At 41.3% G+C, this 72089-nt stretch overlaps 2 protein-coding genes across 2 annotated transcripts; both read right to left on the bottom strand.

Moving 5' to 3' along the window:
* Positions 1–14727: 14727 nt before the first annotated feature.
* On the bottom strand, positions 14728–35495 carry CHAF1B (chromatin assembly factor 1 subunit B). Its single transcript, XM_009492595.2, has 13 exons — positions 35361–35495; positions 29991–30123; positions 29131–29248; positions 27481–27584; positions 23950–24046; positions 22160–22244; positions 21041–21134; positions 20341–20410; positions 20171–20262; positions 18509–18671; positions 16944–17366; positions 15371–15462; positions 14728–14863 (listed from the first exon to the last, which is right to left on the bottom strand). Exons 1-13 carry the CDS (start codon positions 35484–35486, stop codon positions 14742–14744), a joined length of 1719 nt encoding a protein of 572 aa, XP_009490870.1. The 5' UTR covers positions 35487–35495; the 3' UTR covers positions 14728–14741.
* A 4124-nt stretch (positions 35496–39619) lies between these two features.
* Positions 39620–67160, bottom strand: MORC3 (MORC family CW-type zinc finger 3). The gene is made up of 17 exons (XM_075711347.1): positions 67090–67160; positions 61833–61905; positions 59304–59436; positions 57961–58175; positions 57536–57683; positions 55377–55524; positions 54006–54137; positions 53557–53676; positions 53029–53126; positions 48633–48737; positions 48400–48522; positions 48210–48284; positions 47322–47364; positions 45838–46025; positions 44415–45246; positions 43790–43953; positions 39620–40649 (listed from the first exon to the last, which is right to left on the bottom strand). Exons 1-17 carry the CDS (start codon positions 67126–67128, stop codon positions 40496–40498), a joined length of 2790 nt encoding a protein of 929 aa, XP_075567462.1. The 5' UTR covers positions 67129–67160; the 3' UTR covers positions 39620–40495.
* Positions 67161–72089: the final 4929 nt, after the last annotated feature.

Raw genomic sequence — 72089 nt, 5'->3', positions numbered from 1 at the left:
AAGTCTTTAAAGACAAAAACTTATGAATTTATTGGATTTTGTGAATTGATATTTTATTCCTCACCAATGAAGTACCCATTCTACCTCCACATGCTAAATACTGTAACTTCCCTTTTCCTGTCCTCCACGGCAGGCAAGCATTTTGCAGTACCGGTTGGGTGAAAAGAAGCTTGAAAGAAGCAACATTTCAAGTCAGATACTGAGGGCATTTTGGGGCACAAAACATTATTCAAAAACTTATGGATTAATCAGTGCTGCATTTTAACAGAGTGCAGACTAGCAATGACCTGCTGATGATTTAATTCAGTTGCTGAAGAGTGAACTGGACAGATTTTGGCTTTTGTTTAAGATCAAAACTCAGCATAGGCAGATATGACGTTTCTGAAGGAAGCCTGGATAACAAGTTTCTTACGTGCTCTTTACAAATATCCTCTCTTCTGATGGTTCAAGATATCAAAGATGGCCAAGTTAATAATCATGACTTTTTTACACCATGGGTAGTGCGCTCCCTTTATAAACAAAGATCTGCAAAATACAGAACATAGCTTAAACGTCTTAATAATAGTATGTCTTAACTTTACTGTTACCACACCCTTATATCTGGATTTCTGTGGGGGCTTTGAAACACTTCTGTACATCAAGGGACCTAAAACTTTGCCAAACTCGTTCAGCCCATCTCTCTGACAGTTATAACTACTATTATAATGGATAGACAAGGAATTAAAAATCTTGCTGATTGGGTCTGACAGAGTAGAAACAAAGGAATGAGCTCCTGTGATAAGAACTGAACGGTGATCTTAGGTTAGAAAAGCTCCTAAGAAGCCCTGTTGAATGGGATGTCACATCAGTAGCAAATAGCTCCAGCGTCCTACCCAACAAGAGGTTTAGCATCTACGCCCTGATGTCTATTGCATTATATTAATAAATGCCCAACGGCTGCTACATTTGTACACAATGTCTGCACTGTCAGCATTTAACTCATTACCTCCAGGAAATCCTACAAGATACTTGGAATATGGAAGGTATTATCCTGTCCTGTGGTATCTACAGGGATATTTATGGGGCCCGCATCGCTGGCAGTCTCACAAGCACTGATGGATTTAGCCTCAGAGCACCCTCAGGAGGGATGCAAGGATCGTTATCCCTGCTTTTTTATGACGAGTACTGAGCAAAGGGGAGAGTTAGATGAATGCTGGCAAGTTCACTAGAGAGGTTTTAAAAGTGACCAGCCTGTTCAGCGCTAACCAATGACGCCTATCCCCATCCCCTTGCAGTGCGGGACGACGCAGGTTTGTGACCGAACCCTGTAATCCCCCAAATCAGCCTGAGATGCCAGAGCCGACTGTCAACAGCAGGGGCCAAACATGGGGCCTCTGGAGCTGAGCACAAACAACTGCTGCCTGGCGTGGGATACTCAACGGAGAACTACGCTCCAAAGCTGCAGTTCACACCAAGCACCCGTGTGCAGCTCAGACACCAGGTGGTGGCAGAGCACCACGACACTTATTTCTGAGTAGGGGAAACACACCCTACGCCGGGGACAGAGGCAGGGATTGAATCTGTATCCCAGCTCGATGCCATCTACAGCGGGCCTATCTTCCATGTCCAAAGGAAAGGAATATTTCAGCAGAGGATGAGCTGAATTCTCTGCTACATCTGATTTAAACTTCAAGATATTCAATCAACTCACGTTTCATCTGAATGCATGTGGAAAAAGCCACCTACAGCTCCCTGTAGGTTAATCACTGAGTCCCAAAGGATGTAGCCAATAGCTCCTTTCCTATTTAAATGCAGTCTGAATTGGGTATTAACTACCTGCTGTGTTTGGCAGATCTCTTATTCCTAAAATAAATAACTGTATGAAAAGTCATAAACCCTATATTGGACTTTTTCATTAAAAAAAAAAAATCAAAGTAATGTCAGGATTTTAGCAGCCTCACTTATTGCAGTAAATCTGGCTTCCACAGCTGTTCATGTTGTACTGTGTGCTTCAGCCAAATGTAGCTGCAGTCCAACATTTCCTTCTTAAGGTATCCCTTACCCAGAGCAAAGCCAAGTGAATTTTGGACAGGACTAGCATGCTAGAAATTATGAATGTGCTCTTATTAGAGCAGGTTGCATGTTTTACATTAAATATTCATTCAAATAACAATCCAGCAAAATGTTTGTCAAGATGATAGTTACTTTGGCTAAAAGAACACATTTTTCCTCCAGCCTCCACCAAAACTCGCCCATATTTATCACATCAAGAATCTAAGGACATTAATGAAGATCTTGCTTAAACTCGGCTGAGCTCCTTCACTGGTGCCAGATCCTGTTCTCCTGTTTTATAGCTGTACCATTTCAGAAATTGCTTGGTTCTCGCTAGGGACAATCCTTTTACAGGTTCCACTGCAGCTCATAAAAGGGAAAAAAGAAAAAAAAAAAAAAAAAAAAAAGGAAAAAGGGGAAAGTAGCATTTTCTCCTCCTGCCTGTTAAAAACCTGCCTGTGTTGAGCTGAGACCCACAGAGTGCCTCATAAAGAGATTTGATTTCAGTGTCATGGTTTTCCAGGCAGAACCAAGTTTACCTTCACGCATCCCTGCTGCTGTCACCCCACCATTACCACTACTGGCTCGGTGTGCCTTTCTCCACCCCCTTTCTTCAGTAACCATCCCTTTGTGCCGGTAGGCGCTCTCAGGAATGTCTCCATTCATGCAAGAACCTCTCTTTCCCGGGCCACAGGCGTCTTCTGCTTTTTTTTTCCCATTCCTCCTCTGAAGCCTCTGCCATAAGCCTTTCTACATTGCCCTCATTCGTGCTGGGGACTCTAAAGGCACTTGTATTTGGCAGTCATCTGGTGGATGGTCGGAAGCAGGCCCTGACCCTGCGGTGGGCTCTGCGGGGTTCCAGAGGTCTCCCCCAGCCAGGTAGTGTAGGGGGTACGTACCTTTCTCTTCAGCGCAGAGAATGAAAACACCTTTGTGACACAATTCATAAAGTAATTGCTCCACGGGGCGTATCAGAAACGATGCACTGTAACAAACTCTGTGTCCTCAGTTACAGAGAAAACATCTTTGTTTCATACTTCCTTTCTTCTTTTTGTTACTCCCACATTGTACAGCTAATGCACGCTTCCAAAGCCTCGGCATCACTCACACACATAGTACAGCACATTATGACTACGTGGTCATCAGATCAAGCGGCATCCCTGTTCACTTTTTTCCCCTGAAGTCAGGGATGTAAACGTGGGCAATATATACAACAGGTATCATGTATATAAGGTCAAATGATGAAAGAAACATTTCCTCTAAAATCCAGAGAACTTCAGTATTCTAGTAGAATTACATACCTTATTCTGAATCAAAACCAGAGCTAGCAACCTGGTTACATTAATAAAGTTAAATATTAGCAATATTGCCATCATGTGGCTACTTTGAGTAAATGCTCAGGCATGCTCCTGAATTTATTAAATACCAGAAAGCAGACTGCATCTGAATTCTGCTGTTTAAACTAAGAGGCAATATTTGAAGCTGTTTGTTACTGTTATAGAATATAATTATCCCTTTGTTACAATAATGATTTATATAGCAAGAATGTGTGTACAACAGATAAGGTAATATTGCCCCTTCCACTGTGACTCTTATCCTCATGGACTTATAGCTCAGATTTAAAAATTCACTCCAAAATTAATCTTGACTTATCCAACCAGAAACTATAAAGCGAAAATCGCCTCTTACTGCAGAAAACAAGAAGGTAGAAAAAAGGACAAGCAGTCAGTTTAGATGCCTTTCATATTTGAAATGGCTTGTAAGTAAAACGTTAATGTTCAAACTCCTGAATTACTTTATCTTATGACTGCTATAATAATCTGTTATTTTCAGTAATTTTATTATATTTTCTCTCTCTCTCACCCCTCTCCCACTCTATTCTCTGCAGTATCACAACAAGCCCTTCTACACTGACTAAAAAACGTACCAGGAAAGGAACTTCCGCGGTCTACGTCAGAAGAGTTAGACTTTGCTTTGTTAGCTAGTTAGAAAAATAAAATTCTTTATATTACATCTACCAAAAATTAAGTCAAATCCTGTCACATAAGATATCTCAGCTCCTGGCAGGACTTAATATAAACAACATGACTTAGATTTGCAAATTTTGTAGAAATAGAAAGCATGAATACACTTGACAATACTCCTAGCTTGTTGAAAACTTCCAATGCCATTTTGAAAACTGCTTTGCTATTTCTGGGAAACTGATGAGTGAAATGGAAACAACAGTGTATTTACTACCAGCACCTACTCCAGCGACTAATACATACCAGGTGTTTGCAAGGTGCTCCAATTTTCTTTGTTGAAGACCACTATCTAGGTACAAAGCGTAATTGTTTTATATACACACTTTCCCACTACAGAGGGTTCACCATTCCAAGAGATACATTGCCATGACCAATAACTCATCTCTGTTACTGTACTGTCTGCTCTAAATTACACACATTGCATCTAGACAAAATACTGCCGCAGAAGACTGTTTTGTGTTATTACTGCACATGCAAGCAAGAAACACTGATTTAGCTTGTTGCTGGCTCCAGACTTTGCCTTCTTGTAATAATCGATCATACAGCGGAGATGCAGCATTTTCATGGGGTCAAAGCTCAAATTCAGAATACTGGAGCACACAGCCAACATATTATCTCTCTTCTACTTGCAGAGTAAATCCATACCTTCTTTCCTGCCCTGCTATTTATTTGTAAGTATATCCAGCTGGTGCAACCCCACTGGTGCCAGGAAAAGGGAAAACAAAAACATCCACCAGGCTCCTGCAGCTCCTGGTATGCAGGAGGCAGCACTCGGTGATTTAGCTCAAACTACCATTTTAAACTAGTTCAATTAAACAGGCTAAGATCACAGATAGCCATAGCCATTCCCATTCCAATCTGGCCTATTTCCATTTCCCTTAGCAAACAACATTTAAGAATTCCTTATTTCAGCTTTGCTGAAATCAAAACAAAAATGCCTGCCCAGCTTATTTATCTACTTTTGCTGGCTAAATACACAGGAGAAGTTTATACCAAGACAAAACTTGACATTATTTATCATCATCATTGTTGTGCCTAAGAATCACATCATGCAAGGGAAGAATGTCAGAGAAGTAAGGCCCTTCAAAATTAAGCTTTCCCAGTTAATGTAACTCATAGCAAGAAAAACATTTTAAATGGAAAATGTTAAAGAAGGACACCCATACAGACAAGAGTGTGTATGCATGCGTATCTGTACTTGATGCATGGGATGAACTTAACATCGCTGCAGACAGCCAGTTTTAAATAACTGGAGCACAAAGAAACTCCAAACACGAAGACTTTGGATAGTTAAGACAAACACCAATCAGTCCATACAGAAAAGATACCAACAGCTCCCCTGTTAAAAGACAAAAACAGGTTCTTCCCCTTTCAAGAGCACCAGGATCAGGTTTTCACAGTCCCTGGACAAGCCCCGATTTATGACCAGTTTCCAGACAGAAAGAAATCTGTGAACCTTTTTAATTATTCATGCTCTAAGAGGCAAACCCTCTCGGGTTGCAGGCCAAGAGGCCTCAGGGCCATGGCTTTCTGGGGTTTTCAGCTGAGGGAATAAGCAGCCGGATTCTCAGCAATATCACTTGGCTGAAAGCGGCTGTCAGGCTCAAGAAAAACAGCAGAGTACGCTGGTTTGGCAGACATGAAAGGGAACCAGCAGGAGAAAAACTTAACTGCTCCCCATTTGCACATTCCAGCTCTTCTGCTGGTGTTTGAGCACCTGCAGCCCGGGCACCGGAGCACTCGGGCAGCAGGGCAGGCAGGGACAGGTCACACCGGCGGGAGGCTCAACAGGTCGCAGAAAGATTCTTAGACCGCATGGAAGACCTTCTCATGCATGGAAGAGGGAGGAAGGAGAGCAGAAAGCGCAGTGGCAGAGAAAAGACCACTCAGTAAAGGCCTGAGCAGCCAGGTCAGGGCAACCTAAGCACATACAAGCCCTCTCTCTGCAACTAGCAGCTCTGCCAGCTCCCCGAAAAAACAGCATTGAGAAAATGGCAATGCCCCAAAACCCTGCACGTGAGGAAGAACAGGCCTGCTGTGTGGGGCTCTGGGCTAGTCAGAGAAAATGATAATTGGTACCAAATGTGGGGATTTTGCTTCAGAGCTTATTGGCAGCGTAAGTGCTGCCAAAGAAAGGCTGAGAGATGTCCTGAGCAGGCTTGTCTGGAAAAAGGCGGCGAGCGGGCAGAAGTACCTGGTGAATGTAGTACCGTCTTGCACCTTGAATGCTCTTTGCCTGGTAGACTTTTCCCAGTACCAAAATTCATGTCAGTCTCTCCGTTAAGACTGCTAGGACCTTTAGCTGGTTGCTCCCACAGCCAGAGGTTCTGCTTGATGTGTGTACAGCAAGTCTTTCATGCTCCTGCAACCTGGGGGTATGTGTCACCTCAACCCAGGACGCTGGCTAATCAAAGGTCAATTGCTTGGAGAGTCTGCAGTGCCAGCTCCTGCCGGAAAAGCCTTCAGACTTGCCTGACATGCTGCTGCTGAGTGGAGTAGGAGGGGCTGTGCTCTGTTTCACAGCTGGCAGCATGGAGGACACCTCTTGATTGAAGTCAGCCTGTTGCATTTTCCTCCTGAAAGAACTCTTTCCTGTAGAAGCCTATTCTCAAGTTTGTAGAAGCCTACTCTCAAGTTTTCTTCTTCACCAGGTGGAAAGGAACCAAAAATAATCACTTTTTAGGAAAAAAAAAAAAGAAAGATAGATATAAAGATATTGAGAAATGTCTTTAAGTAGATATAAGTCTGGAGTAGAGGTGAGTTTCTGCCTGGTTTGTTTAGTTTTGGGGAATGCTGTCACCTGCTGGCAGGAGACTGCAAAACCACGAGTTTTGTGGCCAAAAAAAAAAAAAAAAAAAAAAGCCTTCCCATTCCAGAGGGGAGGGGAAAGAAAAAAAAAGCAGTAATACCACTATAACCCAACCTGGAAAACTAGGTGCTCCTGGGTAAGAAGGATAGTCACTGGTCTGAGAGTCCTGCACAGGAACTCCCAACGATACCGAACTCCCTCCCGGCCACCGACTGTGAATCAGGCTTTCTGCAATCTCAGCTTCCCATCCACTTCTTTTTCCCAAATGCCAGTTTCTTCTCCTTTAGTTACAAACCGTCAAGTATCTCTCTACATCCCAGCTCAAAAACTTAATCCATACTGGTGACTTTTCCTCTCCCAGCCATCTCCATTTCTACCTACACCTTTTCAGCAACTAAGGCCCTTTCCCACCTCTCACGTGGCAAAGAGAAAATCAGGAGGTATCGCTGGGTAGGAGCACTGTCTCACATCTGCCTGACCATGATTTCCTTTTGGGATTCAGAGTGCACAAGGAGCACTTACAGATATGGTGCTGCTACAAATGTCTTTCTGCCTGTTGTTCTAAGACCTTTATCCTCATCCCAGGGAAATGCAGAGGGATGAGTCCAGCCGGTAGCCTCAATGCCTTGTGGATATTTTCACACTGGCCAAACAGGAGCTTAAAGTTTGGAGAAGGTACTTGATGGTGTTCCTCATCTGTCAAACAAGATTTGGAGTAGCACATCTCCTATATTTGCCCAGACATACTTGTATGTTTGCAAAAATCATTATATGGTCAGAAGCGGAAGGGAGATTCAGTTTGTGAGAGATATTCATTGATCTATGAGGTGAGTTAGAAGTAGACTGGTAAAACAACCACTGTTTCCATATAATTCTTCACATTAAAAAGCTGTACCTTCTGTTTGTAGGAGCTTTTATACTGATAAAACAGTACTGCTCAACACATCAGTCCGCAGCCTCTACTTATCATAGAATCCTAGTATGGTTTGGGTTGGCACGGACCTTTAAAGTTCATCTACTCCAACCCTTCCACAAGCTCTAAGTGCTTCTGAAAATCTGGCCCTTGTATGGTATGTTTGGGAATGACCGCCCTCCAGTTTCATATGTGCTTGTAATACCGATTTGTCTACATAAATTCCACAATGAAATCTGCTACTGCCATGTAGCAATGATCTTTGAACTGCAATAGAAAAATCATTTATCGTAGCACTAAGAGTGGTGTGAAAAGTGGACAGGTTTCATATAGCAAATCCTGTTATTGTGTAACTTACGACACCTTGCATCATCATGTAACTCCAGTCTGCCTCTTCTTCGTGATCCTGCAACTGCTATAGCAGAAAACACATATACAATATAGTTACTTGGTAAGTCTGTTTTCCTTTATAAGAAATGGAGGTTATGTAAACACAGAGAATGTGCCATACACAACACAGAGATTCTGTTTTGAATCTATAGGCAACTACCAACCAAATTTTGACAAAAAGGCAGTAGTTAAGTAATTACAAGATGTATTAATATAGGTAGTTGGACAGAAGAAAAATTAAAACATCACTAGCACAGGAGCATGATGTCTAGCTGTGTAAAAATTAACCATTATTACACACCAGAAAGTCTTTCCAGGAGCAAGACAGTCATGAATCCTCCATCTAAAAAGTAGCAAAACCTATTTGAAACCCCTAGTGCAATTAGCTACATATCTATATGAAACAAGGCCTCACTAGTTCAGTGGCTCACAGCAGTATTTGTTTTTTAAGGCGGTACGTCCACATATGTTTTTGTTGAGGAGCAAGAGATCCTCATGATCTTAACTAGCAATAAGTCATCAATGGAAAAGACAGATCATTGACTGGGCAGCACTAGCCTGACACATGGTGGAAGCAGCTAGCAGTGTCTTTCCAGGCAGGAATAAAAAATGACACATAAGTAAGGAGTTGTACATCTTTTTGCTCTTGCACACAGAACACATTTCATGAGTGAGGATTGCTTGCATATTATCCTTACACTTGTCACCCTCCACAGCCACTCCCTCCTAGACACCAGCAGTTTTCTGTGACTGCCCTCATCTTTTTAATTTCCTTTTAATGGACTGAAAGACAAATAACATGGCAACACAACCTTTAAAACAGATTCGGACAGATAAGATGGTATTGTTATATGGACTCACATGACTAACTGCTTTTTGACTTATGGGTGGGGCACGCAAACATTTTTCTCTTCTTTTTTGCCAGCTCCCACCCAGAGCGGTGAGTGCTAGCAGCAGAAGTTCCTGGATGTTGAAATACTTTGTGTACCTGTAGCAACCTGCGTATCACAACTTGGGAACTCATGGCAAGACAATGGAAAGTGGGCTGAAGCTGGAGCGTATGCTAACCAGATGGTCCACATGCCTTCCAGCTCCCTCCCATGCCCTCTTCAAAGAGCTTTTTAACAGAAATGATGCTTAAGACATTCTTGGAAAGTTCAGGTTTATGATTTTACATCCCCCAACAGGGAAAGGCTATCATGGTATGGACTTACTTTCCTTAGTCAATTATAAAATGTCATTTAAGTGAAAATAAACCCTGCCTTCTTAGAAGGAAATTTGTAGAAACAATAAAAACATTGTATTTGGTGCTAACATACAGTTGCTGTGTAGATTCACCTACAACTTGTTTTTAAAAAGAAAAATGTGTTTTCTTTCCCCTTCCTGCTATACCAGTGGTGTTTTTCCCCCACAGCCCCGGGGAGGAGGAATGCTGTTAGAAGAGTGACATCCAGTGGTCGCTCGGCACTTTGTTTTTACACAAAAGTCTCACGGTTTGCGCTTCTGCAGCGCGGGCTTCTTCAGCCCTTCACTGAACTTATGAGAAAAGGCACATGGTTTAAGGTAACAAACCAACCATTTTTCTGAGATGGAAAAATGATTACACGTACATACAGACACATATCTTTAAATAAGTATGAGGAATTGGGACATAATGACATTTTAAAAGATCTACGATCAAGACAGAGAAGTAAGTACATGTAAGAGGTAAGAAAACCAATCTGAAAAAGGATCACCTGCCTGTAACTTGAACTGTCTGAGATATATAGTCCACATAGATATTTACGCTATCAGACAATGCAGAAGACACTATCTGCGCAATAGCCATAGTGGATGTACTCACTCCCCACCTTTCATTATGTTTGATGCGCCTATGCAAAATCCATGGGATTCTGAAGAAGATGGGAAGAAATGGCAGGTGAAGACCATGTATCTCAGTGACTGCCCGTGACTGGTAAGTAACTTCTCCATCTTAAGCGCTAAATCACTGGCTCATTCAAGCCATGCCAAACTGGAAACAGCAGCATTCACAGAACCACACAATGGGTGAGGTTGGACGGGACCTCTGGAGGTCATCTGGTCCAGCCTCCCCGCACGAGCAGTCCCCTCTGTCAGCCCAGAGCCTGGGGAAATGTTTTGTGCGACTGTGCTCTTTTTTGGTTTTTCAGGGTACTGGCCACTGGCACATTGACATACACTGGTACCAAATGCATTGATGGGCACAGGGCTCGGACACCGCAAATGAAGAATTCCATGGTTCCCTGAGTTTACAGTTACTTCCATGAGTTCAGCTCCCTCTTCTTACTGCTGCGAGGTCGAAAGATGCAGATAGGGCATTTTTCCATAATGCTATCTCATCAAGACAGTACAAGCAGAATGATAGACCTTAGAGTGGATAAGATCCTTAACAGAAGGCACTGAGCAAAATGTGACCTCAGAAGATGACACCTACACCATGTTCACAGCTGGAATATGAACTCAGGGTCCATCTGAAGTACAAACACTTCAGCTGGTCAATTAAAAATAACATTTAAGTCAAAGCTGGACTAAAGAGCACCCTTGAAAGAATTATGTCCACGCAATGCATCACCTTACAAAGCAGTAAAGAAAAAACAGAAATAGCGCTGGGCACGTGCCATCTTGGAGCAGAGGCTAGTGCATGACTGAGAACAAAACATTAACCCATTTTCTATAAACAGTGTGAGACTAGTTTTCAATGTCTTAAGTATCGGTGTTATGTGGGGACGGCCCCTCGGAGACTGAAACAGGGATCACAAAAACCAGGAATCTACAGTTCTGACTGTCACAGTGTTAAAGATAGTAATTCATTATATGAATGATGGTGTCCATTTATAGAAAGAGGTTAAAAACCTAGTGCTGTATAAACTTGACAACAAAGTAGTAAGTAACAGAATAAACAAAGTAGGAAATCACAGTGGCAAGAGACAACTAGATCTAAAGGAAAGAAAAAATCCTATTAGGGAAGATGAAATACCAAGCAGAGCATTCTGACAGGTATCATGATATGGAAATGATTTCCAGATGGAAGCAGTGGAAGCCACATTAAGCTTACAGCTCCAATCAGATTGCAAGGCAGAGCAAAAATAAGCTAAGCAACCATATAAACAAATGTGGATGTCACCTGAATAGTTATGGTATGAAATACAGATGAATACTCTTGTGATTAATTGCATCTGAAGACTAAGACCCCAGACCAGGTATGCCAGTAACGCTAAAATAATATACCTAGCCTACCAGTTTTCAACAGAAAGAGTAGTTTACATTGAAATACACTGTTTTAAAAAAAAATTAAAAATACCTATCAGCCGAGCTTTACAATTAGTATTTAGAAGTGTAAGTTTGAATTCAAAGGATCCTTTGCAATGCACAAAACGAAACACTGCAGTACTGTACTAAGTGGGTCACTGTCCCACAGAAAGGTGAAATACCAGTATTCTTATAACTCAAGCTGGACAAAACATAAACCAGCAAGTCCAGCAATGCATGTTAGTTACAAATATCTGCTTTAGCTATCAATTCAGATAGCTCTACAAACTTTAATTTAGAGATATCTCAAACTTTAATTTAGATATCTCTAAACTTTTGGGGGAGAACCAGCCTTAGATGTGGCTTTGCTTGGTAATTCCAAGTCTTTTGTATTCCTCGCTAGAAGAAAACCCAGGTTTGGGTAAGTGTAATGAGTGGTTGAAACCAAAAAAACAGTTAGTTTCCTACAACTCTCTCCTTATTAATTTCTGTTGAAATTGATTTGTAGGCAATGTACTTCATTTGCATGAAACACTCTGACACAGGTATTTGTTAATACTTCTTCCTTATGATATTTTTATGAATCGCTTGTGAAACATTTGTATTTCTGCTTTTCTTAAGTACTAGTCCACTTTCTCAGAAACTCACAGAAAACAAATACTAAGTAAATTACACACCTCAAAACCAACCAAATCCAGGGAAGAATGAAAGTCAGAGAGCTTTAATTTGAATTGCAGCTTTCCCCTCCTGTGTGTTGTGGAACTTCAAATGATAGATGAATAGGCTAAATTGTAAGAGAAAATTCTGTTTAAAACTTCTACATGCTATTATCAGCTAGAATGACTATTCACATTTTAAGAACTATCTTACTTTTTAGAAACAAGTACATGATGTTAAAGAAAATGAAGTGGGCAAGCTCAGAATACTGTGGCTAGGCATTCTTCTTCTGGAGGCTAAGTCTGCACACCATAGAAAATAGAGTGGAGTGATTTCCAGATATTTGGGTCTCATTATTTTCAATCTGCATGTCTTAGTTCAATTATATAGCATGTACTAAATGCATATCTACAAGAAGGGCCGGAAGGAGGACCCGGGGAACTACAGGCCTGTCAGCCTGACCTCGGTGCCGGGGAAGATTATGGAGAGGTTCATCTTGAGCGAACTCCACAGGCAAGTACAGGTCAACCAGGGGATCAGGCCCAGCCAGCATGGGTTCACAAAAGGCAGGTCCTGCTTGACCAACCTGATCTCCTTCTATGACCTGGTGACCCGCCTGGTAGATGATGGAAAGGCTGTGGATGTCATCTACCTCGACTTTAGCAAAGCTTTTGACACCGTCTCGCATAATATCCTCCTCGGGAAGCTGGCAGCTCACGGCTTAGACAGGCATACTCTTCGCTGGGTAAAGAACTGGTTGGGTGGCCGAGCCCAGAGAGTAGTGATAAATGGTGTTAAGTCCAGTTGGCGGCCGGTCACGAGCGGTGTTCCCCAGGGCTCTGTTTTAGGGCCAGTCTTGTTCAATATCTTTATCAATGATCTGGATGAGGGGATCGAGTGCACCCTCAGTAAGTTTGCAGACGACACCAAATTGGGTGGGAGTGTCGATCTGCTCGAGGGTAGGATGGCCCTGCAGAGGGACCTGGACAGGCTGGATCGATGGGCCAAGGCCAACTGTATGAGGTTCAACAAGGCCAAGTGCCGGGTCCTGCACTTCGGTCACAACAACCCCATGCAACGCTACAGGCTTGGGGAGCAGTGGCTGGAAAGCTGCCTGGCCGAAAAGGACCTGGGGGTGTTAGTAGATAGCCGGCTGAACATGAGCCAGCAGTGTGCCCAGGTGTCCAAGAAGGCCAACAGCATCCTGGCTTGTATCAGGAATACCGTGGCCAGCAGGAGCAGGGAGGTGATTGTCCCCCTGTACTCGGTGCTGGTGAGGCCGCACCTGGAATACTGTGTCCAGTTTTGGGCCCCTCACTACAAGAAAGACATTGAGGTGCTGGAGCGTGTTCAGAGGCGGGCAACGAAGCTGGTGAAGGGTCTGGAGCACAGGCCTTATGAGGAGCGGCTGAGGGAACTGGGGTTGTTTAGCCTGGAGAAGAGGAGGCTGAGGGGAGACCTTATCGCTCTCTACAACTACCTGAAAGGAGGTTGTAGTGAAGTGGGTGTTGGTCTCTTCTCCCAAGTAGCTAGCGATAGGACAAGAGGAAATGGGCTTAAGCTGCGCCAGGGGAGGTTTAGACTGGAAATTAGGAAAAATTTCTTTACGGAAAGGGTGGTCAGGCATTGGAACAGGCTGCCCAGAGAGGTGGTGGAGTCACCATCCCTGGAGGCGTTTAAAAAACGGGTAGATGTGGCACTTCGGGATATGGTTTAGTCTGGTCTACCCTTGATTAGTCTAGAGTGGGCTTGGTAGTGTAGGTTAATGGTTGGACTGGATGATCTTAAAGGTCTTTTCCAACCTAGATGATTCTATGATTCTATGATTCTATGATTCTAAAAAGAAACGAACTTTTACAAGTTTAATATACGATTTATATTATATTTTATTGGCTAAGGTATTTAAGATTTGGAAAAAATGAAAAGGAGGAAACTTTGAATGTGTACACTCAAACTCTGCTGCCTCAGGAAAATCTCATGTCTGCATTTTTTTTAAATACAGAAAGTAAACAATTAAGAACTTTCTTCAGAGGGTTTCTTCCTTTTGCTTTCTTGCAGTTACAAGTTCTGATTTCTGTTTCAATCATATCAGTCATGGTATGCTGCTGCATTCAGAGCATGTGAACATCAGCTTCCATTCCACATGTACGGAAGAGTATGAATTACCTTGCACATTGCTAAACATATAAGCCAAGATCCTTGAATGAAACTTTGGTTTTGGTCTTAAACCACATCAAATCATTATGATTAAGTCCTTAGAAATTCTGTTCTTTTGCCAGATAGGTTGCTGGAAGACATAATACTTTGTAAACATCAACTGAGGGACTTTGACGGAGACTGTTGGGTTACTGTATGGCTTTTTGATACCCAGATTCCCCTGATTTCCTTAAGCTCTGGCATTTCTTGAAGAATGCTGTCTTCAAGTGGAAATGCACTTAGAAATCACTTCCCAACTATTTCCTCTTCTGCAAAGCTACATTCCTGAAATCTGTGTCTTCTATTGCCAGCTTCTTTCTTCACAGCACTATGTTAAATATGCATATGGTACTTTAATCAGGAATTGAGGCTTTAACATTTGCAAAAAGAAATGCAGCCATATCTCAGAGTGCATCACCTTCAGACTGTGAAGAGTCTACTAAAAGCTTAGCCTTTATTTGTTTGAATCACAGCTGATTTGATCTTCAGCAGATGTAGAAAGAGACATTTCCTCAGTTCTAGGACGTTTTGGTGCTGGAGGATTTTGAAGACTGTCATCAGATGGTAAAGGCCTCTCTGAAACAGGCAGATAGGAAAATCATTTAAGCTAAGTAAATCCAGATTAAGAAAGTAAATCGGTTTGCTGAATTCACAAACAATTCAGCACTCATCAAAAAAAAAAAAAAAAACAACACAACCCCGGTTTGAGAGTCCAGCATCTGAAACAATAATGTGCTGAAAGTACAAGGGTCTTTAAAACTCACCTGAAGGACATTACATCCAAGTGAATTTACTCTTCTTGGTTTCAGTGTCAGCTAATGCGCCCATTACTATAAAAGCTGTAGTGACATTGTCACATAAGCAGCTGCCCAAGAGCAGCCGCAGTGAGAACACATCTCATATTGTCAAAAACACCTTTCAAACACACCAAGACAATGAAGAAGCTTTAGAATCTGCAACTAGGTTTAGGTTTGTGCTTGATTGTGCTTGTGTTACAAGCTTATAGCTTACAACAGAAGTCTATCATGGAAAGAACTGATTGGCAGAAGACTCTGCCGGATATTAATAGCCACAAAAGCTTACCATGTTCCTGTTCTGAGGAAGAAGGTATAGGAGCTGTATCTGTATATGCAGAGGTTGGCACATCTGGCTTCAGTGGAATCAAGTTTACTCTCCTTTAAAAGAGCAGAAACAGTTCAATTGCTTTAAAGCCATAATTTCCACAAATACTTTATTTAAAGATTTACTTCAGATAGAATCAGTTAAATTTAAATGTAGCTTAGATATATTTTACTATGCATTTTTTCTTCTTGTTATATATCAGAGTATTTTTTAGAAGCACTTTAAATACCACTAGTGATCTTTTCCACTAGAAAGTACTTTTGCATATGTTATATGTGGCACAGTGCTTGATATTCACCTTCAGAGCACAGTATCTTGGTCAATTTTAAAATTAAGACTGGCTGCAAAGGCAAGGATTTTAACCTGTTTCTTGGCACCTGGCAAGGCTTCCAGTTCCACTGGAAGAGCTTACTATTCCCTAGCCCTCTCCATGTTAACAGTTTGGAGTCATAAAACTCTAAGGAATTCTTTTGCCCACTGAGGTCCACTAACAATTACTATAAATCTATTTTCTTCTGCTAAATGTCTTCTGGGTGGCACTTAAAAATTAAGCACAAAACCAGCAGAGGATTGAACCATAAAAAAAAAGTCTTACAAGTAGCACCATGCATGCTACTACAAGCTGACACTCATGAAATAATCAGTTGATATGATTAAACATAGTTCCTCTCTCTCTCAAAAATAAAAAGATTTATTAGCTCCATCAGTCACCTCACCCTCCAGACAAAAGTCACTTTCGATTACCTATAACCTTTTGACTTGTTAGTTCCAGTACAAATGAACATTGGTGTGTAGAAAGCCATCATCTCCAAGATTTTTCTTTGCAGTTGGTGATGAAATCCACTATCCTGCTTTCTTGTTCACCACTTCCTCCCTAGCCACCTACTAATTAACACTTTCCTATGAGAAGTTATAATAATCTCCTTTAATTATAAAATAGCCTTGTTTGGCTGACAAGGTCTAGATCTCTAACTGCATGGCTGTCTCCTTACTGTTGCACACCAGTTCAGGATCTTATATTCCAGGCTGTTTGACAATCAATACATGGATTATTCTAAAAACCTAGATCTTCACCTTAGGAAATAACCTCAGTCAGTGCATTAAGTCCCACACACGACTCTGCACACTGAGGGCCTGTCTCAACTTGCACTCTTTACTTGTAAAATATTTCTTGTCAGAAGAGTCTTTAAATAGCTCTTGTCAGCTGAAGGCTTCAGGTACCATCTTTGTACAGAAAATGGGACCTGAAGACAGACACCTGTTGCTGCCATATGGACAAGGCATAACGGTCAGGTTAACTTTGCTACTGCCTCACATTTCAGACAGAAATATAAAAGCTGTACATTTAGGATTCAGGAGACATTTTGAATTTCAGTTGTAATACAACTGTAACAAAAAGTTCCATGTCAAGTCAGCTACCACCAAGACACAGGGCTGGGAATTTATGTCTAAACCCCAACTCTTTAAATGTAACATAAGCACAGCTTGTCTTGGCCTTTGTGTTTACGACTGGAAATGGCAATGTAAATCTCACCTTGGCGTCTTGCTCCATGCTTGTAAAGTGTTGAGAGTAATCCTTCTGGGCTGGTTTACTTTAGTGCTCTGGCTGGCTGGCTGGCTGGTTTTCCTCTCATCTGAGGATGAGACTGGAACATTTTTTATGCCAACAGGTGTGGAAGGCAAGTCCTTACCAGCAGCTGTGGGTGTTCTAGGTTGGAGTGTGGGAGTGCTGGGATCTGTGGCCCTTCTGGGAGGAGTCCCCTCTGTCAGCCTAGAACCTGGAGAAATGACTTTGTGCGACTGACTCTTCTTCACTTTCTTCTCTGTTGCACCAGAAGTCCTGACATTTATCTGTGGCTTCTCCTTCACTGGTATTCCCAGTTCATCCTTCTCAAAGGTAACAAATGAACAGTATCCATCCGTGGAAGAAATAGCAAGAAAGGCTCCATCGCTGGACCTATTTGTGATTTTGTTTTTTCCATTAAGAGGAATGATCAGAACTTTTCTTTAACCCTCAGCCCCCCATCTATAACACATGCTGTACCTGTCTTTTCCTCCTCCCTTCCCCAAGTACATGTATACATTTAAATAAAACTGCAGTCAAGTGAAAGACATCCAATCTAAATGAATAAAAGATTCTCAATTCTGGCCTTCGCATCTGATTTAATCTCTCTAGTGTTGTCTGTGATCACCAGTAATGCACCTGCATGCACTTGAGCTGGCACAAATTATGTTTCAATTGCAGGTACACAAATCTTCAGCCACAGTTTCTGAAATATTGCTGAACTCTCCTCATTCAGACCAATGGAGCAGTTCAAGCTCTTTAGCTGTCCTCCTTGTGCTAAGTAGAGGCAATGCTCAGGATCACTGTGGTGCTCATCTGAATGGGCCCTCCATGCTCATTTCACCAAGTAATGTCCACCACTGATTAAAACCACCTGATTTTCTACTCTCTTCCCTATTCCTGGCACACAATTGTTTTCACAGTGTCTGAGCACCAATTCTAACTTCTGAAAAAGAGGCCTCCCTGTAGTCCTCAGCGTAGGTACATTGGTTAGAAAGGCATGAGAGAAGAAGCCTTGTCCAGCAGAGGGGTGTATCCTGATTTCAAGAATTGGGTTCAATTTGCAGCTCCAGTTCTGACTCCGCACATCAAGTCAGATAAATTACTTCATCCCATACATGAAGAATCACTAAGCAGAACTGTACAGATAAAGCAGAATTTGGCCAGGATACAGACACCTGAACTCAGAGAGGTGACTTGCAAAACCTCTGAGTGACTTCATTACTACTAGTTATGCTGCCTGAACAGTAAGTATTTTTCATGGGCTCCAAATACATTAGCTTCCATAAAAAACTTTCATCTGCTTGTCCTCAGGGTGCTTGCACCTTGTTTCCTGACCAGTAAAAGAACCATAATTCTCCAGTTTACGGGGCAAAAAAGAGGCAGCTTACTGTTCAGACACTGCAATGACAGTGACCACATGTGTGTCATAAACGAAACATAAAAATAAAGGAAGACACAAGACGTGCAGAACTTCAACATGTAAAAAGGACACTTCCATCACAATAAGTCTTAACAATATAATGATTACCTACCATGAAATGTCACTCAGGGTGTGATAATGTATGTTAGAAACATAACCAAAGGGGAAGGACTGCTCAGTATCATAAAAAAGCACAGAATCTTCTGAAGCAACAGCAAACACCAATCGATAGGGCAGATTAAATAGGGCAGGAGCTGATTTCTGACTGATTTCATCTAGAATGCAAAGAAATGAACACATTGAGAATTCTCTCTAGTATTCATTGCAAGGTAGTAACTGTACTAGCTTAGTCGTGAATCTAAATAAAGATTTCATTATTAATCCGTGTCAAGATAATGGCTGAGAAGACAGCATTTCTATAAAATGCAAAGTTTAATGTCAAGCACTAACATTTCTGTTGCCTGAAGTTTGCCCTCTATTGTCTTAGCTTAAGACAAAGAAAGTGGCAGAAGTTTTGTCCACCTGGATTGCTATTATTTTGTAAAGTTTGTCATATATTTTCCAGCTGAAATTTTTCAGCATATTTATATGCACTTTAGTATAAAAGCCCAAACACACACACCTTAGGATATATTGCAAATCAAGGTCACAACAAATTTATACCACCACATTAATATTCTGTATGACTCAGTCAAAACAATGGATTTAGCGCTATTTGCGTTATCTTGGGTTCAGCTCCTAGTTAGTCTTATCATTGCAACATTAGTTCTTTGTAAGGGCAGATTATTCCAACTTCCACAGGAAGCTGAGTGCTAGCTAGCTGCTTTCAGAAATTCCTAGCATACAGAGCTCCCGTTCAGCTCTACAATGATTATGGAAGCTATGCACTGAAGCAGACAGGCCATTAACATATAGTAAGGTACTCATCACATCTATAGATTTCTAGACTACCATAGATTTTGACTTTTCTGGGTGTCTGCTGCAGAAACTAAACACTGTTTAGAGGAGCAACAAAGACCAACAGCAGACACTCATCTCCTTACTCTGCAACACACCATTACAATGGAGTTAAAGATTATGATGAAAATACAGAACACAACAGGTAATCTCTAAATCCTGTAAGGAATACTACAAATTGACCCTCTAAAGAAAGGAGCAAAGCTCTGCCTTTTCACCAAAGTAAGACTGCTCTTGTTAAAATATAAACACTCCTGGACCCACTGGGCTCACAGTAAGGCTGGATTTCGATCTCCAGGTAAGTTCTCATGCAACTTAATGCAATCCTTTCCCCACATCAGAACTCCTGTTCTGGCCAGTAACACCAGCATTGCTTCAGGTTTGGCTTCCTTGAATAAACAGCAATGGTTGTTGCAAACTACACCAACTCTCTGGTGCTTCTGTGATGTGGGTAGTTGAGACTAACAGAAAATATTTCACTGGGTCGCTCCTTTAGTGCTAAGCCAAGTTATTTACTTTTATTCACACAAAATGGTTAAAAGTTAAAGAAAAATATTAAACAGTGTTTCTGTAGCCTAAGAGGCCAAGTAAGAACATTTACCAACTACATCAAAAGCTACTCACAAGGTACTTAAGGTGAATTCAGGGTCTTAGAATCAGGAAACAGCTTCTATGATGTGGAAACAGCTTCTATATGATGTGGTATAACACTATCTTAACAGAATGTTAAAAGACCAGGGCATAAAATAGTAAATGGCCACATTGGCCTTTTCACATATTTGCTGTAGAATCATACTCCCTGAAGGATTTACAGTACCTTTATTAAATGCTCTTCTCAACTCAAAGTAGACTGGGCAGCAGCGAACAGCAAGAGTTGCCTTTCCAGGACATGGCAGGTGACCCACGGGCCTTTTATAAAGAATCAGTATTTCAGAAAACAGCACTTTTTTTTTTTTAAAAAGATATTTTGGTCTTATTAAACTCTACCTTTTAAGATTGTTTCTGGAGAAAACATATGTGGTGTTTGTTACATTTTCTCCTGATTCAACACAGCCAGCTGCAAAAATAAAGGTTAAAACATTACTCATCAACTCAAAAAGGTACTGAGTACACACTTTATGCCCATGAACATTCTACGTCTCAGGAATTAGGCTTGTCAGTTGGGCAAGAGCTGTGCAACCTGAACACAACTTAAAAAGGCATCCCAAATATTTATTTAGTGCTGGTTTTATTTCCCTTATATACTTCCCCATCAAAGCTTCTTTTTGATGTTGCCAGACATCTATAAAAGCAGTGCTTATATGGGCAAACTGATCCCCTCCTTGCAATGTTATTTTTACTATGACTGCAGAATGTTCTTAAGAAAGGATACAAACAAAGACAGACCAGTCAAAAGAAACCACTCATTGTTCTTCATTTCTATTTTAACAGAGTTATATTGTCACGATTCACATGTTTCAGTTCAGAAAAATGCCATAAATGTAACTTTTATCACAGGAGAAAGTTGATGTTCTGGACTACTAACGGAAGCGTATTGTGGAGTCTGTATTTTCTTCAATAGGAAGAATGAGGAATGGCATAATTAAGATAAATAAGCATCCCCTAGCAGTTTTAAAGCAATCTTGATGGACATTCAAACTAGAGCATAATAGATACAATGTAAACTATAGCACATGTTCTCACATACCTGGAGTGAGTAAATAGGAGCCATCAGGAGTAAAACTGAGCCTGCGGAAAAATGACTTCATGCTATCATCATGAAACATCCGATAGCTCCTAGCCTGTAACATTGAAAATATGACTGTGTAAAGTGCCATGAACGTATCAGCTGGAATTCAAATGAGAAAAAACATGCAGTTGTACAATCCAACCTGATGGATTATCTTCTTTTTATTTAGAAGATAAATGTTTTAAAAACCATGGCTCCTTCAAACTCACTTTCTGCTGTGCTATAAATTCTTCACAGCTAAAAATAGTCCTTAATCCCTCTTCAGCTACTAATCAAAACATTCCAAGAGCAGTCACATTAGACTAGTAATCAAAAAATAGTAACAACCTGCAGAACAACATTATTTAACAGTCAACATAAAAGCCTGTTCCTTAGGCATTTAATTTCAACTCTAGTATTAGAGGTTTAAAGAGAACTTCTATAATAGCAAAATGACCTCTCTCAGGTCTGTTCTTTAGTCTCTATAAAACTGTTACAAATGTGTTCACAAAAAAAAAAAAAAAAAAGAAAAGGAATACAAGGAATTAAAAAGGTTACAGCCAGCGTGGAGGTGTTATTTTACTATCACTTAGAACTGTTTGGAGGAAAAAAGCTCTTTGTTTTCCCTCTTAGGGTTAGAGAGAATTTCCTAAATTTTCACTAATTCGTGTTTTTCCTAAAAGTCAGACTCCCTTTTTGAAAATTTCAGGCTGCTGACTTTAAAATATTATTGTTATGTATTATCCATTAATATACTTATAGCTACTGACAGACATGTTTGAAGTTTTTCCTGTTAAGAATTCACTATGCATACTATTTTTTCCACACTATTTTTAACATTTACAATCAAAGGCACTGTGTTACTACTTTAATGAGCTGAACTTGCAAGTGTTGTTTCTTAGAAATTTCTGTGATGTTCGAGGAAACCTGAAGCGGTCTCTATTTACAAAACATGAAGGTGAGATAGAGAAAAAAATATCTGATATATGGATTACTTGAACGGAAAATATTTGCCCTTTTGGTTTAATAGAATAGAACGACTCATATAAAATAGTGCCCAGCGCATTCTCTAGTGCCATTAGTAGCAGAACAATGTACCTCTCCTTCAGCTCCTGATCCAGATGGCATCTTGGTAACATTGAAGGCTACGCGCTTGGTTTGCGTGTTGTATACCCGCAGGACCCTACATAGTGCAGAGCACAGTTAGCTATGAACAGCTTCCTTTCACCTCAAGTTTCACACAAGCACTACAGTACCTCACTTCTCAGTCAGGACTGCCAAACATAAATGACAATCGCACATTAATTGTAACTCTGTTCATGAGACACCACTGGGTGGACATGTTTTGATGGCTAAATAACCAATGAATCACTGACAATTACTTGACTCAATAAGGTTTGTGAAGTACCAGAATACGCATTTGTGGAGGTATGAGGGAATTAGCAAACAGTGAACAGCCACACCATTCCTACCTGTGCTGTAGTAGCCATTATGTTCCTGCGGAGCGGGAACTCACCTCAAAGACAATTAGCTACAACTCTATGCTTCAGTTTCCTTTGGAATAAACGCAAACTGGAGTACATCTTTGTACAGAACGTCGGAACTCCCCTGACTTCATTTCACTAAAAGAGCAGGTAGCCTAAGAAAACCCAACTGCTTGTCCCACCATCCCCTCCTTTCTGCCAGCTCTGACCTCCACCAAGTTATGTTGGTTTGTTAGGCTGGCAAAAAAATGGGTTTTCTGGGGAAAAGAAAACCCCAAACAGACAGGTTTCTGCTAGTTTAATGTGCTGAAACAGCTCCACAAAGAGGCCTGGACAGAGTTAGGAAAAGAAACTAGAAGGTGAGGCTGTGGCAAACAGCTTGAGACAGCTGTGGAACTATGGCTCTGGATGTCATACAGCTAAGCTGGTCTGCCAAAAGGGGGAAGAGGTCTCCCTAACCCCGGCTAGTGAGTGGCCAGTCCTGGCAACTGGCCTGGCTCCTGTTAGACTCCAGCTGAGCTGATGCTATTCACTAACCTTGCAGAAAAGTGTCTGAAACCTGAGGGGGTGGGAGATTTCCCCTCTTCAGATTAGTTCATGCCCTCACTTGCGACTTCAAGAAAAACTTGTGCATCATTCTATTACTTGTGTTTCACTGCTGATCATTTTAATAAAGCCACACAAATCTCACATAACGGATTATCAGAAGGCAGAGGCTCATAATGACCTAGTCACCATTAACTTACATTTTTCTGAACCTGTTGCAAGTCTTAAATCAAAACTACTTTTCCACTATTACAGTAATTTTCTTTGCAGCAGGTGCCAGATGACATGCATTTATTAGCCAGCTGCGAACCCTTCAGAGCAGCACACATGCCCTAAACAGTTTAAGCTCAACTCAAAGTTCTGACAAGGGCCAAGTTTATGAAGTGTGTGTTTTGCTTTCCCAATGACATCACTTACAAAACTGCTGGCAACGGAGGGAGCAAGAGGACAAAAGAAAGATATCAATGGAAAAAGATTTTAGGTGATTTCTTAACCTGTTTATATCTTTCTGTAAAATGACAAGGATAAACTTACTAGCTCATGAACAACCAGGGAATGCAGCGCTCTGTATTTGGTATCTCTAATGACCTATATCATGAAAATTTATTTCCTGAAGAAAAATTTCTACACAAGTTTACATAAACTAATTTGCTGCTTAGAGAGGACACTCAGACTTCAGGAATAATTTACCACAAGCAAAAGATTAACTAAAGCATCATTTTAATTTCGTATCAACCTTCTTACAGAAGAATCTGAATAGAATTAAAAGAAAAATCACATTTATCCCACACATTTGCTTTTAATTCATTCTGAAGTAAGAAAGAACACTAAGGCAAAACACTTAGACCAACAGCTCACCTATCACAACTCAGAGTTGCAATGTACTGGCCTAGAGGATCCCAGGTTATTCCTTGGACATAACTCTTGTGTTCATTTAATATTGAAACCTTCTGTCCTGAAATTACAAACAGTTTCCAGATTGTAAATTCAAGTGTGTTTTAAAACATTACTTCATTTCAGAAATAAAACAAGATGAAACATTTCAAAATCAATTTTAAACACACAAACTGTTAACTTGATGGTACCTGATAAGAATATCGGAAATAGGTGCTTTATTTCTAGAATCTTCACAAGTACAGTAAATTGTGACATGCCAATTTAAGGCTTGTTCCCTACAAAATAACTCAGATAAGCAGCTTGGCTTAGGTGTTAAACATGCAAGATGAGTATATTTCAAAAACAGAAGTATTTCAAAACCTTTGTGATTTAGAAGAATTTTTTTCAGGCAAGTCTAGCTGTTCAACAGCTAACTGAATTTGGCTGAATACCGAGCCAGAAATTCCAGCATTAAAACATAACTATCAACTGGGGCTAGATAGCGAGGCTCTAGATAAGAGCTGTACAAACTCACCTACTCTGCTGAGCAGGCAGTGAAAAAAAAAAAAATACTACACACATGCTGACTGACGCTTACACATGGGCGGCTTTCAGAAACAATCCTACAGTAGTGCTAACTCACATTCTTCTATAGCTTACTGTCATGAAGACCTCTCAAAGACATCAGCTCCCTGACCCCACTGACGTTCCACAGCTGCATGTCTCAGATCCAAACCGTTGTGATAACCTCACTAAATACTTTGGTTTGAATACTAGAGGCAGAGGTTTTTCTTCTGTCAGTACAATGTTGCTTTGTTGCAAAGAAATACTATAAGCTGACAAATAGCTTTTCAAAAAGATTACACAAATAGGGTTGAGGCCATGCTGCATAATACCAAAAGTCCTTCTGCTGCAGTATTCTGTCTCAGACAGTGGCCAACAACAGGTGCCAGAGTATAAGAACAGAGCAAACATGTAGTGGTATTTCTACAGGATACCCTGTAAGTTGCCAACAGTTCGTACCTCAAGGACTTCTTAAGCTACTGACATTCTCTTTCACCTAAACAGCCCAATGGATTTTTACTATTCATTTTCTTCCAGCCTTTTTTTTCAAAACCATGCAATCTTTTAATCTCGGTATTACTGGAAGCTATCCTTGAAACTTTTTCCTTCGCTGTACCTACAACCTCAATCACAAAGCCTACGTTTTCCAGTAATGACTTAATACTTCCTAGTTGTCTCTCTGCCTAGAAAACACAAAATGCCCTCCATAGCATTAACTGCATGCTAAAAGAAAGCATTGAGAATGGAAGACATTACTTATTACATTACATGTTACATCGGGTGTACTCTTCACTGGGTAAAAAACTGGCTGGGTGGCCAAGCCCAGAGAGTTGTGGTGAATGCAGTTAAGTCCAGTTGGCAGCCGGTCACGAGCGGTGTTCCCCAGGGCTCTGTTTTGGGGCCAGTCTTGTTCAATATCTTTATCAATGACCTGGATGAGGGGAATGAGTGCTCCCTCAGTAAGTTTGCAGACGACACCAAACTGGGTGGGAGTGTCGATCTGCTCGAGGGTAGGATGGCCCTGCAGAGGGACCTGGACACTCTGGATCGATGGGCCAAGGCCAACTGTATGAGCTTCAACAAGGTCAAGTGCCGGGTCCTGCACTTCGGTCACAACAACCCCATGCAACACTACAGGCTTGGGGAAGAGTGGCTGGAAAGCTGCCTAGCCAAAAAGGACCTGGGGGTGTTGGTTGACAGCCGGCTGAACATGAGCCAGCAGTGTGCCCAGGTGTCCAAGAAGGCCAACAGCATCCTGGCTTGTATCAGGAATAGTGTGGCCAGCAGGAGCAGGGAAGTGATTGTGCCCCTGTACTCGGTGCTGGTGAGGCCACACCTTGAATACTGTGTTCAATTTTGGGCCCCTCAGTGCAAGAAAGACATTGAGTTGCTGGAGCGTGTCCAGAGAAGGGCAACAAAGCTGGTGAAGGGTCTGGAGCACAGGTATCATGGGGAGCGGCTGAGGGAACTGGGATTGTATAGCCTAGAGAAGAGGAGGCTGAGGGGAGACCTTACAGCTCTCTACAACTGCCTGAAAGGAGGTTGTAGTGAGGTGGGTGTTGGCCTCTTCTCCCAAGTAGGTAGTGATAGGATGAGAGGAAATGGGCTCAAGCTGCACCAGGGGAGGTTTAGATAGGATATTAGGAAAAGTTTCTTCACGGAAAGAGTGGTCAAGCATTGGAACAGGCTGCCCAGAGAGGTGGTGGAGTCACCATCCCTGGAAGTGTTCAAAAAATGGGTAGACGTGGCACTTTGGGATATGGTTTAGTGGGCATGGTGGTGTTGGGTTGATGATTGGAATGATGATCTTAGAGGTCCTTTCCAATCTTAATGATTCCTAGTTTTTACTTTCATTATAAATGATCCAGCCACCAAGCCAGGAGGCGTGGGGTGGCTACTATACCCTTTATTTGTTTAGTGGTGGACTTGGTAATGCTAGGTTAATGGTTGGACTGGATGATCTTAAAGGTCTTTTCCAACCTAAATGATTCTATGATTCTATATAAGTCATACATCACCTTAAGAGGCCATCCAGCTTTTTTTAGTAATAAGTCTAATAGATATGTCCCTTTAAAGTTGTTAAAAGCAGTCCAAGATGCAAAAGATACTTGGTCACAATGCCCCTACACATCCTTATGCTCTGAGCACACACACTCTTAATTGAATGTTCATGTATTTATGGTAAAGACTTTTGGAAGGAGTATATGCAACAGTTCAGATGGGACAGACATTAAGCATCCAAGCCAAGAACACAAAAAATGTCAGCAGCAGAACATTCTTATTTTCATGTGTGTGTGCACTGAAAAATTAACCTGGATTCTACTTTTCGTTTAATTAGACACTAAATATTAGAAATGTGAGGAAAAAAAGGTTAACTTTCTCTCAAGTTAAGTAATTCCACATTAAAAGTACACTGCTAACAAGAAAACATTAAGCCACTGTAAAGCAACCTAACCTAGCTGGTTACTACCAGAACTTCTATAGAATACAAGCAATCCCACTGCAGTGGGATGAGCACGAACAGAAGTGTTTTGCTGAATGGAGCCTAAAAACAAAAGTCACATCTGGCAAAACAGAGCCTGCATCCTATACTTGCTTCCTGTTTTTTACCTAGATAGTTAGTTACCTGATAGCAGTCAAGTTTTGTTTGTTTGTTGGGGTGTGGGGTGAGGTAAGTAGTATACAAGCTGCCTGTGTAGGAGTTTGGGGGGGAAGACAACACTGGGTGAAATTTACTTCGTGACTACTCCAAGATGAAGAGATTACTTATGTGTAAATTTTGCTGCCTGAGGGTATCTTTATAAGCTGGGCTATCTGCCTCACAATCCCAGAAGTCTAGCAATTAAGCAGACTGTTCTCTCACAAAAGAAGATGCTTTCAACTCTTTTGGTAAATACATGAGACACTTCCATCAGGACTGGAGCTGCAAGTGATAAACGTAGCATTTACCTTTATTGACATCCCACATTATAGCTGTGTTATCTACAGAAGCAGATGCCATGTAATTTCCATCTGAGGTCCAACAAATATCATACACGTCTTCTAAGTGGCCTCTAGAAGCCAGAAGAGAAGAAACCAATTATTAATTTAAAAATTAACAGCTACATGTAAAAATGAGTTTTGTACATTTTTAGGTTAAAAAAAAAAGTCAGAGGCAAATAAAGTATCATTGAAGTGAAATGAACACTATGACCTTCAGCTTTTAAAAAAACTTCCATATTCTGAAGGCAGTAGAACATTTTAAAAAAGCACATCCTACTTCTCAAAATAAGTCTCCCTTTTCAACAGTTTTTTCATAGACAATGAAAACACTGCATTTGAAATAATTTATGAATTTGTACTTAGAGTTCTGCAAATGAAAGTTTGTAGGATTTGTACAAACAGAAAATAGAACACTACACCGAAGCAATTAGGAAGTGTCACTATTCAAGAAAACTTACCTGCATATTTTTGGGTTTCATAAAAGCCGTGAACAAATATGCATACTCAGTAGAACCACATCAAACAGAAAATTAAGGTTGGTTTAGATACAGTTGAACAAACATTGCAAGATATTCAGAACCACCTAGAAGGGCTCCATCAAAAACAATTTGTATTGCTTGTAGTTTGAAGATTATCACATAGTATGGTACCTTTAATAATAAATATTTGCAACACCAAGCTTAGGGAAGGGGGATTGGATTGGTTTGTTTGCTTGCTTTAAGAGATTAACTCTAATGTTCCTAAAGGATCATGCTGGTCCTTCATGTAATCCCACTAGCACTTTTGCAACTGTTCTCACATAAACCTCAGCAGTTGCAAGGAATGTGTCAGTTACGGATAGCAGAGTTATTTATTTTTTGTGAAGAAGGTAAATTCGTAATGATTTTATCAGTATAGACAGATAAGAGACCAAAATTTTAACAGATACTACACAGAAAGCAAGGCAGTTATACATATTGCTCATCCAAAATGCACTTGAGGGTGCTTAACCACTAATTTCTTTCAGTCTTCAGCTGAGAGTGAGAACAGAATACTGTTGTAGTCCAACTGCCAGCAGTGGTTTGAAGCCTTAACCGCTGTCAGCTAATACTTACTTAGTCTTAGCAGGCACAGTGTGTATATTCTATTTACCATTGTACACTTGAAACAAAAACTGTATAATACAGTAGATTTTCAACTATTAAAACAAACTAGTTGAAAAAGATTGGTCAAGCCTCACAACTATCATCTGACAAAATTGCATTAATCATTTAATATCCTGATGCTTTTTGCTTTAATAATGATCAAAATTTCCACTATAAAGCTAATAAATAAAATTTCATGTTTACTTTATATATCTCTGTGCTAAGCTTTAAGTGACTGCAAATCTCAGGAACCAATTTCAGAGCACATCAGTTATGTCACATAAATGCCCAATCTTCTGCCTTAACAGAAGTAGGTTGGCACTGTATCAAAAAAAATGTTAGAAGACAGTAAAAGGATGAGTATTAGAGCAAGCAAATTTTACACAGCATTGAAGTTCAACATACACTGAACCGAAGACTGTACCAGATGATAAAAGCCACTGGGGAATCAAAAACACTGAACAGAAAACATACTCATAAAATATTAAGCTACCTTAAAGTTTTAACAGCTGTCCAGTTCTCCTTGTTGAGCTGAGCTTCATCTTCATCCTGAAAAACTAATGGTTCTGATTCCTTGCTATCATTCAGCTTCCACAATAAAATAACAGCATCTGTAGAAGAAATCATATGGAACTTCTTTCTTTCCCACTCACTGTTTTGTTAATGCAGTACATTTAGTTCAACATTACAATTACCTCATGTAAGACACATGAAAAGCAGTTCTTATTTTGTCGTGAGGAAGAGTAGGTGCTAGACTGCTTTAGCTTCCAGTGGGAGCTACTGATTTTAATCGATGTATTTTTTTATTTTAATTATTTAGTAAAAAAAGATTACGATTTCCAGATGTAAGATGAGAGTTAAGTGCTTAGCTTTGAGTCTGCTTTTGATTAGAGCTGGCTCTGGTTCTGCACTTCTGAAAAAATCTTCCGCTAAGACAGGTAACACTCAGCTCTGCCTCAGGAAGCACTCACCTATCTAGTGCTGTCCTTACTGTGACTGAAGAACCCACATGGCCCTGGACAGACAAGCCTAAATTTACAAATTCTGCCACAGCTTCCCAGTATGACACTAGGTAATCCATTCAACCTCCCCACTGGGAAATGGGTATAGTAATTACTTTGTATCTGGAAAACAGTGCCTCTCAGACACACAGCCAGTGACAAGAAGTTACTTAGGAACGGCATGACATGCATTTACTAACTATAATCGGAGGGCATATGTGAGTCTAAAGCTGGAAATGTTAGAGGGGTATGAACAAGTTCCCGTACTGGGTTTGTGGTTTTTTAGCCCTTCACTCAACAGATGCATAAACGTAGCTTCTTCATATTAGCTTCATTATGCATTATTACTCACCATCTCCTCCAGATGCTAGGATCTCACCACTTGGAGAGAAGCGCACAACATTTACTGCTTTGGTATGGCGGGCGAGGTTGGACAAGAATTCCACAATTGCTTTTCCATCTGGTCCTTTTTCCACTTTCCATATCTAGTTACAAAAGCATTACAGACAGTTTTCAGGAACAAGATGTAAAATATATGCACCACTTCAGTAATCCACAATTTACTTCTTGGGCAGTCATTCTGAACTTATTATCTAAAACTTTCAGAGCTAAAGCTGCAGTGGCACCGCAAATTTTCCCCCTACGAGCTACAGCTGTGTACTGGGTTTATGTGTCAAGGCTTTGGTAACTGGGGCAGGGGGAAGTCTTCAGGGGTGGCTTCTGTGAAAGGATACCAAGAGCTGGCCCCATGTTGGACAGAGCCAGTTCCAGCTGGCTCCAAGACTGTCCTGCCACTGGCGCCTCTGTGATAATGTATTCAAGAAAGGGTAAAAACCACTGCACAGCAGCTGGGAGAGAAGAGTAAGAAAAGTGTGAGAAACAGCCCTGCAGACACCAAGGTCAGCGAAGAAGAAGGGGAAGGAGGCGCTCCAGGCACCAGAACAGGGATTCCCATGCAGCCCGTGGAGAAGATCATGGTGACATAGATTGTCCCCCTGCAGCCCATGGAGATCCATGGTGGAGCAGATATCCACACTGGAGCCTGTGGAGGACCCCATGCCGAAGCAGGTGGATGTACCCTGAAGGAAGCTGCAGCCCGTGGAGAGCCCATGTTGGAACAGGCTCCTGGAAGGAGCTGTGGCCTGTGAAGAGGAGCCCATGCAGGAGCAGGTTTTCTGGTAGGAACTGTGACTCTGTGGGGGACTCATGCTGGAGCACTCCATTCCTGAAGGACTGCACCCCGTGGAAAGGGCCTACGCTGGAGCAGTTTTCTGAAGAACTGCAGCCCATGGGAAGGGCCCATGTTGGAGAAGTTTGTGAAAGACTGTATCCTGTGGGAGGGACCCCACAGCAGGGGAATAGTGAGGAGGAAGGAACGGCAGAGACAACATGCGACAAACCGACCACAGCCCCCATTCCTCGTCCCCCTGCGCCACTGGCAGGAAGGAGGCAGAGAAAATTGGGAGTGAAGTTGAGCCTGGCATGAAGGGAGGGGTGGGAGGAAGGTGTTTTTAGTTTTGTTCTTACTTCTTACTATCCTAGTCTGCTGTTATTTGGCAATAATTTGGGTTCATGAAAGGCAAGTCCTGCTTGACCAACGTGATCTCCTTCTATGACCTCGTGACCTGCCTAGTAGATGAGGGAAAGGCTGTGGATGTCATCTACCAGGACTTCAGTAAAGCCTTTGACACAGTCTCCCACAGCATTCTCCTTATGAAGCTGGCAGCACATGGCCTAGGCAGGTGTACTCATGGCTTGGTAAAAAACTGGCTGGGTGGCCAAGCCCAGAGAGTTGTGGTGAATGCAGTTAAGTCCAGTTGGCAGCCGGTCACGAGCGGTGTTCCCCAGGGCTCCGTTTTAGGGCCAGTCTTGTTCAATATCTTTATCAATGACCTGGATGAGGGGATTCAGTGCACCCTCAGTAAGTTTGCAGATAACAAATTGGGCGGGAGTATTGATCTGCTGGAGGGTAGGATGGCCCTGCAGAGGGACCTGGACAGACTGGATCGATGGGCCAAGGCCAACTGTATGAGCTTCAACAAGGTCAAGTGCCGGGTCCTGCACTTTGGTCACAACAACCCCGTGCCACGCTACAGGCTTGGGGAAGAGTGGCTGGAAAGCTGCCTGGCCGAAAAGGACCTGGGGGTGTTGGTTGATGGCTGGCTGAACACGAGCCAGCAGTGTGCCCAGGTGGCCAAGAAGGCCAACAGCATCCTGACTTGAGCAGGGAGGTGATTGTGCCCCTGTACTCGGTGCTGGTGAGGCTGCACCTTCAATACTGTGTCCAGCTTTGGGCCCCTCAATACAAGAAGGACATCGAGTTGCTTGAGCACATCCAGAGAAGGGCAACGAAGCTGGTGAAGGGTCTGGAGCACAGGTATTATGGGGAGTGGCTGAGGGAACTGGGATTGTTTAGTCTGGAGAAGAGGAAGCTGAGGGAAGACCTTATTGCTCTCTACAACTACCTGAAAGGAGGTTGTAGTGAAGTGGGTGTTGGTCTCTTCTCCCAAGTAACAAGTGATAGGACGAGAGGAAATGGGCTTAAGCTGCACCAGGGGAGGTTTAGATTGGATATTAGGAAAAGTTTCTTCACGGAAAGAGCGGTCAAGCATTGGAACAGGCTGCCCAGAGTGGTGGTGGAGTCACCATCCCTGGAGGTGTTCAAAAACCAGTAGATGTGGCACTTTGTGACATGGTTTAGTAGTCATGGTGGTGTTGGGTTGATGGTTGGACTGGTGATCTTAGAGGTCCTTTCCAACCCTAATGACTCCTAGTTTTTACCTTCATTAAAAAATAATCCAGCCACCAAGCCAGGAAACGTAAAATTATTACTCTCCCCTTAATTGTTTTAGTGGTGGACTTGGTAGTGTTAGGTTAATGGACTTGGTAGTGTTAGGTTAATGGTTGGACTGGATGATCTTAAAGGTCTTTTCCAACCTAAACAATTCTATGATTCTATGAATAAATTAAATTAATTTCCTTAAGCTGAGTCTGTTTTGCCCATGACAGTAGTTAGTCCTTGTCCCTGTCCTTAGTTCAACCCATGAACTTTTCCACTGTACTTTCTCCCCATCCTGTTGAGGAGGGGGAGTGACAGAGTGACTCAGTGGGCACCTGGTGGCCAGCCAAGGTCAACCCAACCACAAGCTGTAATTATATTGCACTATTTTTTTAGTCTGAAGAAATATATTGTTGAGTATTTCCAAAAAATTAAAAAACCCCAACCAAACACATGACATCATTCTCTCTTCATTTACTGACAACCTCTAGTTTCAAGGGGATTTGATAAATACAACAATTCAATACTGTGGAATTACAGTATCTTGTTAACAAGTTTGTCAACCGCAAATCTGATTACTACAGGAGAAAAGAAAACGTATTAGCTCTCTTCAGAAGTCTGAGCAAGTTGACGAGTTTTGTGGTACACCCTGAAGGTCAATGGATTTACCAGTTTAAAACAGATGATTTGAGCCAGAGTTACAATTATTCCAGTTCGCCAGTGATCATAACCACAGCATTAAGACAGCTGCATGATATGGACACTTTTCCAGCAATGCTGGCTTAAGAATTCCTGATCCCACTTGTTCTCGATTTTGCAGGATATAGCGATGCCGCTCCTACTGCTCTACTTGTGAACCAAGTCAGCCACGAAAGCAACACTGTTACATCCCTTATCCCGTGGGACTAAGGCCACAGATAGCTAAATCCCATTATGTGTTTCAAATAATCTGCTCTTGGATGCAATTCAGCTCAGAAACAAAAGAACAAACCAGAAAACCCCAACAACCAGGCCTTAATAGGAATATATCAAACAATGAAGCAGCCTGAATAAAGAGCTCTGTAATTTTGCCCGCTTTCCCTCCTTATGCAATAGTCCTCCAAAAGAAGATGTAGCAGCAGTATCCTTTATGCCAAAAAACACTGAAAATTTTCTGGCCCTAAAACATGTATATTTATAGATATGGTTTAAATATATATTCAGTAACCTATATATACAGCCAAAATCCCTGAAACGTACACACTGTCAGGTAAGAAGTCAATTTGCCAGTGACAAAGGGAAAAGTTTTGGCTGCAGTTACTGGAGCAAACCCCTCATTTTTAATGACATTTATCCCATTTATCATCTCCAAAAGAAAGAGGCATTCCAATCATGCACATATCATAGCAGTTACCATTCATAACTTGGTAATAAATACATTAACAAATACTGGCATATTTCACAAAACACTGCACTGAGGATTCTGAGGAACAAATCTGGATCCAATCCAGGCATTCCAAATTTTAAGTATAGATCTGACTTTTATAACTCAAATTCTCTGCTAAAACAGACCATTTATCTGTTCAGAAGAAAATGCAGCAGTAATACAAAAAACCACCTTATTCTTTGTCTGTGCCTACACCACATGTAATGAGAGCTTATGACAGTATTTTTTATTTCTTCTTCAAATACATCACAATGGAAGCCTGACAGAACACGAGCAGGCCTAAAAGGTAATCAAAATGTAAAATTACCATGCAAAGACAGATAAATAGATAGACAGATACATACACACATACCAGAAAACCTACATGAATTTTTTGCATTGGAGCTCATTACTACGGGCTACAGGGAGGGTCCCAGCTTGGAACCCTTCTTTATTGCAGGATGAGTTTGAGGAACTGTCTCAAATTGAAAGGTTGGCGGTAGAGTTTTTAGTAAACAAACCAACCCAATTTTTTTACAGGAAATCACCAGGCCCAGATACCAAAGTAGACCTACAGGAACTCAAATGTGACATGAACAGACCAGCGGTGATGGGTAACCTACTCTGTTTCATTCTCAGCTCCAAAAAACAGGGGATGCACGTGTGTCAGTTGTTTAGAAGCACTCTAATGGTGACCCAAAAACCTCTGACCACTATGTCTACCTTCCATACAGAGAAGCTGTTAAAAGAAAAATAAACAAAAAAAATGAGTCAATGTATTTCTCTGCAAAGGAAATTGTGCCTCACTTGTCCACCAACTTTATTTAAAGAGTTGACTAACATGCAGATAAAAAGAACGCAGTTCACCCAGTGCACTCAGTTTCCCAAAGCTTTCCAAATAGGGCTAAGGCTTTTAGAGAAACCAACAGACCGCTGAACGATGAGGACAGTCCTCATGTGCATTAAGAATCTGGAAGGCAGTAAACAATTGCCTGATTCTGCAAAGGTGAATCTTACACAGCCACATCTTTTGGGGTTTGTGCTATTCAACATTTTCATAAGTGATTCTCAGAAGATCAAACAACTGATTAACAAAGTTTACCAACACAAAATTACTTTGGAGAGTTGCATGTGAAGCTGAGTGAAAAGGGCTGTAGAAAGATCTCATACTGCTGAGTGACTACTTATAAAATGGCAGATAAAGTTCAACTTTGATGAACATGAAAAAATTAAAACCAGTTGTTTCTCATTAACCCACAAGACTGTGCCCTAAATTAGCAGTTAGTACTCAGTAATATCATCCAGTAGTCAATGCAGGTAATTTTCTAAAAATAACAGTTCAACACTCAGCAGCAGAACTCAAAGACAGTATGCAAGGGGAACAGTCATTCCATATATAGATGTACAATCTCACACTCTTTCCCTAAACCATCCACCACCAGTGTCATGTACTGCTCAATAATCTCACAGCTTGGCTAACAAGCCACTTCATGCTCTGCACATGCTACAACACCAAAATAAACAGGTTTGAAACTTACACGAACAGCTGTGTCCACACCTGCTGAGGCCAGCCGATGGATCCTCCCATCAGGTCCATGTTGGAAGTCTAAGCTGTAAACGGGCTCCTTATTATGCCACGCTATTTCACAAGTGATGACCTTCATATTTGCTAAAGAAAACAGAGCAAGTACTGGATAAATTCTTGTTTCTTACGATTACAGCAATCAAAGTTAGTGCAGATTTTGAAAGCACTGCAGACAGATCCCGTAACAATTTCACTGCAGAAACTGACAGAAAGATGGTTTAAGGAACACCATTTTTAAGTACTACGATTTACTGTGGCTAGTTACTGCCTGGGCGCTGCACCATGCCATTAAAGAATGCCATTAAAGCCCTGTCTCTCAGTGGAATTAAATGTTGTGGCAAAAGCGCAGGGCAGGGCTACAAAAACCAGAAAATCCCGAGGGCAGACACCCCAGTTTTTCCCTTTCAGCCCCCTCGCTCAGCTGTCCCTGCCCTGCCCTACCCCGGCTCCTGCCGGGGGTGAGCCCCCGCCGGGCAGCGCCAGGCCAGCACGACGCGCATCCCTCCAGCCCTCCGGGGGGGCAACTGCTTCTGTACCAGCAGCGCGGCACCGAGAAGCCAAAACAAAGGCCAAGGCACGAAGGCCCCGGCGGGGGCCGGAGGAAGGCAGAGGCGCCGCGGGCCAGAGCCGCCCCTCAGCCGCCCCCCGGGCGGCACCGCTAGCGGGGGCCGCTCCCCAAAGCCCCAGAAGCCTCGCACCCCCCGCCGCCGGGGACCGGCGATACCCGACGCCTTGAGGGGATCAGCCACGCGAAGCCCAGCGCGCCCGCGGGCCGCAGCCCTAGGCGCGCCGAGGCCAGCTCCCTACTCCCCGCCACTTGGTACCCCCGCTTCCCGCCCACAGAAACGCCGGGCTCCCGCCGCGGCCCCTCTCCCCGCAGCACAGCGGGAGCGCCGCCGGCCCCAACCGCCCCAACCGCCACTAACGGCCGGGGGTGGGGGGGGTTAGGGGGGGGTCCTCCCGCGCGCCCCCAGCCCCTACCTGCGGCGCCGCGCGGCCCCGGCCGGCCTCCAGCGCGGGCGCGCCTTTCCCGCCCCGCGCATGCGCGCCGCCTGCCCGCCGCCGCCTGAGGAGCCGCCCGCCCGTGCGGCAGCGCCCCCTGCCGGAGGCGGGAGCGGCGAGAAGGCGGTGGCCCGGCCGGCCCCGCCCGCTGCCCCGAGCCCCCGCAGCTGCCGGCGGGGCGGTGCCCAGCGGGCTCGACACCCCCTCCAAACCCCGCTCGCCCCCTTTTTCGGCTGGCGGAGGCAGCTGCCGGCGCCGCTGTCGCAGCACTTGGCAGCCTTGCCCGCCCCCCTCCTCAAAAGCAGGAATGGCGGGGGGGGGGGGACGCTGCGGGAGGTGCACGAACTCGGCAGCGTTGCCGCTTTCGCCACGATTTTTGCCTGCGTTTTCTTCTGCCTGGGATGTATTTGTCCTGCCCTTGCTTGCTTCCAATTAAAAAAAACCAAAAAAACAAAAAAAAAAAACCACCACAAAACCACCAAACCAAACCGAAACTAACAAAGCCCAAAGCTTTCCCCCTCCCCAAAAGAAAAAAAAAGGTATGGCTGTATTTGAGATGTTTCTACATTTAGACCGGTCAAAGGGCAACCAATCCCCCAAACTCCCCTTTCTTTGCAATGCAAACCTTTCCATTTGAAATAATAATAATAAAAAAATTACATCCTTAGAAACTGGCACCTGCTTTTCCTTCTTCCCCCACCACCTATGGCCATGCTGCTTCTCGCCTTCTTCCCAAGACCGACAGAGAAAAGAAACACTGGCTGGGTGGTTAAGGCCAAAACTTGTACTCTGAAGACCTCGCCAGTTATTACACTGCCTAACACAACAGATGAGAAAGCAGAAGGGAACAAACAAAGATTTATTGCAGACAGATTAGATTTTTTAAAAATATTTTTTAAAAAAGAAAGAGGATTTCTAATTCAAGGGCAATGAAGATGCCCATGCAAGTATGACTAGGCTTAGAAAGCCAGGACAGTTACAAGCCCTTGTGCTCGCTTTTTGACATTTCTCTCGCGCAGCAGAACGCGTGGAAGTACACCCCTATATTAAACCCAGGAACTTCCTTGAAATTCAGTTAACACATACCCTGGATTATAACAGCACTGCTTTTTCCAAAGCCAGAACATTTCCACACCGGTGCAACCCTTCCCACAACAGTACCTTGCACACTGCAGTCTCTTTCATAGTCGTCTGTATCAGGCGATCAAGTACCGGTCAGGGAAGAACGGTCTGCCTCAGCCACAAAAAAGCCAGAAAAGCATCTGAAAGAACTTGAGCCACTCATGCTGGGGAACTGATGAACTAGCCTAAGGGCAAAATTTCCCAAGCAGAGCTGATCTGATCCGATCCAAGAGCTTACTGTCACCCGAGGAGGTAGGTGGTCCCACCTCCCGACTCTTACCTTCGCATTCCTGTCACTTCTGCCTTAGTACCACGAAGACAACAACTCTCTAACAAGGCCCTGACAAACAGTTTTGACCCAAATCCTGTTACAGTAATGGTCTTGTAACTGGGTAACAGACTTCTCTGTACAAAACCGACCCTCTGAAGAAGCACAGCCAGGCAGCTGGTCTGGGGCTCAGTTAGGATGCCTGCCTTGGTCTGAGGGCATGCTTGGCGTGCCCAAGTCTTCTGCTCAGAACCAGACTGAGATGGCTTTCTCGTAAGACTGAATACTTAAAATAAGCCAGAAACATTAGCCATTCTGCATAGTATTTATTTATAAACAAAAACATTGCATCTGATCACATACAAGTTTTGATCCTGCAAACTCAGATTTATATAGTTTTTTGTTTTTTACAAAAAATACATTTTAACAAGTAAATAAAACCCATTTCCATTAGTCCACTGTTCTCCAAAGTGTAAATTTGCCATTTTTAATATAGACATATGCTATATTTTGCCAGTTCTCTATAAGAAATTCCACTACAGAGTCTGATGAAACACAATAAATAATGATTAAGAAATGGAAAACTACACAACAATAAATGGAAAATATAAAATTTTTAAAAGTCATACAAACAGTTATATTACAGCCACCTCTTCAAAAATCAAACATTCAATTTATCCATTATAAAGTACAACAGTATTGCATTACCCTTATTGGCATATTAGAATAGATAGCGTCTGAAAATTGAAATACTGTCCATCGAAAGAAAGTGACTGAACTACAACTAAAAGGAACGTACTCTAATTAAACCGGGACAGTAGCAGTGCAAAAGCCAAAAATGTTGGCTTTATAAAAAAAAAAAAAAAAAAAGAGACACTTCCTAGGAATGAACATATTGAAAGCTATTTCATGATTTTTTTCCTTTTTTTTTTTAATTTCTTATAAGCAAGAACCATTTTTCTTGATCACTCTTTAGATGACAAATACCACCCCAGAGTAAAAAGGTGGATTTGCTGTCTTTGCCACCTTTCTTCTCATTCCTGATGACTTCAAAAGAAAAACATGCAATTGGCTGAGAATACTGTCACCATTGTAAAGCAATTTCTCTCGGTACCATTTCTTCAAGGAAGTTTTTGCATGAGCCTTCGAGCATAGAACTAGTGGCTTTAGAGTCACTGTAAAACATTTACCAAAGAAAGGGGGGGGGGGGGGGAAAGAGGGACTCCCCTATCTTGCCTATAATAAAAGATGTCTAAACTTTAAGATAGCATAAACAAGTTGTATCTGAACATTTTCAGCTTTAGCTCACTCTGTAATTGTTAACAACACAGATAAGGAAACATGCCTCCTTTTCAAAGTACTTCCATTCAACTAGCTAATCAAGGATTTACTAGTCTGACCCATTTGTACTCAGCATAGTACATTCTGCCAGGAAGGCGAGTTTCAGATACAAATCTCAGCACCCTCGCATCTCAGCCTGAAGGACTCTTAAGGCAGACTATATGTTTAATACTGCAACAATTTGTGTTTTGAGATTTTATATATAAGCGCATTCATATACACACAGAACCTCTATGTCAATCCTGTTCAGCACTGGGCTTCCCTGAAAAAAGGCCTTCGGGTCTTCAGGTGGCGTTCCATGCAGGGTAGAGGTCACCCAGGAATCCTACCCTTGGCTTTTGATATGCCACACCAGCTTGTTCTCTCTGATGGTCCATCAGGATGCTTCCCATTCCACCAGCTGCCTTTGACTTGGAAAAAAGTAGGCAAGAGCTGTGTGTGAAATCTGACCGTTGAAGCCATGTACTGGTACATACCTGGACTTGTGAACCAGCACTGCTGTGTTCTAAAGGGGAACTAGAGGGTAGAACTGAAGATCCATCTGACTGCGCTCAAATACAGACAGGTTCTTAGATGTAGGAAACAACAACCCAGTAGCAAGGGCAGGACATGAACAGGCATGTGGTTTCTGTGACCGAAAAGGCTGAAATATCCTAGTTATATCCCATTGAGTTGTTTATGCTGCAAAACTATGTACAGATAATGTTCTTTAGTGACATAAAAAAATCCAAAAGGGAGTCAAAGATCGTCAATTTTCAGGAAAAACCCTTAAAGAATTTTTCTTCTTTTGGTAGTGAACACACATATTACCCATACGGCCAAAATTTTCATCTACTAGTTACATTTCTGTCCTATTAATGCAAGATACAACATTGCTGATAGCAATGAAACAATACTGTAGTACACAACAACACTACTAAGGTTTGTTCTGAGAAGGAAATCAAGGAAGGTTCTTTTTTGCATTTTTAATATATTCCGCTACTTAGATTTTAGAAGAGGAAATAATTGCAAGTATTAATGCTTATATAAGATCAAAAGCCAACAAAAAAGCTTTTGTAGAAAAGTATTAAGATTCCTAATAATAAAAATATTTGCAAATTTAATTACAAATACATTTTAAAAGCAAAATCCTTAATTAAGTACATTAGGGTTGGTCAATATTGACAGTGTTCCTTTAAGAGGAAGGGAAGATAATACCCACTGCATCTGTGGGAACATCTAAACGCGTAGAGTATATACACTTATTGATCAAACTATGTCAAATATATAAAGTGAAGAAGCAGTATATACAATTTTGAACCTACACAAAGGTTATAATGGAAGATCAAGGGAGAGTCTTCTAAAATCTTAAGATATTAAGTACTACTGATTTCATGCATTTGTTCTACAACTTGTCCTAAAATTTCATCTACTACATCAATATCATAATTTACTTGCTGCAAGTCTAGATCAGGCATGATTGTAGCCAGAAGTTGTCCAACATTCACTCGAAGAGAGCGTAGTTTCAGGCTGTGAAGAAATAATTAGATATGATTAGATGAAGTTTTATGTTCAAATACACAGTACTTTAACAAAGCTGGACTAATACTCTATACTGGAGAGGCTCCATACATGACTTCCATAAACCAGCAAAAAACTGATGCAGTTAAAGCTGCATCAAGATAATTTCAAAATCTACCAGTTTTTCAAAGCTGAGCCTCTCGAGTTTTAATTTTGAAGGTGTATATTCCCTTAGTTTCAAACAAATACGAAGGGCTGAACTGAACTCTGCCTTTCCCAAAACATCGGAAATGTTTCTGAATGCTTTTAAGTTAGCAAACAAGCACTGGCACAATCCTTTATCCCACAACACCTTTTTATTTCTCAAAGCAGTATTAAAGCCCAGTATTTTTATACATTTAGAAGCACAAACTACTACCACCTATGGGAACAAAAGAAGAGAGAAGAGAAGGCAAGAAAGAGTAGTTTGTCAAAGGCTTTAAAATACAAAGAGGAAATAAGGTATGAGTTATAGTAGAGGGAAAACGCTATGCCTCCTCTTTTTGCTTTCTTTCCTGGATCCCCTTGCTCTGTCCTCTTCCTGATCAAATTGCTTCCAAATCACCCATCCCTTCTCTTGAGCATTTCCTTCTACTATCAGTTCCTTTATCATCTCCAGTAGCCAGTCTTCACAGTGCCACTGTATCCCAATAGGACTTGTGGTGGAAGTTACAAGTCCTGCATGTATTTGCTAATTCTTTTAGGAAGCACAAGTTAGATGCTGTGAGAAGAAAAGGAAATGCTGGCAGATACAGGGGAGATTTAACCATAGAAAAAATTAGATTGAAAAGGGTGTCTGGAAATCATCCAGTCCATTCTCCCCTCCCCTCACTCCCCCACCACCAACACACATTCAAAGCAGGGCTAACTCAGATCAGGTTGGTTAGAACCTTCTTGTGCTTTGAAAAACTCCAGAGATGGAGATTCCACAATCTCCCTGGGCCCTTTTTCAGGGTTTGACTACCCTCACTATGAACACTTTTTTCTCTAATATTTAAACAGAATTCCTTTTATTGCAGCTTGTGTCTATTGCCTCTCATCCTATCACTGTGCTCATGAGAAGAGGCTGGCTTCATCTTTTCTACACTCTCTCATTAGACAGCAGAAGAGAGCAATAGGATTTCAAGGCAAGCCACTCTTTCTAAGGCTATTTCCCTCAGCTTCTTTCTATATCAGATGGTCCAGGCCCTTGGTGGCCCTTCAGTAGACTTGCTCCAATATGCCAGTGTCATTCATATACCAGGGATCCCAAACTGGACACAATACTCCATGTTTGGTCTCACAATGCCCAATACTAGGGAAGAATCACTTCCCTCCAACTGCTGGCTGAACTCTTGCCAGTATAGCCCAGTAGGCACTGGGTTCTCCCACAATAAGAGTGCACTGCTGACTCACATTCAACTTTTAGTCCACCAGCATCACAGGCCATCTTCTTCCAAGTTGCTTTCCTAGGAGTATTCTCCAGCTTGTTCAACTGCATGGGGTATTTCCAACTCAGGTGCAGAACTTTGCAGTTGCCTTTGTTGAATTTCCAGGAGGTTTCTTTCAGTCCATTATTCCAATTTGTCACGGTCCCTCAGCAGCAGCCCTACCCTCCAGAGCATCAATGGTTCACTCCAATTTGATATCATTGTGAATTTACTGAATTAATTTTGCTCCGTCATCTAGGCCACTAATGAAGGCATTAACCATTACTAGCCTCAATACTGATCCATGAGCTCAGCAGTCTGGCCAATTTTACAACCCACTTCCTAGTCTACCTATCCAAACCATACCTCACAAACTTTGCTATTATGGTATTATGGCAGCCCATGTTGAAAGCTTTGCTAGAATGAAGGTCCACAGAGCTGGTCATCTCATTGTAAATGGAAATGAGGCTACAAAGGCATGATTTGCCTTCAGTAAATCCATGCTGATTGTTCCAATCACCCTGACTATCATAGGGTTGCATGTGGCTTCAAGGTAGATTTGCTCCATGGTCTTCCCAGGGACTGAGGCTGCACTGACCAGCCTATAGTTCTGCCTGTCCTAAATACGGGCATGATGACTGCTTTCTTTCATCGCAAGGCCAACTCGCCATCAACTGGCCAGCTCCCTCTGATGCATCTCATCTGGTCCCATGGACTTGTGTATGTCGAATTTGCTTAAATGGTCCCTTAATTCATTCACTTTTTACTACAGGTAATGCTTCGCTCCCTAAGACTACCTGGGCAGCCAGAGGTCAGACCTTAACAGTAAAAAACAAGGTAAAAAAGATACCAGGTACCTCAGTAATTTGTGCCTGACGCACCTCATGTCCTTTGCTACTAAGCACCTGCCCCACCGAGCAGCAGGCCCAGATTTTTCTTAGTTCTCCTGTTGCTGCTATTGTGCTTACAAAGGCCCTTCTGGCTGCCCTTCTTAGGCCTTGCCAGTTTTAACTCCAGTGGAGCGCTGGCTTTTAATTCCATCCTATGTGCCCAGGCAGCGTGATTATATTCCTGCTGGATGGCTCATCCCTGCTTCCATCTGGTATGTGTGCTTCTTCTGCATGTTTGCTATTTCTATTAACCAAGAGCTGCAAGCTCTCTGTAAGCTTAAACCCTCGTTTAGTTCAAACATACACTCTTTGAACACAACCTAGTTCCATAGGATTAGTCTGCAGCAAGAAGTTCTTACAGGAAAGGTAAGTTTCAAAACCAAACCCAAACTCTTTTCAGTAGAGTACTATTGATCCAAGAAAGAAAAATAGAATATAAAAGTGAAGTTCATCTACACAGCATAAGGTAATCATCACCCTCTTTCCTGCCTCCTTTGTCTCTCTTTGTTCTGCAAGTCATGTCTAGAAATTATATAACATTTTTCATATTTAGGAAGTGTCAGTATGGCATTCTATTGTGCAATGGCCAACCCTGCTCACACAAATACCTAAATCATAAAAAAAATTAAATAAATCACTTGATAAAAAAAATGTTACTGAGTTAGGAGTCACAAGAGGCAGTAGAAAAGAATTCCAAACACCACATTTTATTATATTATTATCAGACATGACCTTCATCAAGACATTTCAGATACAATCAGCCAGCCAAAATTTTGCTTGAAATATAGTCTAGAAAGAACAAAATTGATACCTTTCTCCATCAGAAAAATTTACAGAATCTTCTACATTACTGGTGGTAGAATCATTTGCACGTGTTACTGCTTGTGGAATTGAAGCTTTTAACCGTGCGATTTCTGCTTTCAGTTCTTCACATTGACAGGCAATTTGATTTTTTTCCACTTCTAGTAGTTCATTCTGGCAAGTAAATAATTTTATATATCAAATAAAATTGTGGTGGATTAAAGACAATGAAGTTAAATGATTTAAATTTGTATAAGTTAAGTTGAATGCTTTTAATTAACTTTTCAGTGAGAGTTTAAGATATGACAACCTAGACAAACTGCTTTAAAATAGCCAGCTCAACCACTGTGTATGTGCTCCCTCTAAGCCTGCTCAGTCTCTCTTGTCTTGCAGTCAGAGCCACTCAGAGCCTTGCAGTCCCTCTCAAGTTTGCTTATTTCTATCTATGGAAGCAAAAACCCAGAAGCTCCTAGGCTAATTTAGTATTTCTTCCCCCTTCTAGGTGGCTTGATTAGTTAGTGGGCTGAACTATACAATAACACATTGCGTACTAGAATTGCTATCAAACACCCATTAAAAAAATAAAAACAATTTAATTGTTAATTTGAAGGATATCACTGTTTTAACAAACATACCTCACTTTTATATCTGTCTCTCTCGATGCTGCATTTGTCCAGTTGCCTGAAAACATCATCCAGTTGCACAGCAATTTCATCTACCTCGCTCTTATTTTCACCATCAGCACACTTGCTGCATTCAGTTTTTAAGTTCTGCAGGGTACTGCATTGCTCCTTTAGTTTTGCTATTTCTTCTAAGGCCTGTTCATAGAGAATGGTGACTTCTGCCAAACTTCCTTCATGAACGTTTTCTTCAAGTGAAGAAGTTGTCTCAGTTGACTGATGGCACATTTCTTTTTTTACATACTTATTATTCATTTCTAAAATCGTCTGTTCCAGTGTTTCTACTTGTTTGGTTAATACTTCACATTTGTTTTGGTACATTTCTTTTTCTTTGTTTAATAATTGCAGCTGATTTTTCAGTTCATTTCCAAGATCTACAGATGTCTTGGAAACATCATTAGCATTGTGCTGTTTAGTTTCCATCTCTGCCCGGGGAACTTGAATATCGGTGTCATTTTCCACCTCTTCCTTTTTAACAACTAAATTTGGGAGCTCTGTCTGTGTCGCTGAGGTCAACTGTTCACTTTTTGATTCTGAAGTAGCTGCACTGCAAGGTTCTCCGACATCACAGTTTTCTTTCCGCTTCTCCTCTCGATCCAAATTAATACATTCAGTTTTTACTACAGGAACATCAGAATCTGCTGAAGGCTTTGGAGTACTGCTTTCCTCTAAAATAATGACATCTTCATCATCATCATCTTCATCATGGTTGTTGAATGTTTTGTCATTTAATCGAGGTGTCTTTGAAGACACATGTGTCACGCAACTAGGTGTCTTTCGTTTAAGACTGAGAAGCAAAATATTAAACTGATTATTGTATTGCTCAAATACTGCAAAGTAATTTGTTTCAAACTATGTTTAGTGTTTCTACAAGCACTATTAAAAACTACCACTCAATAACTAGAAAGGGATGTCTCTCTGCATACTATTTTCAAATACGTAGCCAGAGTAAATACCTTTCCTGTAAAAACAAGTTGCAGACATCCACACACTAAATTATTACCTTCACACATTATTTTGAAACAGACTCAGTATTTGCGGGAACAACTCTCCCACCCCGGTTCCATAACCAACAGAGGTTAAGGAAAACATACTGTGGAGTGTGGTTAACACAACACAATACAATCTTTTCCTAAAGAGACAAACCACTAAGCAATTTTCCTTGCCAGTGCACAGTATTTTTTTGCTGTATTCACTTTTGTACGTCACAAGGTTTCTAGATACTTTCAATCAACCTGCTGCCTCCTATACTCCCAAAAGTGACATATGAATTTTGGCAACTATCACCTGAAGATGGGACTACACCCAACACCATAATTTTCATTAACAAGTTATTCATTTTAGAAATAAATAGGAATCTTTGTACATGCCCACTAACCTGTTATCAGAATCAGAATGAGGTGAAGATTCTGATCTATTTAAAATAAGCAGAGGTCTTCTGACAGAAGCATTTGATGTTTCTGGTAAAAGTGATCTTGCAACAGCTTCCTTTCCACTCATAGCTGAGAATGTTTTGAAGTCTTTACTTGAAGAAACCGGTGTTTTTAAAAACAGTTCATTATTGATCTGTAAGATAATATCAGTTAAGAATGAAAAGAAACAGACATTAGTAGATTCTTCAGAATAGATTTAAGTAGTTCTCCTAACTATCTGCCAACACCTAAAATTCTGACCAACAGTTCTTACGTATACAACAAGGATCTCCCTGAACCAGGGCTGAGTGTTTTGCAGTAAGAAAGGCTAACTAGACTCCACATTGCCAACCCCAGTTTTCTTAACTTAGTGATTGCATAACCCCTTCCCCCAAACTCTACTGATGCGTGTTAAGTATGTTAAGATGTACAGCATGTTACAAAGCAGCAAGTTCTGTATCATAATTACAGGCTTCTGGCAAATTTCTCAGAGGACTCTGAATGCAGTACACCAGCTGCACACTCCTCTCCACGCACAGATTTATTGCTGGCAGAAAGCAGCTTTCTGATCTTACAAGCCTTTCTCTAGATACAGCTATTTTAGAGTACTGTGTAGAATCTCAGGCAAGAGCTTTTCCCAAGCTCTATCTCTGTCTGAAGTCTGACCATCATATATAAAGTATGGGACAGCCATCCCTGTTAAAGCTGTTCATAATTAATTCATTTTGTCTAAAACGAACAATACTTTACTTTTAGAAATTACTTTCATGCCTAGGTAAAAGTAATGGCAGAAAAATTAATACAATTAAGTATGTAGGTTAAAACAGCACATGCAAAAATCTCTTCTCCAGAAATGGAGTGGTCTTAGGTTAGCACTTTACTTTGAAAGCAACTTAAGCTAAATCACATTTAGGAAATTTGATTTGAGTTACAATCTACACATTCTCATCACTCAACCATGTTGATTTGCAACTGCATTTAACTTGAATTTGAGTGCCTCCTTGAAAAAGTACAGCTACTACAAGTCTGTCCATGCCCTGCCCCGCCCCCCCCAAGTTTTAAGGGCATCTTTATTTTCATATCCTCATCGCATCTCTCTCTAAAACAAATCCACTTTCAAGAATTAGATGTCATGCCATAAAAACAGGTATGAGCGACTGACATCTTTTCTAGTACTATTCTGTGAGAGGGCTTTGTCCCTCTCAAGTACTACACAGAAAGCAATGGTGTATTTTCCATCATCGGACAGCAAAGATTGGGGATTTTTGGTTTACTAATAGTAAGCATAACCTGTACAGCCCTCAAAACAAAACAGGATGTTGAACCAGTCAGTTGGCCACTAGCTAAAGCAAACTCTAACTCAAAGCCTAGCCTATTTGATCAAACTGCATAGAATTGCTGCCAGCAAGAACAACTCTGCTACCAAAGTCAGTTTCCCATCAAGAGTTACCTGGTGGCTGTACTCTACTCGCTTCTTCAGTTTTTCCTTGTCTCTGCACAGCAGCAAGTTAAAAAAAAATTAAGAGCTTAGATTCAAAATGTTAATTCATTACAAAACCAAATGAACCTCAAAATCTAAAAGCAAACACAATACTCCTTATCTCAGCTAGATACAATAAAGTTCTAATGAACATATTCTGGTTTATTGAATGAAAATTTTCAGTATGAACTTCGAAGCTAGTATAGCTTAAAGTTAGCTTAACTTCAAACAAGTTCTCTCTCAGATTAAGATTTATTTTAAAAAATTGAAAAAAACCTAAACCTCCCACTTCTAGAATGCTAGCCAGCACTAGTTAAAATTACCCAAGTCAGGTTTTTTCCATACACCTTAGCTAAGAATCCTCTTATTCTTAAATAAATGTATTGAGGTATTACAGCTGCTTCAACGTGGACCTTGAAAATAATAGTTACCTAGACAAGGTCTCCTAACAGCCCTAGTAGCTTGCTTCTCTAACATCCCAAACTATCCTCATACCGCTTACTACTGTGAAACAATGCCCCTGTTTGAGAGCTGTGCTTGAACACCAGCTGCTGCATTGCTCTCCTTAGTAGTTATTAAATGAGAGAGGCCCCTTTCATTACGACTTTCCTAATTTTGGTTTAGGAGGGCAAACAGGTATTAAGTCAAAGAGAGAAATTTGAATGTAATGCCAACATGCTAATAACAGAGCAAACAACAGTGCTATTCATCTATTCACCATTACAATCAAGTCTTGATTTTAGGGCACTATTTTCTGGCTGGATGTATTCCCAGAAAAGTTGTGATTATACCATAGGTGAGAGAAAAGGGCATTTAGTTTTCACATTCCTTTTCTAGTATTGAGACACTTGTACTTACTTTTTCTTGTAAGTTTTCTCATATGTGGGATGTATTAATTCATCGTCTTCTGGTTCTTCTGGCACATTACAATTCCTGAGTTAAGGAGGAAAAAAACAAGGTGACAAAGAGCTTAACATCCATGCTTGTAACAGCTGATAAAATAAGAACTAAAAGCAGTATTAAGATATTAATCGAAATCTAATTTTACCGGAATTGTGGGTCGGGGTTCAGTGTGCAGTACCACTTGTCTGGCAAGTGCTCTATTCCATCTGGCAGCTTCCGCCATTTCAGACATGCATCACATTGCACCCATGTCTGATCAGGCTGTTTTCTGTAATGGAAAAAATACCAGAACTTTCACATGAGAAGTTCACTTTCATGACTGAGTGCAAAAGAGTAATAACAGTATGTAAAATTCTTCTATGTAGAAGTGATACTCACTGTATCTCCTCAACTGGCAAAGCTAGTGGATATTCTTCATTTTTCTTTCTTTTCATTTCATTCCAGTAATCATTAAGCTTTTCTCCTAATGCTGCTATTGTAAGTCTAAAAAGGAAAGTTTTTAAAAGACAACTTTAAATAATCAAATTCTAGCACAGAAAGAGCCTTTATAAACTACAGTGAAAGAATAAACATATGAACCACTCATATTTCTATTTGTACAACAGTAAGCTTTTTGCTTTTAGAAAACCTTAGAAATTAGGAATTGTGTAAAGTCATGTTTGTCCACAAAGAGATTACTGGAAATATGGGCTGGAGCACAAAGACTGAAATCAAGAGCGCTCAATTCAGAAGTGTTGTGAATGTACAGTGCAAACCCTGAAGCTACCTCACCAGTTCAAACTTAGTCATAGAATAAACAAGTACAAAACCACCTCTGCCAATCCAGTACCTAGCTCTGTATTTGGCTGATGTTTCTGCACATCCATTAACTGCAGGTTCATGACTACTCTAAGCTGACGTACAACAATACTACATCGAGATTGCAGACCTATGATCACTTTAATGTAGTGTAAAGTTTACATGCTGCTAAAAGAAGCAGGCCAGTCTTACCCCAGGTTAATTTTTAGCTGGATTAGATTCCTGATCAGGGCTCATTGTGCAGCTCAGTGACTACTAGAGCTGGCACACACAGGAGGGAGTGGTGCAAAGAACAACGAGCCCCACAGGTGAGGTAGAGGTAAGACTGCCTCCTTGTCAGCATGCTGAATTTACATCAGAGTAAAGTGGCTGGGTAACCAGAGCCTGAAAGTCAGTCCCTCCCTGCCTGGCTTATTCCACCACCTACACCACCCCATCCCTTGAACTAATACAAATGTTTGTGCAGTGAACTAGTCTGACCTAGAGAGTTGTGATCTAGATCACCTCTGAACCCAAGTCATGAATTTCTGTGCCAAAAAAGGGAAGTACCACAGGGGCAGAAATGAGCAGCAAAGCACAGATGGGATCACGTCTCTCTTCTGAAGAGGGAAGAAGGGCAGGTCAGCTTACACTGACCATGAAATTACAGCATCAGTTTTATGTTTCTGTTTTGGGCTGGAAAGTTACCTTTTGAAAACGTGTAGCACTCTTTGCAGAAAAACCTTTATAAAAGATCTTTCAAGTGTAGTCTCTATGCCCATATTACAGGTGTTTTTAAAAAGAAACAAGTAAAAAGCATTCAACGCTCACTGTGCCAGCCTGTGGGAATGTAGTGCAAACCTTGGTCAACACAAATGACTACCCTACAGCATTCCTAATTCCTGACCCCTACCAAGGGAACTGTTAGTGCTACCACACAGGAAACGGTTCAGGGAACATCTATATTGAAAAAACTAACCCATGAGCTATTTCCCAGTTTGACTGATTCCCTGATCTGCTTTATCATGCATTCTCGTTAAGGGCTCTGCTAGCACCATGGTGGTAGAAACATGGGAACTGCTTAAAGCTGGCAATATTACTGCAAAGAGCAGCAAAACCGTGGGTACCATTTAAAGATGCAGGTGGATGGAACTGTAGTGGCTCTAGCAGCTATCAGGCCTGCTACTCCTCCTCCAGAGGGCTGCTGTTTCAACAGCAGGAATGACCAGATTTATCTTGCTATAGCCCCTCAATTGCTGCAATTGACAGCTCTGTTTATTACAACACTCTGGCATGGTTTCTCATTTATCTTCATATATAAATCAGCAGTTCCAGGAAAGCACTGTAAACAGTTCAGGTTGCTGAACCACAACTGGCTGAAGGGCAGAATATGCAGGAAATGACTTCCCCTGCCAAAGTTTACCCCACCTATGTTTGCAAGTCAATACCCTGAAATTCTAAGTCCACACTGAAAGCAAGTGTTAGGGCACATGGAAGGAAAGTGTCTGCTCCCTTAAGGGCATATGGTCAAAGGAGCCATACAGAACATACAGAGACAAACCTGACTGACAAGGGAGGTAGTGATAAGAACAAACCTGGTCAGTCACACTAACTGGTAAGGATATGTGGAGTGTAAGAATGTTTATTTTTTCAGTTGGGAGGATAAGGAAAGGGAAGGAGACAGAGAGTCATAAAACCTGATGAATTAGCATTAATGACCAGGTTTGTTTCTGGTTATTGTCTTTCACAGTAATTGACAGGCTACCAAGAAACCGCAGGCAAATAGGGATTTCACAACTGATAAGGATGCAAACCTGAGGGTCCAGGATGTTTGGAGTGGGTCAGTGGAACTATGCCAACCGATGAAGCAATGTGCATGGGGAAGGGGGAGCAGGGAGGAACAAAGAAGGGGGTGGATAGAAAAGAATAAAAATGGAGCTGGTTGCATGTAAAACAGGTTTGGTCAGTACAGTTGTCTGGCTGAGCCCTGCACGTGATCACCGCAGTCTGTCCCATCTTCTTATTTAATATTTTCTTAACTCTATGCATAATCTCATTCTCTATCCCATGTGTATGTGTATGGCAAGGACTAAGTGCCAGCTACTGGCGAGAGCTGTGTGTGTGTGAGTGGATTTGGTGTCAGCTACTGGAGATCTCAGCTGCCACCCACTGAGGCAGGAATGGCATGTCCCCCAAAAAACAGCTCCTGAGGTGGACCAGCATGAGTGAGGGGCTCAGCGCTAGCAACTGGAGCAGGACTGTGAGTCACAGACTGTGTGCCTGGTGCTGGCTGCTGGCGGTGGGATGAGTGTCTGCATCTTCCCCAGTCCAGGTGTCCTGGTGTGCATGGAGTGTGCGTGCGTAATTACAGCAAAAATAGCAAACTCCAAACTGGGTTGAGCGGTGAACAGCAGGGCCCCAGGTCCAGGCAGGGGTATCAGGCAGGCAAGGGTTTGTGCTGGTATACCCAGAGGGACTTGCAAATATGGAGTGTCTGCGGTACGAGTATATGAGTGCGCGTGTTTGCTAGCAAACACCAAACTGCACTAGCCAGCGTGTAGGGGACCAGTGAAGCAGGCGAGAGGGCCTGGGATCCAGGCAGGGGTAACAGAAGGACAGAGGGGCTGTGCCAGTACTCAGAGGATCCACAAATGTACATATGCCTGTGAACCTAGAGTGTCATGTGTGTGCCTTCACTAATGAGCTTCTATCTCTACTAGCCAAAGAAGAGGAAGGGACTTAGCTGTTTATGTTTTATGTGAGTCCCGTATGTAGGTGCACCTTGTCTGTGGCAGTCTGTGTAACCAGCCACATCAGTGTCCTCTGTGTGTGCGCGCATCTGGAACATGTGCTCAGCTTTACTACTGGTTGAACCTGCAAACAGGAAAGCGGCAGTCATGTCCCTCAGCCTGGGCAGAAACCCTGGGTCCCTAGGCTGGGCTCCAGTGGCTGGGCAGGAGGGAGTCCTGGGACAGGGCTGCTGGAGGAAGTGGCCACTCCTAATACCCCTCCTAATACCCCTTAACACGAAGCAGCACAGGAAACAGAAAATAGCCTTGTCATCGTGAGACGAAAGACAGTAATACAGAGTGGAACAATTCTCAAGGTCTGTATTCAGGAAATTTTCGCTGGACAGTTTTTACACCTCGTTCTGAAAACTGCTTAGGTAATTCATCCCCTCTAGCCTTTCCTCCCCCACATGCCTCCTTCCATAATGCCAGCATAAGTGATTCATAGCAGAGCAGCATAAACAGACTAGGAAATTTACCTGGCTAAAAACCAATTATCATTTCCAAAAATTGCAAGTCAGACTAGATTCCCAAACTGGTTCACAGTTTAACTATAGGAAATACCACACTAGATAGTGACTGATGGGATGGATGCCGATATGCGAAAAAGTGGCAACCTTGAGTTAGAGATAAAAACTGAAACAAAGCAATGTCCCAAATCACTGCTGCCTTCAGGATGTCAGGTATTTTAAATGCTCTATCAGGTAGCAGAGGATTTGAGGGCATTCAAGTCCACTCTTAGGAAAGAAATTGAAAAGAACATCTCAAAAACACCCAACAAAACTTTTCCAAAAAAACCCCCAAAAAACAAAAAACCCCAAACAAAAACTGTTACGAAAAAAGTTAATAGTGTGGGATTCATGTATCACAATTTTAGTCCTGTGCCATACAAATATCCACATCTCGACAAGTTATTCTGTGCTCATTTTACAATCAGTGAGGGGCAGAATTGCAACCAACCACTTTTAAGGCACTTGCTTTAAAATGATGTGTATGATACTCTAGACTTCACTGACTGCACAATAAAGGCAGTATGACCAGTGTAGAATTAAACATCCCACCCTTACTGTTCAGAACAGTCAAGCAGTTTAATGATGGAACATAAGCTTTTATTCTTACTACTTAGGAAACAAGAAGCCTTTATCGTCAAGTATTTCACAGTGAAAAACACTATTCAGTAGAAAGTCTATGTAAAAATATACATTTACCTGTATTCATTTGTGTAGTCAAAATCTTGTTTGTTGTGAGTTGGTTTTAGGAAGTCGCATTCAATAATCCCAACTACACCAACACCCATGTTGTTTGCCTGTAAGAAATTAAGATCCATCAGGAAAACCAATATATATTCTATGCTAACACTGCAAGAGTTTGTCAGAGGTAATTATAAGCTATATATACCCACTCAGTAAAAACAATTTTCTTTTTGCAGAGGAGTTGTAAGCCAGAAACTTGACACAAAGCCCCTAAATAAAAAAATCCTCTGTTCCACCCCTCTTTTTGTCCTGAAAGATATGCTCAGGCCCATATTTTGTGTATCAAGCTTAGTTTCAAAAACAAACATTAAAACAACTGCATACAATTTAACACAATGTAACTGCTGCACAAACTAAAAAAAGATGGTTTTGTAAAGGATACATCAATATCCTAGTTTCTGTCCGTATTCTTTTTTAAAATCAGCGTTTCAGTGACAATGATTTCTAGAGATGTTAAAGTATTTTTAAGCTTTAATTTCTTACCTTTAACTGACAGCCAACTCTTTCGTAAGCTTTGATGAGTCTATTTTTATGGTACATCATTATTCCATAATGATCTTTGTTTCTGCAGTTAAATCCAAAAGTAATTCTTACTGGTTTAGCCTTTTACCAGATATTAAGGAAAAAAATCTGGTTAATATCATGTAACACAAAAATATAGTTACTCCGAGTGTTCATTCCAAACTGGGTCCTGGAACTTTCTTTTTTTTTTTATATTGAGATAATTCCTTTGGTATGTCTTCACAAAAAAAAAAAAAAAAAAAACAAAAAAAAAACCAAACCCAAAACCGCAAACAAACAAAATCCCCCCAAAACCCCCCCAACACTAAACACATATAACTGCAACATACCCAGCAGAATCCAGACAGCTTACATAAAAAGTCACATCATTAAATTCACTGTGCAATGATGTAAATATCAGCAAAGGATACATTCAAAAATTTTGGCCTATATATATCGCGTTCAATGAAGGCAAGGCTTTTGGAAACCAGCTGTGTTCTCACTTTTTGTCCTCGCAGAATGATCTGCATTGTTGGCTTCAGATACAAAATACTGCAATAAGCCTACAAAGCACACAGTAACTCCTGTTAGTAAAAAAACCCCACAAACCTCAAGATATGAATATTTTACAATACACACTACGTTTAGGAAGACCAACTCAAGTTTTAACTAAATTTTATGAAATGTGGTCTTTTCCAACTTGAACCCAGAAAAAAAACCAGGAAACGCCAGTGTGCATAATAAGCATATGTATATCACAAATTAAATTAATAGCAATTGAAGGACTTTTATGAATATGACAAGTTAATCAGGTGTCTGAAGATACAGTTTTACCACTAAAAGAGCTGTCAAACACACAAGCCTCTCTTTTCTTATCCCCTATTAAGAGCTTAAAAATTCTATTAAATACTTGAAAATAACACACAAAAGCAAATGTGTTAACTTTGTTCCAAATAACTGCATACTATCATAGCTTTATAATAGCTGTGCAATCTTCTTATAAACATGTAGATCTATGACTTTTAATTTGCATTTCATTTATCATTACATTTACAACTTCTAATAATTGAAGTGGATATATGATTCCAGTGAGTCTTAGAACAATTCAAGGTTTTGGTTCAACTGGAATAATACTTCTGAATATTATCCACAAGAAGTGCCCAGAACACCTAGTAATTCCAGATGCACCTTCTTAAAAAAAGAAGCCTTCATAGTTTATGAATCAAATAGTGGAGACAATGGTCATATCCAGTAGCCTACAGAAAAGCCTTGTCCCTGTCTGCATGCAAGTATTCAAACAACGGAGCTGCTTCCCAATTCCTTTACCTCTTTTTGAAACCTAGAAATGACACTTTGCCAACCAAAACTGATCTGTTTTAAAAGATCCACATGGACATAGCATCAGTACTATATGCATGTATAACTGCACTATAATGGAATGTTTACTCTGCTGACAACCACACACAGTCCTATTTAATTTCTGAAGCTACTGATTGCATTTCCTTCTTGCTCCTTAGTGGATAATGATGGCTACATGTAACAGCAAAAGTTATTTGCCAGACTACATAAACCCCAGTAATTTTCTTCTAAATAAACGGCAAATGTTTACCCAAGTTCACAAATACATTCCACCTTCAATTTTCAAAATTAATGTTGTCATATTGCCCTAACATTTAAATTCTGACATTTGTCCTCCACTCTAATCAACACTTCTGTAGTACAGTACATTAAAATAAAAACATACAACCTCCAGCTCCCAAAAATAAACAAAACAAATAAATTTTAAAAAATGTTATACATACTCGCAATGAGTAGTCACTTTCTGGAACAATCTGGTCCAGTCTCTCTTGTTTTTTATATCCTCTTTTGCCTGTTTCATCTAAGTCTTCTGGAATTCTGATGTCATATTTATCCTTGTCGAAGTCAAACTCTGTTTCTTCATTTTTATCTCTAAGAAATAAGGTTAAGAAAATATACTAATTATGGGAAATAAAAAAAGCCAACACAAGATTAGGTTTTGTGGTGGATACAGCAGGTATCAGAAAGATGCAAGAGAAAGAGAATTCCTTTGAGCCATGGTGGTTTTCTTCACAGATTTGCTAAAATTCACATAAACAAAGTTCACCAGTTCCTTTCTGATATCCAAGGAATACAAGAGAAATGATAGCAAGTGAGACATTCATGAATTCTAACTTAATCTAAACAGGTCACACTTCAAAAATAAGAGCAGTCAGTATCAGCTTTGAATTCTGGATGGACCAAGACACATGCATTCCTTCTAAATGCAAAATTTCTGTACACTACAAATTGCCTTCCTAAGTTTTTTTTTTAATGTTGCAAAAATGACACTCACCACAGCTTTCCAACTCAATACTTATCACAATTTCTTATTGCACCACTCACCATATGTATACACTATATTTAGTTGTAGATGTATATGCTGCAGTGTACTGGCAGTACCTTTGCGCAATATTGAGATACACTGTAGTTGGCACAAATATTCCAGAAAAAGTCTTCTAATACTGAAACAGCTCTGTTTTTTTTAAGTAGACTAAATTACAACATACTAGAAACAACATGACCCCCCCCAAAGTGTTCTTTCCCACAACTTCCCATGAATACACTCCAAAATTCAGAACATGAAAGTTATCCTGCCCAATCAGCTGAGTTCACTGTATCTTCTTTTGCTCAAGCAATGAAGTGATGCACATTCCTAAAAATGTTCATACCTAAAAATAAATGAAAGTCTACCTGGGCAATGCAAATCCATTTCTGAAGTGTAAAGGAGGTGAAGTTTTTCTTATGGAGCAGGTGGCAAGGGGAAACAACCAAAACTAGGAATATATTCATTACCTCCAGCTTTCTTGTATTAAAATCTCCTAAGCAAAAAGTGATTCAGGGCTCTAATACTCACAAGAAATTAATGAAATTAAAAAAACCCCACTTTTCACCTGCTGTAATTGACCAAGATCTTTTTTGTCCTGTAACATTTAATCCCTACTCATCCAGGTGTGGTTTCCTGCCTCCTTTGACCCCACCCTTTTTCTGATGGGCAACAATAAAGAAAAGAAACTGAAACCCAAGCTAGTTTCTTGCCAAATCCACAGGACTGAAACAGTTAAAAATTGCTTCGTATGGATACCTTGTTATTTCAGGTATTTAAAACTACAGTAAGCTAAACACTTACGAACACAGTACAAGACAACATCTTTCCAACCAATTAGTGCCATCATAGTTAAAGGCATGATAAAGCTTTTCTGGACAGACCATCAGACAGGTTCTCTGCTAATAAGGCAGCAGCAAAGATGTGAAGGGAAGGGAAAGAAGATGGAAAGTGATGACACCCATCTGCCACTGCTACAGCAACAACTAGTTAGAAAAAGAAAAAAACCCAACAAGCAAGTCAAAGCTAGAAAAGGCTGGAAATCCATACTGCCATGAACAACCCCACAGAGGCAAGCAGATAAATAAGATAAATATACACAACTGTTTATTTACTTGGATTTCTATTTATTTTACGATAAACAGTTAAGAAGTTTAAAAAGGTCTAGATCCCTCTAGAAAGATCCTGCTGACGCCAAACTTGAAAAGCCAGCAATACTTGCCTGTGCATACAACTATTTTTTGTTTTAATCTTTGCATTCGTAATTTCACAGGTCTGAAGTAACAGATTTATAATTTATCTATTTCAATTCTTCTGGCAAAAGCAACAGTATCTTATCAAAGGAAAATATGAAGTCCTTTACATTCTGTCCTGCTACTTTGTTACTTGAGATATTAGCAACAGTTCTCATGCAACATTACAGCCCTTCAATCATGTGAGTTTGAGTCTAGTTTCCCAGTTACAGCTAACTGCCCACAGCCTTTTGGAATTATTCTACAAAAAAACCCCTTCTGTGTTTGCATATACTGAAAGATAACAAACTAAATGAGAGAGATAAGAGACTGAACTTCATCTTACCTTCTAAGATTCCAAATGATAATTCTTGTTCCTTTTTTCCCTATTATAGCATCTAGCTCTGCCAGTAATTTCTCCTCAGTAGAAAATAAAGAATGTGTTAAGATGGCCTTCAGGCTGTTTTTGGATTCTGTTGTATCACTTATCTGTCGTAAGCATGTTAAGGAGAAGTAAGTAATGAATGAAGTAAGCTTTCAGAAGATGAGGAAGCTTCTGCAACAGTACCCTGTACTCACTTCACAGGTTCTCATTCCACATCTCAGAGCTCCCACAAATTTAAAGGCTTTAACAAATTACATCCTTCCTTGCATCTTACAATTTATTTAGCATATCCATAAGACTAGACAAGGAGATTTCCTTTACTGACATTATCATCCAAATTTTGCATGTACCTGCAACTTTTCATTCAGAAATTGTTGAAAGGATATGTTGGTTGTTGAACGACACTATAGGAACCATGACATGTTCTGCTTTTGTGACTTCAAGGAAAGTCTGGGATAACAGGCCCACACTCATGGTTTCTCCATTCTTGGTGAAGACTATTGCATCTTTTCCCAGGCGCATGGACCCCGATTTAAACCCATTTCCATACAGTCCCACTGGAACACGGCCATTCATCGCAGATTTCTCACTGAAGCCAAAGCTGAAACATATGAAAACATCAGAAGAGTGTAAAGAGCCCTATAAAACTTGAAAACCAAAAAGATTCATGCAGGAATTAACAAATGAGACAAACACAGTAAGTTGATCTCTCATTTTAGAGATCAGGAACTACTGTACAATTAAACAATGTACAGTTAAACAAATCCTGAATGTTATCCGTATAACATTGCTAAAATCACACTGCAAGAATCCAGGGAAATTTGCTTTCATCTTTAAGTATGGAAAAGAAATATAATCTGCCTGGAATTACAAAATAAGCATTCTTGTGGGAATCTAATAGTTATCCTGTGGCTTCACAATAAATACTAAGAAAGGCCCCTAAAGCTTCCCCCCCGGCCCCCCACTTGCTTGAAAATGTGTGACCTCGAAATTTTCCATTAGGAACTAAACATTACATTTAAAGTAAAACAGGTAATTGTATATGGAACATGGAATTTAGGAAGCAAGCTATTAATTATGGTATCTAAGAGAAAAAAAAAAATAACAGTTTGAATTCAAGCCTGCTCAAGTTTAAAGCCAGAGATTTATCTACAGGCAGAGCAATCTTTCATACTAAAAGAGCAACTGAACAGCAAGCTCTTTGCTAAGTGTAGAAACAAAAGTTGCAGAAAGATCCGTCCAAACCCTATAGAATATTTAAAGCTAAACAGAAAAACCACATCAATATAAATATCATCCCCTTAAGTTTTCCACAATACCGTCTATTTTTCAGTACTCTAAAAGTTTTGAACTGAGTCTCCCCTTTTCTCTTGCTTGCTATCTTAAACTAAAGCAGTCTTGAACCAAAAAAAAAATTCTCCTTAGTTCCACTAAAGGGCACTACAGAGAGTTTACACAGCCCAACCACTGCATGGAAAGTTAAATGGGAAGGTTGACGGAAAGGATAAAAGGAAATTATGAGAAAAAAATACACTGACAAAGTTGTGTGAAAGTTTTGCTAGCATCTCTCTATTCCAGAGTCTCACTTGGATAATCGCTCACCTTCAGAAATGTTAAGTTTATGAAGAAAATTAGTCAATTACATATGAGAAAAAGGAATAAGCTGAGCAATAACAGAACTAGAAGCTGGAACTTTTACAAGAAAACAACTGCAAAAGAGGTTATCCACCTTAGCATTTTGTGCAGCTTCTCTGAGTTCATACCATTTCCATTATCAGTGAATGTCAGGCATATATTGTTGTTTATCACCGTTTTGTCTATCCATATCTGTTTAGCGCTCACATCTGGATCATAAGCATTATCTGAAGAGGAAGAAAGCAAAAAAGGGTGGGATATTGAAAAGCAAAAATTAAACAGTTTAAGTGTGAACATATTTTAAAGTGCTTAATTCCAGTGAAGATGTCAGATAGTTACTACTCTTCCAAAGTTACTTAAATCCATACATAGCACACAACAGAGCTTCAACTGGCAGGAATACACATATAATCAATCTGCTGAATGTTAGTCTTGCAACACTGCCAAACAGCTATATGGAATAGCTGTCCCTAACTTTATTCTGGTGCTATGCTTGCACGTATGTTTATTTGGTGAATATGGCAGCCTAACGTAGTTCCCTAATGACCCTGAAGAGTCACATACTAAACTAATGGAGCTCTAAAATTGCGGCCATTTTTCAGCTCTGCAGTTAGGTACGTAATATAGTTGCAGAAATTTTGTGCTGGCATAGATATCAATTTCTCAGCTAAGTCACAGAATATTAGTCAACTTTTGCACAGAAGCAAGAAGCCATAGTTTTTAATAAAGTAAATGTTACGCTAAAACCTAAGTGTCCTAAGACACCATCTTCTTTATAGATGACAACACTAAATCAAAACATTACGATGAAACAGCTGCATCAAAACCTGGCAAACCTTGCCTGAAAACACCACACAATTTCCTCGGCATTACAAATTACAGTAATATATAGGCAAAAACGTAGGTGGAAATGAGCAGCTCAAATGCGAGAACAGAAAATGAAACCAAGACAAGTTTCTACTTTTGTTTCCTGTCTCCCAAACACCTGTTGCAACATGTACTTTCTTCTAGACATGCAAACATCTCTTCTGACTGGCTCTCAGGAGGAGAGGTTATTGCCTGCAATACAGACAATGGCACATCACTAATATACACGGCTGCAACAACATCTTACCTGCTGCGGGCCTGCGGGCTTTTTGATTGGGAAATCAGATTTGAAATACTCTGACAACTTCAGCTAATCAGATTTGAGACACTAAAAAAAAGCAAGCAAAAAAACTGAAGCCCAGCTCCCCACATCCCAGATGGTTCTGTGAAATCTAGCATTTTGACTCCAGAGGTGCAGGAGATTTAGGTGAAAAAATTCATCCTGCTCTGCTACCACATCACTTCCATATTAACAAAGCTGAGTGTCACAAATATGTATTTTGCTAGTGCAAGTTGTTCAAATGTAAGAAGGTCTGACTTTCACAGAAGGGAAGTACAAAATGCTTTAGACTAAACTTTCTATTTACAGGATTTGAAATAGCTCGCAGCATTGCTACCACAAGTGAAACAGAAACCATGGCTCCACAAAGATTTCTTGGCAGCACAGCTAGTTTAAATCTCATCTGCCCTAACACCACTTTCTCACATCTCTTTTCCCCCCTTCCCCAGCACCGTGCTACTCATGGAATCTGTGAGGGGGAAAGCATAGGGAGGAGGAGGGGTGGGATGTGATGGCACAGCAGGAGGTAGTGCCCCTGCCTCGCTGCCTGTTTTGCAGGTTCAGCTGAGGGCCATAAATAAACAGCTCAAGCCAACATTGTGGCCTATAAAAAGGAAGCACAGCTTGGTTGCTTGCTTTCTATAAGCATAAAGTACTCATTGCATCCACAGTGTTCATAAAACATATTTCAGCATCAACAAAAGAGGACATTCCAAGTACAGTTGAAAGTTTGAAAGCATTCTTCTAAGACCATAATTTGTGCAAGTCTTCTGATTTGCTAGCTCACCAACTCTCTCTAGATGTCCCATTTACCCCCTTCCAAGTATCACCATTAGTTCACCTAAATTTAATCTGACCAAGGACGACTGGGAGAAGCCAGCAATATACCCATCAAAAAGCTGACAGGAGGAACTAGAGCTTAAAAGGCAAATTTTAGCACACAGACCATTAACGTTTTAGTTAAGTTTGCATAAAGTAATATTCGGGCCTCCATAGTCTAACCCTGTTTATATTATTTGATGGGGGTTCCTGCAAAGTTATTGTCCTCGGCCAGCTGTCTGTACAGGATGCAAGTGCGCACGCTCATCTTTGGAACATGCACTCAGCCTTACTAGGCTCTGGGCCTGGGAACAGCAAAAAGCAGCAAAAGGCTCCAAATGGTGGACTAGAAGAGAAGGAATTCACTTGGTCCCACAGTCTTCTATATTTGGCAATCCTTAATAAATTCAGTAAAAAAGAAACTGACAAATCCTACAAGACCCCTGCAACTGATGTCAGGTAGTATGTATGCTGTTAAGACAGAAAAAAAATCAATCTGACTGTACCAGGAAAAAAAAAAAAAATAAAAAAAAAATGATGTAAGATTCTGAATGGTAACAACAGGATCAACTCCTTCCCCTACCTGAAGAAAAAAAGTTTTACAAGAAGAAAAGAGTATTACAATCTAGTACTCAGGCAAACTATTGATCCACATACCTATAAGTTCTGCAATTGCACTGAAAGGCCAGGTGTGACTGGTAGAGTTGGTATGCAAGAACTTCGGACAAAGCTGAAATAAACCACCAACAATGGCATTAGTTTGCGCTCTTCAACAATACCAAGCCAGAAAACAGTACATTAAATAAAGTGACATTAAATGAAGCTGTTTTGTACAACGCTACCGAAAGGCTGCACTTGAATTTACTTTTAGATATTGGCATACTAACACCTTTTAAAGGGAACATTAATATAGCTATTAGGGACAAGAGAGTAATACAGAATTCAGCACAGTATCACACTATATTCTGAGCAAGAGTTATATTGTCATCCTATCAAACTCTCTTTTATCTTTCTAAAAACTACTGCTATATACTGATGCTAAAGGTTACAGAAAACGTCAGAGTCTTAGTCCAAATCTAGTAACAGAAGCACATGCTCTCAAATGTTAAAAATTTACATCTTAAACCATGAGTATTAAACTTAATCCGAAAAGTGAACAGCACCTAATATACTCAGTGGTTTACTGCCTGATGTCATTGCTCCTTTTGCCCATATTGATCAAAATCACCTGTCAGATTCCCTCAACTAGTGGTTTGTGCTTTTAGCAATTTGATCTCTTATGATAAGATGGAACCAGATGAACACAGCCACTACTAGGATTAGATAAGAATATGCAAATGAAGTACTTATTTACAGGACATATCTTTTAGATGTCAGTGACAAAAGTGTTCTCAAGTAATTTATGAAAGCCTGGGTTCATATATATTCACCTGGGTCAAAAGACTAGGAAAACGAGAACTAAATATCCATATAACTTCAGGATTTGTCAATGCAATGTTTGGAGAAATTTAACTACTGAAACTGATACGACTGCATTTGCATTACCACTGAGAATATCTGTAATTATACTTTTACAAGGCCTTTAACACAAACCCACTGCACATATATGCTTAAGCCTCGCTGGCATAGTTATGTTGATGGCATAAAAAGCAGTATCTAGGAATATGTAACACTGGAAATAGTCCTTGTACAGTGCAGTTACATCAAAAAACCACAATACAATCCATATTATAATATATATAAAATCAGAAAATATTTTAAAATAGTGTGTACATATCCATACTTCATAATTTTACAGAACTACTACACTGACAAGCACTTTTATATAGCTAGTGAAGTCTAAATAAAAGCAAGGAACCACTTCAAGCCTCTAAGTTCATTTATCAGTGAAAAGAAATAATGCTACAAGCAAGTTCTAGAGCCATGAGCCAGGTACCAGAGCAGGATTAAGGCAGCAGCAGCAGCCCTACTTCAGATCAACATAAATTGCCAAGAAACCTCACCTTGATTCTAAGGTCATAAGAGCACAGGACACACTTTCAGACTGCAATTTAATCCCTGCATTTCTCCATCGAGCTAGAGTACAAGTATGAATAGACATCATGTTCTTCATTGCCATCTGTGCTTTAAAACTCCAGTTTTATAAAATCTGGTAAATTGAGTCAGCCTAAGTCACTGTGCCACTTTCAAATTCCTAACAGATACTTACAAATAATTTAGAATCCAATAAGAAAATTACATCAAGCCTGTTAACAGAAGCCTCACATATTCCATGGCACATGGTTAAAAGGATCTTTCGATTTCTTCCTCTGCCATACGGTAACTCAGTGGATCTTAAGATCTCTGTATGAGTCTCTTCAACCTTTCACAGTATTGGCAGCATTTGTTCCCTTGCTTTCTGAGCTTCATGATCAAAATAGACAAGAAACAACTGGCGATATTTTTTCCACCTGAAATCCCTCCTTGTCAAAACATAAATACTAACATTCAAAAAAAACCCAACCCACCGCACAGATACACATTCAAGCATTCAGCATCTGCAACTCACTGCTGAAGTATTTCTCTGCTGCTAGCCAGTGAGAAACTCCAACCATACAACCCAGGTAGACTGGGACCTCTGGAGTTACTACTGGCATCATAACCTCAGCAATACGGACTTGGTGAAAAGTCCTGAATGTAGCTTCGACAAAGGCATGAATTCACAGTTGTGAACCTCCCCTGGTCACCAGGCAATGCTAATGAAGGAGGGAACGTCAGGATCACCGACACAGAGACAAGTGTCCTTTTTTCTGTGAAGCAAATCGTACATGTGCACAGCAAGAGAATCTCTTCACGCGTTGCCTGTGTAATGCAATGCTTCTCCATCCCTCATTTCACTGCTGCATACTAGTGTTTAACTTTGAAAAAACCCAGCCTTTTAAAGAAACAGCATCTTCCACAAAAACACACAAGAATTACGGTGATCTTCTATAGATCACTTTCAAGTAGTAAGGTTTTGAGAAAGGCTGGAAGGTGGTACACGGAACTGGGAACTTGTAAACATGTACATGAAATAAAAAGATATGGGTTGGAACACGGGAACTGTAAGAAATTGATTCTTGGCACTAGTATCTCCCCCAGCAAAAGGTGAGCGAGCATCCCACAGGGTAGTTCACAGGGAAGTCTACCTCAGAGCAGAGAGCACCATTTGCTCATGTAAGGCATTGAAACAAGGGCACTCAACAAAACCGGATTAAAAAATGGAGAATAGTGGTTTAAGGCTGTTACCTTCATGCCTGGCTTCAGAGCACACCCAGCTGACAGCAGCAACTCATCATTTCCTGATGAATTCATCAGGAAATATTTAAGCCCATTTCATCCCCTAACACTTAATTTCATCAAACGACCATTTTAATTGGCTCATGAATACTTGAAGTTCAATAAATAGAGTAAGAAAGAGTTAGTCCCCTGGTGAACACTCGCTTTTGGCTATGTTAGCATGACCACAGCCAAGATGATTCAGTTGCTTTGTTCACTGGGCCTAATACCTTATGTTGCTAAGTGGGTTTTGGTTAGTTTCACTTTTTCTCCTGTGACCAAGTGCAGTCAAATCCCTTTTGGAGATACAACTAAGCCTCTCCCTCCTTCAAACTACATATACAGTTCATGTTATAAAAAGACTCAGCTGCACTAAGAAGAGCATCTCCTACAATTATGACCAGCAAATATTTAAGAACAAAGCAGCTCTTATCTCTCCAAAATGACAGACAACTTTGGGAATTTTAATTTTCCAAGAGAACTGGAACTCTTCCATCCCTTGCAGAGAATAAGGCATGCACAAATCAAATTACCACTGAACAATCTGCCTTGTCTTATAAAGTATTTTGCAACTTTTTGGGGAACAACCCTACTGCCATTTCCCCTGCCTCCTGCTTATGTCCTCTTTTCTTCCTCCCTCCCAGTTATGCTAGTCCACTTACATGAATGTGTAATGAACCTCGTCAGGGAGCTGATCCAAAATAAAAATAATTTTAAAATCTTATTTTTAACCTGGATCACTTCCCTGATCTGTCTCATCATGCAACCGAGCAAAAAATTCACCAGAGCAACAGAAGGAGATAAATGTCAGTGTGGGAATGAGTTACCAGACCCGCTCACACTGCCTGTGTTGTTTATATATGCTTCTGAAACTAATGGAAATATTTTGGTGAAACCCAACATATTTCCAAAGAACAGCCTCTGACAGAAGAGACTGTGACCATCAGCCCTCTATTGTTCTCTAGAAAATAGAGCCTTTTACACTGCAGGCCACAACCTGTTAAAAAACCGTGAGCTGCTTCACTTCTTTAGTGAAAACCTACAAAAACCACAGCTTTCACCGGAAACAGACTGAATGTAAACTTTCAGTTATGACTACTGACAAAAAAAACCAAACAGCATCCTAAAAAAAATTCAGAAAGTTACCAATTGCACCAACTTTAGCTTAGATTTCTCATCTGTATCTGTAAGAGTTCAGCTTGCCAAAGTGATTTCAACTTGAGAACAATTTTAAACTCTGCAGTCTCAGTTGTGATTTTTTTTTTTTTTTGCAAAGGATGATTATTAACGCTGATGTATTTTTCCCCTCACAAAGACTAACAATGCATTAAAAACAAAGGGAGACCTCCCTCCTTTTTTTTTTTTTAAACATTGTGTTATCTAAAGAAGAAAGAGAACACTTGTCTAATAAAATATATCAGACAAACTGTGGATTGCAAACACTTAACAGGAATTAAAGACCTGAAGTGAAAGTGTAATTCTTGAAGTTCAAGTAGATGACCTTTATAGCTAACCTCTGCAACCACAGCAATTTTTATTATGGTAATTTAAGCAGCACTGCGAATATACTAACATATGTTTTTCACTCAAACGTTTGACAAGTTACTTACTGTAAGGACCCAGCTTCTTTCTACTATTCTATAAGTAAAGTTATGAACCAGGTGTTTGTAACTATAAGCGTGACTTACAGGCATAGATAGCTGAAGTCAGAAAGGCTTTAAAAAACATCCCGTTTCATCAATGATGTATCAAACAACTGAAAAAGTAGCTCTAAGTTAATATGTGTTAGCACAAATAAGGAAATGACCAATTGCCACAAAAGGACAGCAGCGAGCAATACCGTGACTGAAAAGCACAACACAGTAGTGGATTTAACTGCGTGCACGTTCATCGCCCTCGTTAAAATGTAATTAGGCCTCTTGCAAAAAGTAGTTAAGACTTTAAGCTTCCAATTAGAGGTCACCATGTTCACAACTAACTACATCTCTACAACAGGCTGTAACTTCCCCCTGCCCCCAATAACCACCCCACGCACCCACCCACCGCGACTTCCCCTCCTGCACAGCCTGAGCTATGCCTGATTTGGTGCCGAGATGGGTGACAGAGCCCCCAGGGCCTGCCTCCCGCCCTGGAGCCGGTGATGGAGGCCCCCCGGGGGCTTCCCCCACCCCCGCCGGCGGGCGATGGTACCCGCGGCTTTTCCCGTCAGCGAAGTGACCAAGCCAGGGGCCGGGTAAGGGCGCTGCCGGGGACAGCGTCAGACGAGAGACAAGTCTGAGGAGAGGGGTGCTGGTTTATTTTAGGCGACGGGCTCCGGAGTCCGCCGTTCCCAACACTTGGCCGGCAACTTTTTGCCCCCGGAGAGGGGCGGCGTCGCCCCCAGCCCGGGCAGGCTCCGCTACCCGCTTCCACCGAGGGAAAGCAACGAGCGGCCCCAGCGGCGGCACGGCAGCTCCCTCCTCCCCAGGGCGCCCGGCCCCTCAGCCGCCGCGGGCCTCGCACAGGCACCCCCGCTCCCCCCGGCTGCCAGCAGCGCCGGCCCCGCAGCAGGGACGGCCGGGGATAGGCGAGAGGCCGCCCCCTCAGGGGCCCTTCCCCGCCGCCCCGCGCCACTCACCGCGCTGAGGCGGATGCCGCCCTGTGTTTTCGCCGCCATCTTTTGTGCCGCAGCGAGAGCCGGGGCGGGAAGCATCGGGGGCGGGCGAGGCGCCGGGGAGCGCCCAGAGCCCGCACTTCCGCCTCGCCCCCTCCCCGCACGCTTCCGGGCCGAGGCTGGGCCGTGCCGCCCGGGCCACGCCCCTCCCGGCGGGCGGTGGCGGCCGCCAGGGGCGGGGCTGCCGTTAGGGGCGGGCGGCGGCCCCCGGAGCCGCTTCCCCAGAGCGGCGGGGAGGGGCGGCCCAGCCCGGGGGCGGGTGAACGCTGCGGCCGCCCCCTCCGGGCAGAGCTTCCCCTCAGCAGGGGCCGTGGCTCCCGCTCCGTGCTCCCTCCGCTGGTGGCGGGCTGCTGCTCGGCTGACGGGAGCGCGGCGCTTCATGCCGGTTCTCCGGCGGCAGCAGCAGCAGCACCACCACCGAAGTGAGTAATTGACGCGGAGTAACGTGGAAGAGCGCCGGTACCGGCGCCTGCCTGCCTAAGGCGGGCTCAGCGAGCTCGGCTGCGCGCCCCGCAGGCGAGGGCCGAGAGTTCGGTCGGTCGGAGGGGCCTGGCTGCCCCCGCCCCAGCCGGGCCGTCGGGTGCGCTTGCACAGGGGCACGGCTGCCCGGCTCCGCTGGGCCCTGCGGCCCTCGAAGGCGGCCTCGGGTCAGATGGCGGTGCCGCTCCTTACAGCGGCGCGGCAGTCACGCAGGGACGTGAGGGGGAGCCCACCTGCTGCGGGTAACAGCGGCCTTAGTAGGAAGGTTCGGCGCTACCCGTGTCCTACAGAGCCGCATGCAAGCAACACGCGTTCTTCTGCAAGGGGAGTGGAGGCCAGAATTCCTGTTCCGCATGCTACTTACTTGCAGAACTAAATTCCTCATGTGTTTTCATGTTACTATGCTTCGGCTATTGGCATGTATTTTGAGCTGCGCATGGTTACTTACCTGAAGTCCAGATTATCGATTTTCTTCCCGGTGGACTTTAAAAACCTAACTACTTTACGCAGAGCTATAGCTGGGAAGCTCCCTGGTGTCTATTACAAGCTGTGTATGTGCTACTCTCAAGCTCCTTTTGTCATCCTCCCAATTTTTCATTCTGTAATCTCAAATTTCTACAGCTGGAGGGGAGCTGTGATTTTGGTGGTGGACCTAGATATTAGAAAAACCCCAAACACCCAGAGTTGTAGGTACACATTGCAAGAGAAAATAAAAAGAAAAGCCTGAGATAATTCATGGTGACTGAAACCTTAGAGGCCCCTTACTCTTAGGCTGAGGAGCAGCTTTCAAAAGACCTTGAGGGAAGTGCTTTCCTCTGCTGTCTTCAACAAAAGCCTTTTTTTTCTTTTTTTTTTTTTTTTGCCCCTGCTCTAGGTGGGGCCTCATAACCCTGCCCGCTAACGTCAGTGACACTAATGACAGTATTGGGGTTGCAAGGAATGCATTGTGTCTGCATGGATGCTTCTGCTCGGGGAGTTATGGAAAACATACCTCAGCCTCTATCTGGAAGTGTCATCAGTTTTGATTAATCATTTTTCTCCATCTGCCCGCTCCCTCCATTCCTTTGATCTGTTTGCAGAAGTGGGATCTAATGGCCCGATCTGCTGAGCAATTGGGGCTGCTGTTAGCTTCACCTGAAGATCTGGGAACTGATCAGGGGACAATCAGTACTGAATTAGGGGAGCTGCACTGGGACAGTAATTGCAAAAAATGGAGGTTTGCTTTTACTGCCAAACCTAAATGGCCAACCCTGCTGTTCTTGAAGCAGATGCTCGAGAGACATTCAGTACTTTAGTATTTACTAGCTGCTACGCTACAGTATTTCTCAGCATACATACCGCACATATCAATGATTTTCAACATATGCAGTATAACCAAACATCAACCTAAATGATTCTATGATTAGCAGCTTCTGAGGTGCAAGGTGCATCACACAACATTACAAAAGATGTACAAACTACAGAGATAGGATGAAATCTGACAAGCAGCTGTCTCAAAACCATACTTCTCTGGCCTTAGATTTTCAAGGTCAGTTGTATGGAAGAGTTTTCTTCTTTCCAAATTAAAAGGCAGTACTCTCAGGGCATTTACCCCAAACATATAAAAGCATACAGACTGAAGTTTGGAAAGCTCTGGTGCACAGAGAAAGCATTACACAACAGCAGTCCCTAATTTCCTGGGGAGAGGTGCTCCCTCCATACAGGGGGTCAGTGCCTGTCGGTCAATCAATGATCCCCTGATGCTGCTGCAGCAGCTTCTTCCATCTGCTCCATGCAGTTCTTCCAGACACAAATCCAGAAAACTTGTCCCAAGACTGCAGGACTGGGATTCCAGGGTGGAAAGTTCTGGAATGGAAAAGATAGGAACATACAAGCTGGAGCAGTAGGGGCTTGTGATGAGAGGATTAGGGCAGCAGTGCTGGAGTCTTTCCCTAGGCAAGTGTAGGGGCTAGCACAGAGCCACTGCTGCTGGGATCCAAAAACTGAGATCTATAGTGTTCTGTACAGAGCTCTCATCCATTGCAATTGAATTTGAGAGCTTTACAGAATCGGATAAAAATTGGAAGTTGGTGACTGAGCAGTAAAGGCAGCCTGAAAAATGAGAACTGCATTTGAAAAGGTATTTTAAATTGACATTTAATATTATTAGAAGAATTACATTCAAATATAGTATCGAAAACACTTAACAGTTACTTAATGCTCTGTATTTCAAGTTCCGCTGTTCTTTGGCAGGTACCTACTGCAGTAGACCTACTATTTTTTTCCTTCAGGAAAATTAAACCCTTTTGAATATTTAAATACTTCTCCCTCTGTGTATCATGCACAGTGGCTACGCTATCTCAAAGCTGAAGTATCCAAAAGAGAAAGACGAGCTTGGTTATTCTGAAAACAAGCAAAGAACTACACAGCAAAGCAAAAGCATTTTCTCTCCTGTTCTTGATACTGAGTTCTAGGCTAAAGTTTTTCAGATTCATCTACGGTTAAGTTATACTGCTTTGGCAGTACCAGTGTTAGAGCAGTACAACCCTCCTCCTTCACGTGGATTTAATGGCAGCGGCATGAGAATTAAAATGACTACAGTTAGTCCCATATAGAACAGGAATAAACTAACACTGGTAGAGATACCTTTAGGCCTATGTTACTGTGCCCCTCTGCCAACCAAGTAGGACTTTTTTTAGTTAGAGCCCCTTCCTCCTTATTCACACCCCGTTTACAATGATATAAGATCTGCTTATATACTACATTTTGAAGAACTTTTTCTTCTTAAGAATGAAATTCTGCTTCAGTGAAAGGATTCTGCAAGTCACAAATATCTGAGGCCATTTAAAGCAGCCATCTGCAGAACCACAGGACAAAGGTAAATGTATGTATGAAGGCAGGATTTAGAAGCAAGTGGTATTTTTGTAGAAAGTAAGATCATCTTAGAAGCTAGAGGGTTATACAGACCTAAGTCACAGATTCTGTTTTTAAAGTTCACCACCACAGCTGGGGGAGAAGTGGCTGATGTCCGATCACCTGCACATCTGAAGTACAGGCAGCCAGAACGGGACATTCCCTTTCAAGGGGAAGGATGACAAAACCCTCAATCTAAGTCACTGGTTCATCACCTCCAGTTAGTGAGGAAACTACATGAAGACACGGTAGCTTATGGGAGAATGTAAACCAAAAGGTTTGATGGCAAAAAGTTGTCTTAGATTTTAATAGCCCATTTGACAGCATCTCATCAGGATTTTAAGGGAAATACCCAAGTATGGAACGCAACCACCAGAAAGCTGAAAGTAAAACTACCGAATCATCCTGATTGGTAATATTCTCTTTAAACTGGAAAATATTAGAAATATTGTAAATATGTGGTAAATGTTATCTTTAAAAATTATTGAAGATATGTAAGTAATGAACACAAACATTTTAAAATATTCTGCTGCAATTTTCAAATAATGCTTTAAAAGGATAACTTTTCACTTGTGCTCATTCCATTAGCATTAGAGATCATTAATAAATTACATTAATACAAATAATTCACATTCTTAGTGACTGCACAATATTACACTTCAGTCTATCACTTTCCTTAACTGTAACAATGCACATAAACTATTTAAGTTTAGCATAAGCCTATTATAGTATTATCTTCATAGAGCATTACGGTATTATCATAGTAAAGCATGTTGTTCGGTGTTTCATTATTTTAGTTTATAATCCAAAGATGAAAACTTCATATATCTGTAGGTAAAAAACACTGCAGAATAGCCTTCCATGTTTCTTGTGTGAGTTTTGAAACAAATAAATCCCTGACCTCACAACCTAGTGACGTTAAACCACACATTTTGTGTCCTTTTTTAATTAGCAAAACCAAGAGTGAAGTCCAATACCAAGCACATCTACCTCAGTTGTGATGTTCCAAGTAACACAAGTAGCACATACCAGTCTGCAGGTATATCTTACAAAACCAATTTCTCTGGAGGCAAAAGTGTTTTAAAAAAAAAAAAAAAAAAAAAAGAGAGCAGACAAAGCTTTTCATCATGAAAAATGTGGTAAGCTTCTCCCAAACAAATCAGCATTGCAAATTCAGTGAAATAGTCCACTAAATATGAAAATTCAGTGGAGTCCACCTCCTCATTTAAAAAACATTCTACCAAGCCTTTTGTTGTATGTGTTGCTGTGATGGTGCTTATCTGCTGGCCATCAGAAGTGTCCTGCAGACATGCAGCTGTGCTGTTTCGTGGTAGAACTAATCCCTCTCTCCCAGGTCCTGGGCAGCGGTAGCAGTGCAGTTCCAAAATAAACTGCAGCTTGAACATTACTGTAGTCATGGAACTTTGATGATCTCCCTACCTCTTAACACCTACGAATAGCCAAATACATTCTTTTGTATAAAAAGTGTTCTTTAAAAAAAAAATTTTGCATTTTCATTAGGCTGTGGGTATACAGCAATTTATATTTTTACAGAATTATCTTCGCTTAGTTGCATTTCAGAAGTTGCAAAG

This window comes from Pelecanus crispus, chromosome 1 (genome assembly GCF_030463565.1).
Source record: "Pelecanus crispus isolate bPelCri1 chromosome 1, bPelCri1.pri, whole genome shotgun sequence".
Taxonomy (NCBI): Eukaryota; Metazoa; Chordata; class Aves; order Pelecaniformes; family Pelecanidae; genus Pelecanus; species Pelecanus crispus.
Note: the sequence above shows the minus strand (reverse complement) of the source record. Positions and strands in the feature narration are given on the sequence as shown.

Bases quoted from the DNA above. Each gene is read 5' to 3' on its own strand.
- CHAF1B (XM_009492595.2), bottom strand. From the start codon at position 35,486: ATGAAGGTCATCACTTGTGAAATAGCGTGGCATAATAAGGAGCCCGTT. The intron at 27,585-29,130 runs GTAGCTTAATAT...TCTGGCTTCTAG, and splicing joins ACAGCTGTTAAAACTTTAAG to AGGCCACTTAGAAGACGTGT. The intron at 20,263-20,340 runs GTAGAGTTTAAT...TCTTTATAAAAG, and splicing joins TCCAGAAACAATCTTAAAAG to GCCCGTGGGTCACCTGCCAT.
- MORC3 (XM_075711347.1), bottom strand. From the start codon at position 67,128: ATGGCGGCGAAAACACAGGGCGGCATCCGCCTCAGCGCG. The intron at 55,525-57,535 runs GTAAGATGAAGT...CTTATTTCTTAG, and splicing joins ATCATTTGGAATCTTAGAAG to AGATAAAAATGAAGAAACAG. The intron at 45,247-45,837 runs GTTAGTGGGCAT...TTTGCTTCTCAG, and splicing joins CATTCTGATTCTGATAACAG to TCTTAAACGAAAGACACCTA.